Source organism: Hemitrygon akajei, chromosome 9 (assembly GCF_048418815.1).
Source record: "Hemitrygon akajei chromosome 9, sHemAka1.3, whole genome shotgun sequence".
NCBI classification, from domain to species: domain Eukaryota; kingdom Metazoa; phylum Chordata; class Chondrichthyes; order Myliobatiformes; family Dasyatidae; genus Hemitrygon; species Hemitrygon akajei.
In genome coordinates this window covers 29,937,653-30,008,276 of record NC_133132.1, presented here as the reverse complement: position 1 = coordinate 30,008,276, position 70,624 = coordinate 29,937,653, and the positions used below count along the sequence as shown (strand labels likewise).

Sequence of the window (70,624 nt, the reverse complement as noted above, 5' to 3'; positions counted from 1 at the left end):
ATTCCACTGAAATTCTGAAACATTTTCCATCGATATTCCAAGTATCATGGTTCACTACAGTACTCCCTTCGTTCCCGCCACTCTGTGTGAAATGCCAAACAGTTGCTTTGTCTGTCCACCATCACAGGCGCTTCAGATCATCCGTGCAGCCAACACTTTAAATGCATTGTGGCAATTTATCATCACGGCGTTTTACATTGACGTTATCAGCGTATAACATGTAACACGGGAAAGCTTTTACCCGAACAGTTTAACACAATATTCTGTGGATTATATTGATGATACTTTCCACTTCCGAGACGAGGGTGCAACATAGCAGAAACATAAGGGTGAATTTCCGAGTTATATTTGGTAAATAACAAGTGGATACGCCTCAGAGACTCGACTCAAATTCCTTCTCAGCTTTCCTTATAACATTTCTGTATTCTCGCAATAATCAATTCGTAATAAGCTAGTCTATTTGTTCGTCTGTTGTCAGTTAATTGCTTCGTATTTCTGGTCAGATGCAACCCTTCTCCCCTCAGCTATTCCCGCCTGTGGCAACCTCATACCGACAGCACTTCAGCCGCTTCGTCCCATTTTCATTTATATTGGTTTATGTGCCCCCGATGCATTTGTATGTTCGGGTTGGAGTTTGGGGCTGTGTGGAAATGTGCAAATGTCAGTGACAGTGAACCTGTGAAACGGTCATAAATTGGTAAATTTTCAAATTACTTAAATGTTGTCCCATGTACCGAGGTGCAGAGAACAAACTGATTTGCAGGTCATTCAGGCAGATCAGTTCATCAGTGCATTGAGATAGCACACGCGAGTAGAATAAAGTGTTTAAGTTTCAGAGAAACTGCATTATGGGTAGGCAGTAAGGTGCAAGGGCATCACGACGTAGATTGTGAGATCAAGAGTCTTTCTGATCGCAGTAGGGAAACATTAAGAGGTCACATAACAGCGAGACCAACGATGTCTTTGAACCTGGTGGTAACTGCCTTTAAGGCTTTTGGATCTTTTGCCCGATGGGATGGGGGAGGAGAGAGAATGTCCGTGATGGATGAAGTCTTTGCCTATATTGGCTGCTTTGCCGAGGCAGCGACAGTGTACACAGAATTCATCGAGAGGAGTTGGCTTCCGTGATGTGCTGAGCTCTATGCGCAACTCTCTTCAGTTTATTTCAATTACCAGCAGAGCAGACACCATACCCAGCCGTGCTGCATCCAGACACAATTCATCGATAAAAATTGCTGAGAGTCAAAGATAGAGCGCCAATGAGCGCTCTTTGCCGTGACATCAACGTGGTTGGACCAGGATAGGTTGTTGGTGACGTCCACTCCACTGAACTTGAATTTCCAAACCCTCTCGACCTCAGCATCTTTTACATAGTTGCCCCGCCCATTTCCTGAAATCAAGATCAATTTCATTCGTGAGTAGAGATCTGCATGAATATATATTTCAGTGACTTTGCAGTCTTCCACAGTTCTTAAGGAGCAGCTTCGAAAGCCCTGAACAGGACTTGTGTCCGAAAGCTTTTGACTTCTGATTCTTATCTGCTTCACCATGGCTGAATGGGTCCTGGTTCTTGCCGCGTTTGTGTCCTGTTTGTTCAGTAGGTAGAATACTTAATCCTTTATACTGTCCTTTATGTTGTGTTTTTTACTTAAGCGTTTTAAATAATTATTTGTTATTTTCGCCAGTTGCAAACGCGGAGATGACTTTGACTCAGTCTCCGTCCGTATCGGCGTCTCCGGGTAGAACCGTGAAAATCACTTGTACCATGTCAGGGGGCAGCATCAGCAGCTACGTCACGAGCTGGTACATGCAGAAACCCGGCAGCGCCCCAGTTTTTGTGTGGTATGGAAGCTCCACGAGAGGATCGGGAATTCCAGATCGATTCACCGGTTCCACAGACTCATCGAGCAACCAAATGCATTTAACTATCACCAACGTGCAATGGCAGGACGCCGCCGATTATTACTGTGGTGTCGGGTATAGTAGTAGCCCGTACACATTCACCTTTGGGAGAGGAACCAAACTGAATTTCAACAGTAAGTAAATATTTGTTGGGGTCTAATCACCTTTTGATTTTGTTTGGGGTTTTTTTCGTTTGAACCTTGGAATAATATTATCAATCCTGATGCTTCGATCTGATTTACAGTCCGCCTCTCATTGTATCTTTACAATACCGCAGGCAGAAAACGAGCGCATATGCATCCCTTTTGCTTGGTAGGGTTACTTAATTTAGCTGAAAAGTATCTTCAAAACAACCTGAGTTCATTGCCATGACATTTTTAAAATTGCTTCGTGAATAGATGCTTCGTGCTGCTTGCAAGTGTTTCTTAAAAGTTTCCCAGGGAACAGATGTATTAAAATATATTCCCAACAGTGAGGTTTTGCATTAGACAACCAAGTTGCAGTCGAGTTTAGAGCCCGCAAGTTCCTGTACAAATGATCTGAATACCAATCGTCTGGAATATATATTGTTAGTTTTTAAAAATTTATTTCTGCTAATATTACTTTATTTTTTGTGTATTGTGTTGTGCACCTTGGTCTCCTAAATCATTGTTATGTTTGACCGTCTACATGTACACAGTTGACTGACCTTACAATTTATCCTGAACCAAAAGCTTAATGAGGACAAGAGCCGAGCTGTGAATGTTACCGAATTGCGATAGAGAACTTCTATTTCCTTAAGACGGTAAAACCTAGGAACAGAATTCGACCCTATGAGTCTGCTGCGTCATTTGATCATCGCTGGTATATTTTCTCTCAATCTCATTCTCCTGACTTCTCTCCATAACCTTTGATGCCGTTGCTAATCCAGAGACAATAAACTCAGTTTTAAATTTACCCAAAGACTTGGTCTGCACAGCATCCTTTGGGAATAAATTCTACAGAATCAGCACTTTATGGATAAATCATATTCAGCTCATCTCTGTTCTAAAGGGCTACCCTTATATTCAAAGGATTTTCTCTCAGTTTTAGCCTCTCACACTATAGGGGGCATCCTCCCACTTCCACTCAATCTAGCTCTTTCAGTATTCGGTAAGTTAAAATGAGACTTCATCCTCCCCCCGCCCCACCCCCGCCAACTTTCTTTTGAAATCCAGCATGTACAGGCCCAGGGCCATCAAATGCTCCTTATACTTTAACTCTTTTATTGTCAGGATCTTTCCTCTGGTCCCTCTCCAATGCCAGTACGCACATCTTTTCTTAGATATGTGGCCCAAAAATGCTTACAATACTCTAAATCTGATCTGGCTATTGTCTTTTAAAACATTAGCATTAAATCTTTGCTTTTATATTCTGCTCATCTCGAAATAAATACTAAGCTTGGTTTTGCCTGAAAGTTAACATTTTGGGAATCCTGCAGGATGACTTTCAGGTCTCCTTGTACGTCCGACTTCTTAATGCGGTTTCCGTTTAGAAGTCTGTACCTTTATTCCTTCTACCATAGTCCACGACCATACGATTTCGCACACTGTACTCCATCTGTCAATTCTTTGCCCGTTCACCTGATCCGTCAAGATCATTCTGCAGACTCCTACTGCCTCAACACTGTCTACCCATCCACCTGTCTTTGCATCATCCGCAAACCTGGCCACTAATCCATAAATCCCGTCGTTCAGATCATTAACGTCTAGCATGAAACGTAGCAGACTCAACACCCATCCTTGCACAACACCACTAGTCACCGGTAGCCAACCAGAAAAGATTATCCTCACGCTTTTCTCCTGCCAGTCAGCCAATGCTCCATCTATGCCTGTGATACCACGTACTCTTATCGTGTTAAGCAGCCTGATGTGTGACACTTTGTCAATGGTCTTCTGAAAATCCAAGTCAACAACATCCACTGACTCTTATTTGTCTATCCTGCCTGGTATTTTTTAAAGGAATCTCAACAGATTTGTCAACTAAATTTCCCCTTAAGGGAACCATGCTGATCACGGCTGATTTAGTCGTATGCCACCAAGTACCTAGAAATTTCGTCCTTACTAATGGATTCTCGCAATCCCAATATATTTAAATTTCGATTAAACATCAGTATGTTTACTAGGAAATTGACTGACGTCAGGCTAACTGGTCCATAATATCCTGCATTTTGCGTCCATTTCTTCTCTGAATGTGGAGTAATATTTGTGAGTTTCTAGTCCTGCGGACCCATGGGCCCATTATTGAAATATCGTTACTAATGCCTCTCTAATCTATCCAGCTACCGCCTGCAGAATCCTGGAGTGTAGTCCATCTAGTTTGTCGACTTATCTAACTTCAATTCTTTCAGCCTCCGAAGCTCCTTCTCCTTCGTCATAGCAACTACTATCACTTATGTTTAATTTCCTACGAAATACTACCGTTAAACGATTTCTTTGTAAATTCTGTTCTGTAGTCTCTATATCTTATTGTGTGAATGGGTTCAACTTTTCAAATTAATGAAAAAGTGATTATAAGAACCTTGACCCAGCTATCCACATCTTCTGGATTTCATAGAACTCTGAGAGTTGTTATCGGCTTTTTCTTCAGTGTGTATTACCCCGGTCCAAACAACTCTTTCGGAATTAATTGAGTGACTAAAAACTAGAAATTCCAAGTATAAAACCTTAACTGGTATTATTTATTCCCATTAAAATATTTCCATTATTTTTAGCCATTCACAATCCCTCCTTTATTGAGGCAAATTGCGGCATCTCCGAGGAGAGACAAAGGCACAGTATGTCACTCAAATCCACTGCCTCATCTTTTTACGTGAATAGCTGCGACGACATTTTGGAGTTTTACCTCGCTCTTTGCCAAATCTCTTTCGGGGTTTGCTATTGGTTCTGTTTTTCATGTCTTTACGATTTTAACACCATGGACCATGGCAATAATCTGTCACAATATTAACTATAGAATAGTTACATCAGATTAGAACGGGGTATTATGGGATATATAAAGTATATCTTATGTATATTGGAGAGTATTTCACGAATGGATGGGTTCTGTCCGCCATTGTTCAGAAGCCTCTCCAGTCGGATTTTGTTTTACCATTCCATCGATTTTTTTCATCTTATTGCTTTGAATTTTGCTGTTATGTAAAACATCTCTTTCCTTTACTTTGCAGCTACTTCTAATGTTCATGATGTATATTTCGCTTGATGCGTTTGTGGAAGATCAAAATACATTAATGAGATTCAGTTGTGCCCGGGTTCTCATGCGTTCCCACTTTTATGGTTGTAAAATCGTTGAAAAAAGACAAAGTTTGATTCCAATTTATATCAATTAATAACTCACTTCCCTGCACTTCTTTCTATTTACAGGTCCACGAAAACCCGCCGTATCCGTCCTCCGACCGTCTGCGGAAGAAATTCTGGGACAGGGCACCGCAACACTGGTGTGTTTAGTGAGCGGGTTTAATCCGGCCGCTGTGAATATCGAGTGGACTGTGGACGGCAGTACGAGAAGGAATGGCGTTGAGACCAGCCGGATCCAGCAGGACGCGGACAACACGTTCAGTGCGAGCAGTTACCTGACTCTGCCAGCCTCAGACTGGAACTCACACGAGCTTTACTCCTGCGTGGTTAAACACGAGTCTCAGTCAACCCCATTTCAAACAAACATCGCGCGATCCAGCTGTATGTAATACAATATGTTTAGAGGCTGGTTCTTTAAAATAAAACAAACGAATTTCATTACGGATGTTAAATTTTTGATTGTAGCTGACACATTTTTCAACTGCGAGAAAACAGGCATTCCGCCTTGCTGGACGTTCTTAAATAGCATTTGTTCTGAAATTGATATCGTCCATGTAATTTTATCCCGAAGTAATTAAAATCTATGCGATCTCCTGTGGTGTTTTTGCCTTGATCAATATGTCCGACAAGAGCATTATTTTTCAAACGTTTGCATAGATAGTGAAGATGATCAAACTTTGGCATTCCATGAAATAAAATAGACAACGTCGCTTACACGTTGTGCTAGTTTTTTGGTATATTTTCTTTCTGAAGAAATCATAATCACTGTGGCTACATCTGGACAAGTGGTGTAATTACTTGTCAGCGAAATTTCCATACATAGTAAAAGAAATCCTGATACTGCCTTTATTTGAAAATCGTGGGTATATTCGATTTCCAATTTTAGCATTGTATTATTCATGGAAATGGTTTTACTACAGCTGGTCATGTCAGGCAGACAAGGGCTTCTGTACTCTGTGTCAGCACCGGCGAAGAGCAGAGTAGCACTTATTAAAGTGCATACTAATGACATATTTGCTCAAGTATCCTTCAAAACTACAGTTTTCCTTCCAGGCGATTTCGGCTTACGATACCTAACAAACATTGCAAATGGTAGTCCAAAGCATTTCTAGTAAATACAGTCTGACGGTGGCTGTTTATCTGAAGCTATTTCGGGATTCAAAACAGTGAACCGCCGAAGATAGCGCACCGACATTTGTACATTAGTTTGTAGAATATATATAATGATAGCTTTCTGTGTGTAATGTAGAATACCGTGGCCATAGTATACAGGTCGAGAGAACTGTATCCTAAACATAAGATAAATATGTTCAATAAATAACGAAAATATCATTTTCAGGCGAATGAGAATACGAATTGCACTCACGTCTTTCTAATTGGTTATACAAGTTGTTTTATCTCGATAAGAAAAGAATAGCCAGAGCAAGTTTGCAGCTCATCATTGAAATTCATACATGGGTTATTGAAACAGGGACATTAATATCACGTGGTCTTCATCACTCACTCTGGACTGAGGCCGTTGGACTTGCCTTCTCTGAATATGGAAGGCCTAAGGAGTTCCCTGTGGCTTTACAGCTGCACAGACCAACCATTGCTCGGAGCAGGACATTTTTACGCGGCCTGTAAACTGCGCAGTACTTTAAAATCACATTATATAAAAGTAAATTCCAGTATCGCACCAGAAAGTCTGTGTGAGCGGGGGCATTCCAGTTCCTGCGCGGCAGGTGCGGTTGTACTTGGTGTGGCAGACCATTCAGTGTTGTGATAGGACGATAAAATGACCAAAACTGCACTGGGAGATTTTGGTCAAAGGGCATGGCTCACTTCAATCTATCAAAGTTTGGAAATATTCATTCAACATTTCAGATTCTTTTCTGTCATTCAGGCACGTTTAAAATCCTTAAAATATATTTGACAATTTCTAAATCAAGTAGTAATTTAATACCTAAACGATTTAAAGCGATAAATCACACGAATGTATAAAATGTAAGAATTCCACCGCTTCATTTTTTTCGAACATCTTCACAATCCGCATTGAAGCAAATTACCCCTGGAATTTCTATGTCTGGTCCGAAGAGAATCGGGAAGTGGAAGAGCTTGGAAATGCAGATTGATTGAATTCTGCCAGTAGCAATATCGAGAAGTGTTGACATTTATATGTAAAAATGACAGCCGATCCAAGAAATGTTGGGGTTGGATGGCAGGAATATTTTTATTAGCAATACATTTCATCCCGTGGATCAGCTCACAGATTTATCTGCCCGCATAACGGAGAGGTGGTGTACACAGAGAAATATGTGAATGATCGCGGTTACTATTATTGAAAAGCGCATACAGAATCGTTAAGCATAGCACAGGCCTTTTGGCCCACGATGTTGTGCCCACCTTTTAACCTAATCCAAGATCAATCTAATCATTCCCTCCAACCATTCCCTCACACATAGCCCTCCATTTTTTTTCATCCATTGGCCTAAGAGTTTCTTAAATGTTAATATATTTGCCTCTACCACCACACCTGGCAAGGCATTCCACGAACACACCGTTGTGTGTAAAGAATTTACCTCTGACATCCCTCTACATTTTCGTCCAATCACTTTAAAAGTATGTCCTCTCGAAAATGCCATTGTCGCCCTAGGGAAAAGGCGCTGGCTTTCGACTCTGTCTATTCCTCTAATCTTTTGCATCCCTGTCACGTCGTCTTTCAACCTCCTTCATTCCAAAGCGAAAAGCCCTAGCTCGTTCAACCTATCCTGATTAGACATGACCACTAATCCAAGCGGCATCATGGTCAATCTCCTCTAAACCTTCTCTAAAGTTTCCACTCTCCTTCCTATAATGACCAGAATCAGACACCATAATGCAGGTGTGTTCTAACCGGAATTTTATGGAAATACAACATTCGCTGTCGGCCTTTGAACTCGATCACTGACTAATGAAGGCGACATGCCTTCTAAACAACCTTATTGACATGTGCGGCAATATTTGAGCGATCTATGCGCGTGGACCCCAAGATCCATTTATCCTCTGCACTGCTAAAATTCTTCCCTTTAACCTTTTACTCTGCCTTCGATTTCACTCTTCCAAGGTCCACTACTTCACATTTTACACCATTGAAAACCATTTGACACTTAACAGCACAGCTACGCATCCTATCAACGTCCCGTTGTAAGCTACAGCAATCTTATCCACAACACCAACAGTCCTCTGTCATCTGTCTGATCGACCTGAACATAGACCACAGTCTTCAATACCCCTCCCACCCATATTCTTTTAATCTTTAAAACTCCTTTTAAATATTGAAATCGAATCTGCATGCACTATTTCCACTGGCGACACGTTCCACGCTCCCACTATTCTCCGAGTGATGAAGCTCTCCTTCATGTTCCCCTTAAACATTTCACCTTTCACCCTCAGCCCATGACCTTTAATTCAAGTCTCACCCAACCTTAATGTGAAAAGCTTGCTTACATTTACTCCATCTGGTCCTCACATAATTTTGCATATCTCTATCCAATCTTCCCTCGTTCTCCTGTGCTCCAAGGAAAACAGTGCTAACCTCTTCAACCTTTCCACATAACTTACGTCCTCAAGTCGGGAAATAAACCTTATAAATTTCCATGTACTCCTTCAATTTTATTGACATCTTTGCTGAAGGTAGGGGGGTGCCCAGAGCAGCACACAATATAGGAACGTCTTACTAACATCCATGTACGTCACATCCACCGCTCTACTTTTATCAATTTCTTTAGTCACTTTCACGAAAAAGTTAATCAGGTTCGTGAGACATGTACTGTCCCTCAAAAACTTGTGCTGTATGTAATCAGACAATGCTTCTCCAAATGCTTATAAATCCTGCCTTTAAGACTCACTTCCAAAGTTTGACCATCGCTGACATTCAGCTCCAGTCTATAATTCCCAGGATTATCCTTAATCCCTTTCTTTAACAAAGTAATAACATTTGAGACCTCATTCAGCCTCGGAGCCTTATGTCTTTTTTCAAAAGCTCAAGAATATCCTCTTCCTTAACGTCACACGTTCTAGCATGTCAGCCTGTTTTAGGCTGTCCACACACATGTCAAGGTCCCTCTTCTTGGTGAATACTGAAGATAACTATTCATTAAGTAACTCACCTACCTCCTCCGACTCCAAGCACATGGTTCCTCTTCTTTTACCCACTCTAGTCATCCTTCTGTTCTTCACCTACGTGTAGAACGTCTTGGGGTTTTCCTTAATCATACTCGCCAAACCCTTCTCATTCCCACTTCATATCTCCTAAATTCATTATTCATCTTCTTCCTGGCTACTTCGTAACCCTCAAGAATTTTGTCTGATCATTGCTTCATAAGCCTTTAGTGAACGTCTTTTATCCTCTTGGTGGGATACTTCACATCTCTTGCCAACCATGCTTCCTTCTCCCTACCATCTATCTTCAATTGGGAGAACCCTACCCAGAACCCTATCAGTGTTTCGTACACAACTTTCACATTTCCTTGTTCATTTCCCTGATCACATTAATTCCCAATTTCTGCTCACAAGCTCATGGCTAATAGCATCATAATTCCCTCTCCTTCAAAACCATCTGCTCTTACCCCTCTCCAAAGCTATGGTAAATTAGGGAGTTGTGATCACCCACGAGCAATCTTACAGCCTGTTCCACTGGCTAGCACTAGATCCCGCAAGGACTCTCTTCTTGTTGGCCTGTCTACATACTCAAGAGTCCTTCTTGAACAGACCTAACAAATTCTGCCGTCTAAATCTTTTGCATGTAAGCTGTGCCAATCATTATTAAGGAAGTGCGTGTTTTTGCAGCTTTCCAAAATCGACCTGTCGACCTACTCTTCGATGATCCTGTTGGGGGATGTGCGCTGTAGAATACTCCCAATAGAGTGACTGCAAACCCTCCTATTTCTGAATTCCACCCACAATGACTCAGTAAACGATCTCTCCACGACATCCTCACTTTCTGTAGCGGTGATACCCTACCTGATTAGCAATACCACTCCTCCAACTCCTTTTCCTCCCTCCTTGACGCTTTTCGAAATATCTAAACCTGGGAACGTCCAGCATCTTTACCTACCTTTGTGTCAACCATGTTTTGGATTATATTCTGGATCTGGAATGAGATCGTTTCCTCCAAAAATAAAAAGGCAAATACATGTTATCATCGTTTTTGACCTCATAGCTTTCCAATATCTTTCTCGTTTTTTGAGCAACGCATTTGGTTCATAGAGACACAGGCCGTAATTTGATTAAGAGTCTTGGAATGCGCAGTATTTCTACATTTTAGCAGACGAAGAATGTCCTGTTGCAACTTCTTCAGACTTGTCACTTCCGTGCACTCCTGCATTGAAACATTGATGGCGAACTTGGAAAGTAAACCTCTATTTCATAGGTATAATGTCTTCCCTGATCTGGATTGCTATTTATAACTTGATCACATTGCTTCACAGTTGATGTTGATTACTAGTTTCGGTGTTGTTAAGCCATTAGCTGTCGTCAGCAGCTCGGTCATTATATAATCGCAGTATATTCATTCATTCGTTGAAAGCACTTGTTCGAAGTCGCTGGAATTTCAATCACTATTTGAATCTGCCTTGAGTGTGGGCAGAATAATAGGTGATAACATGTTGGCACGGATAGAAAATTGATTGACTGACAAAAAACGAAGTGCAGACATAAATGGCCAAGTCTCTGGAATGATATATCTCAGAATTGTGAAACTATTCAGGTCCTTCCACTTCGCAGATGACAAATGACAAAAAGATAATTACATTGTGAAGAGAAAGTCAAAAAGCTAGGGAGGGATATTGATTATCTAAGTGGGTGAGCTAAAATCTGGCAAAGCAAAAAGAGCAAAATAGAAAGTGACAGAGCTGGCATGAAAAATGCTTCAACAGCATATTTTCGAAACCGTTGGAAATTGTAACCTTCCAAGTAGAAGAGGGGTAAGGGCATTTAGATCATGATAGTATGTAATTCACAAAATGCTATCATTCAGGTGCAAGTAACTAAAAAGGCTGGGGAAATGGTAAGGGAATTAAGTGCAATATTTGGGGGCATTATGCTTCACGTGACAGGGCAATAACGAACCAAATGTGGGCTGGGTACTGCATTAGTCTTACTGAAGAAATTATGTTAATGATTTAGAAGTTCAGAGGAAGCTTACAAGAACGACTTCGTTGGTGGCTCGTTATCCTAGAAGAAAGTATTGTATAGGCTTGACTTCTGTCAACTGGAGTTCATCAGATTTATGGAACTTGACTAAAATCTAGTAGTCCTTAATAACAATACCAATGCTTCATAAACCTTGTAGTCCGAAGCTCTACGGCTCGAAGGGCTCATGACAATACCTCCCTCTCTAGGTCTGGCACTTGACGACTTGGGGAACTCGAGAGTAACACGACTGAACACGAGACCGACAGACCTGGGGAATCCGAGACAGGCGGTTCATCTCCCAACAAGTTTGGTCGTCTCGAGATAGACCTGATAAAATGGAGACAGACCTGAGGAACTCGAGACAGTCCTGGGGAATCCGAGACAGGGCTGGTCATCTCGAGATAGACATTAAATAAATTTGGCAAACATGAAATAAATCTCGGGAATATGGAATAAAACTCGGGAAATGTCAATAGTCCTCGGAAGCCTGGAGAGCCATGGGAGACCCAGGAACCCTTGACGACACTGAAATTCTTGATAAAAGCCTTTAACGAGGTCAAGGCAAGCTTTAAACGTGGACTTAGGACTTGGTCTCCAGAAACTCGAAATGAAGTCTCGAGACACTCGGAAGCCGACTGAAGTTGGGACGCCACTTTACAAGTTCCGCTGGACCCATCATATCGCTGCGTTTTTTTTTTGTCACAGTGCAGACTGAACGCAAGTGCGGAGAAAAGACAGGCTGCCATATGGAGTCAGTGACCTGGCTTTATACATAAGAGTTCCAACTAATCACCGGCGGCTCGGTAGAGCGACGCCGAGAGAAGTAGCATTCTGAAAGCTAGGGCCAGCAAAAGTGATAATCGGAAGACTGCTTAAACAATCACAGTACGCGGAAACCGCGTGCCTGTCAAACTAAACTTAACAAGTTTAAACAGAAAACACAAGGGTTTATCGCGTCTCGTTAAGAGAACAATTCATAAATAATGGCTGTTTAGAAAATCTGGAACCCACGCTCTAAGGCTTCCTGCACAGGCACGAAAAAATCATAACATCCGTTGTTAGGCAGGAATCCTTGATCGCTCTACTCAAATTATGCACCATCATCGACAATTTTAACCCGAGTACTTATATGCCGTGTGTCCCAGTGGATAAGGCATCGGTCTAGTGATCTGAAGGTCAATGGTTCGAGCTTCAGCTGAGACAACGTGCTGTGTCCTTGAGCAAAGCACTTATCAACACCTTGGCAACACCGTTGCCAATCTGCTTGGAAAACATCGGTGGCGTGGAGAGGGAAAGGCATGCAGCTTGGGTAACTGCCAGTCTCCCATACAACCCTGCCCAGGCCTGGAAAGCTTCCAAGGCGCAAATCCATGGTCTCACGAGACTAACGGATGGCTATTAAAGTATGCACCGTCATTCGACAATTTAAAACCGAGCATTCATCTTTCCTTCTCGCTCCGCCATTAGTCTCATTCCTGCAAATCAAGACCCTATATCTGCCTTTAGTTTTGTTTATGTACTTACCAAAACACTCCAGTAGTAATTTCTCAGGAAAGTAAGAAAATCTTCATTCTTGCTTAATTAAAACGGGCAGCATAATATCATACAATGCAAATAATTTTCCACACTTCACTGCGAATCAATTAGGATTGTTCTTCCCTCCCAGCGTTCGCTAATGCTGACAAGTGATTCCATTTTGATATATAAATATCCATGGAAATTCACAGGGAAAAGAATAAATGATAAAAGCTTTCTTAATGAATAGCCAAAATAGAGAGGTGTCCAATCACCATGCCAGTGGAACTGCAATGAAAGTTAATAAGATGACAGTGAATAGACGAGAGGTGAAATTAGTAGCTTACAGTGTGGCAATCATAGAAGTCTCAAATAACTCTACAGCATCAGCAGCTGCTTTGTGCATCCTATGGACTCGGACCCCAAGATCCCTATGATACTCCACACTGCTAAGAATTTTACCATTAATACTATATTCTGCCATCATATTTGACCTAACAAAATGAACCACTTCACATTTATCTGGGTTGAATTCCATCTGCTACTTATCAGCCCAGTTTTGCATCCTATCAATGTCCCGCTGTAACCTCTGACAGCCCTGCACACTATTCACAACACCTCCAACCTTTGTGTCATCAGCATACTTACTAAACTATCCCTTCACTTCCTCATCCAGGTCATTTATAAAAATCACGAAGGATATGGGTCCCAGAACAGATCCCTGAGGCACCCCACTGGCGACCGACCTCCATGCAGAATATGACCCGTCTACAAGCACTCTTTGCCTTCTGTGGGCAAGCCAGTTCTGGATCAACAAAACAAAACCCATGCCTCTTTACTTTCTCAATTAGCCTTGCATGGTGTACCTTATCAAATGCCTTGCTGAAATCCATATACACTAAATCTACTGCTCTTCCTTCATCAATGTGTTTATTCACATCCTCAAAACATTCAATCTGGCTCGTAAGGCACGACCTGCCCTTGACAAAACCATGCTGACTACTCCTATTCATATTATGCCTCTCCAAATGTTTATAAATCCTGACGGAGTCCTGACGAAGAGTCTCGATCCGAAACGTTGACTGCTTCTTTCAATGGATGCTCCCCGACCTGCTGAGTTCATCCAGCTTTTTTGAACGTCTTGATTTGACCACAGCATCTGCAGTGTACTTTGTGTCTATAAATCCTGCCTGTCAGGATCTTCTCCAACACTAACCAACCTCTGAGGTAAGACTCAGTGGTCTATAATTTCCTGAGCTATCTCTACTCCCTTTCTTGAATAAAGGAACAAAATTGGTAACCCTCCAGTCCTCCGGAAACTCTCCCATCCTCGTTGATGATGCAAAGATCATCGCCAGAGGCTCAGCAATCTCCTCCCTCCCCTCGCACAGTAGCCTGGGGTACATCTCATCCGGTCTCGGTGGCTTATATAACTTGATGCTTTCCAAAAGCTCCAACACATCCTCTTTCTTAATATCTACATGCTCAAGCTTTTCAGTCCGCTGAAAGTCATCACTACAATCACTGAGATCTGAAGATACACCTTCCATAACCTCGGATTAGACGAATACTTGGTTGATTGCTGTAGCTGATTGCTGAAGCTCTGCTTCTCAATCCGCGGCACCAAAGCCTACAACCGTTTCAAGTATATATTATTCCAAACTACCACTGAAACGGTTTCGATTACATTTGTTTTAAGTCTTTCCTATCCAGAACAATTTGTCCATATCTATTTTTGGTTCTGTTTCGTACAAGGACTGTCACAAGAAATGCCAACAATAGTACTGTATCACATGTTTCTGAAACGCGTAAAATGCCCTACAAATCAACAGAGGAATTGAGTTGAATCGCTAAGGTCGTGTTTCTGTGATTTAGGGATCACAGGAAGCACAAAGGAGCTATATAATTGTAACTCCGTTTTGCAGACAGTTGGAAATGCTCCAAACCTGCCTTCTAATCACATCCTGAACTTCTGGCAGGATATTACGAAGTTACCCCCTCCTATTGGTTCTATTAATTGGCTACCATGTGGCAAGCCTCCAAGTCGTTGACCTGTTACCTTGTAACCTCTGTCCATACCAGTAATGCTCAACCTACATTCTTTCATAGGTCTAATTGGGCATCGCCACACAATAACCAAGCCTTGTCTTAAAAACGCTAAAGAGCAAACATTAGTGGTCACTTTATTAGGTACGCCTCCACATCGGTTCCTTAATGCAACTATCTAATCATATAACAGCAGCTTAATGAACATGCAGACAAGAGCATGTGCGGTTGTTCAGACCAAACATCCGAATCTGGAAGGAAAGTGTTCTAAATTATTTTGAGCGTTGAATGAGTCTTTGTACCAGACGGGGTGGCTTGAGTATCTTAGAAATTGCGGGCTTCTTGCGATTTCCACGCATAAAGTGCCTCATGAGTTTAGGTACGTGGTCTTCTGATGCTACAGCCTATTCGCATCGAGGTTCGATGTGTTGTGAGTTCAGAGATGCTCTTCTGCACAGGTGTAACGCGTGGTTAATTGAGCTACAGTCGCCTTCCTGTCAGCTAAATCCAGTTTGGCCATTCTCAATTTTTTTTTGTTTGTTTTAGTATCATTCTCTTAAACTCGAATAGAATGACCACTGATTGTATATGAAAGAGCACAGAACATTTCACAGAAAGCAGCTAGCTGAAAGCACAAATACAAGTAAATAAGCATGAACGGACAGATATTACCAAGGCTTGCCTGCTGGACTATTTGGATTGGGACTAGAATGTTAAAGATAACGTCACATTCAGAAAGGACAGGAAAATGAGAAAATGCACAAGGATTCGTTGATAGTGAATGTTCAACACATAGAAATGAAGATAGATGGACTATTTTCAGGGCACGGAGAGGAAGAGGTGGCTTGAAAAATAATAAAGCAAAATCCTCCTGTGGTTGTTGAATCTTGGCAACATATCAGGGCAACGTGCATCCGACGAAACAAAGGCTGTTTACCATAATTGCACTTTCATGAATTATATTTGGAATTATACTTCACACTAAGCAAATGGGCCAAAATCTGTGAGATGCTCGTTAAATATCTTGGAATATTTTCGAATAACGTGTTCTAGCCCCACCAAAGGACACTAAGAAGCAATTAGAGGCGGAGATTTCATTGGAATCATCCGCAATTTTATTAATAGGAGCATCTGACAGGAGAGCCGAGGGGCCGACTTCGTATACTAAATGTGACGTGTCAGAAGGATATTACTGAACAAACAGGTTTTATTTTCATGAAGATCCATTTGATTCCTGGCCCCAGTCACCCTCAATGCCATGTGATTTCATACTTGTATCAAGAGAAGTGACAATTCAAAATCGGAAATGATCTCCATATTCAAGTGCCTACATTCATACTGAATGTCACATTATATTGGTTCGTGTGTCATTCGCGCCAGTAGGTGGAAGTGTTGCATCACATCATACCCATACTTGCTTGTGAGAAAGAAGGAACCGAGCTCTGGACGCATAAAATAGCAGCGACTGTGCTCTGCATCAATTTCCCAAAATGGGTTTATTGGAGTCACAACTCCAGAATGAATGCTATCTTTTTCAAAGTGACATCATGCAAATATCGGGAAATATTACTGAGAGAACACTGGCGATAATTGCAGCAACAGACATTTGGCGCTAGAGTTTATAGGGTAATCGCTGCTTAATGCCGAACATTAGACAGGACATGCTAATGCAATCCTTTACAGCTGTCTGTGTTTTAAATAAAATTTACATAGAAACACGGAACCATAGAAACATAGAAAACCTACAGCACAATACAGGCCCTTCGGTTTTCAAATTTGTGCTAAACACGTCCCTACCTTAGAAACTACTAGGATTGCATTTAACCTCTATTTTACTAAGCTCCATGTACCTATCAAAAAACCTCTTAAAAGGTCCTGTCGTATCCGCGTCCACCACCGTTGCCGGCAGCCCATTCCACGTACTCGCCACTCTCTGAGTAAAAATCTTACCCCTGACATCTCCTCTGTACCTACTCCCCAGCACATTAAACCTCTGTCCTCTTGTGGCAACCATTTCAGCCCTGGGAAAAAGCCTCTGACTATCCACACGCTCAATGCCTCTCATCATCTTGTACACCTCCATCAGTACACCTCTCAGTCTCCTTCGCTGCAAGGAGAAAAGGCCGAGTCCACTAAACCTGTTCTCATAAGGCATGCTCCCCATTCCAGGTAAAATCGTTGCAAATCTCCTTTGCACCCTTTCTATGGCTTCCACGTCCTTCCTATAGCGACGCGACCAGAACTGAGCACAGTATTCCAACTGGGATTTGACCAGGGTCCAATATAGCTGCATCATTACCCCTCGGCTCCTAAATTCAATTCCACGATTGATGAAGGCCAATACACCATAACCACAGAGTCAACCTGAACAACTGCTTTGAGCGTCCTATGGACTCGGACCCCAAGATACCTCTGATCCTCCATACTGCCAAGAGTCTTACCATTAATACTATATTCTGTCATCATATTTGACATAGCACAATGAGCCACTTCACACTTATCTGGGTTGAACTCCATCTGCCACTTCTCAGCCCAATTTTGCATCCTATCAATATCCTGTTGTATCCTCGGACAGCCCTCCACACTATCCACAACATGTCCAACCTCTGTGTCATCACAAAGTTACTAACCCATCCCTCCACTTCCTCATCCAGGTCATTTATAAAAATCACGAAAAGTAAGGATCCCAGAACAGATCCTTGAGGCACTCCACTGGTGACCGAACTCCATGCAGAATATGACCCGAATACAACAACTCTTTGCCTTCTGTGGGCAAGCCAGTTCTGGATCCACAAAGCACTGTTCTCTTGGATCACATGCCTCCTTACTTTCTCAAGTCAAGTCAAGTCAAGTCACTTTTATTGTCATTTCGACCATAACTGTTGGTACAGTGCATAGTAAAAATGAGACAACGTTTTTCAGGACTATGGTGTTACATAACACAGTACAAAAAAAACTAGACTGAACTACGTAATAAAAAAACAACACAGAGAAAGCTACACTAGACTACAGACCTACACAGAACAGCATAAGGTGCAGAAAAACAGTGCAGGCATTACAATAAACAATAAACAGGATAGGCAATAAGCAAGGTTTCAGGCCAGACTTCGGGTATTGAGGAGTCTGATAGCTTGGGGGAAGAAACTATTACATAGTCTGGTCGTGAGAGCCCGAATGCTTCGGAGACTTTTCCCAGGCGGCAGGAGGGAGAAGAGATTGTATGAGGGGTGCATGGGGTCCTTCATAATGCTGTTTCCTTTGCGGATGCAGCGTGTAGTGTAAATGTCCGTGATGGAGAGAAGAGAGACCCCGATGATCTTCTCAGCTGACCTCACTATCCGCTGCAGGGTCTTGCAATCCGAGATGGTGCAATTTCCGAACCAGGCAGTGATGCAGCTGCTCAGGATGCTCTCAATACAACCTCTGTAGAATGTGATGAGGATGGGGGGTGGGAGATGGACTTTCCTCAGCCTTCGCAGAAAGTAGAGACGCTGCTGGGCTTTCTCTGCTATGGAACTGGTGTTGAGGGACCAGGTGAGATTCTCCGTCGCCACAAGAAATTTGGTGCTCTTTACGATCTCTACCGAGGAGCCGTCAATGTTCAGCGGGGAGTGTTCGCTCTGTGCCCTCCTGAAGTCAACAACTATCTCTTTTGTTTTGTTCACATTAAGAGACAGGTTGTTGGCTCTGCACCAGTCTGTTAGCCGTTTTACCTCCTCTCTGTAAGCTGACTCATCGTTCTTGCTGATGAGACCCACCAGGGTCGTGTCATCGGCGAACTTCATGATATGGTTCGAGCTGTGTGTTGCAGCACAGTCGTGGGTCAGCAGAGTGAACAGCAGTGGACTGAGCACGCAACCCTGGGGAGCCCCCGTGCTCAGTGTGATGGTGTTGCAGATAATAGGGGACTTCCGGTGGCTGTAATGGAGTAGGTTGCAGTAGCTACGTGCTCCGAAATTATTCGCTTACTTTGCTGTTTAAACCTACCTCGTGAGAGCACCATGAGTAGAAAACACTCTAAAAAAGAGGTTACTTTAGAGACTTTGACTGAAATGTTTCAACAAATGTCAGAGAGACTCGAAAAATTGGATAAACTGGATGACTTGGAATCCAAATTTGACTTTTTACAGAATCCCTTCGACCTGGTTAAATCTGAACTGAAAACGCTTAATCGGAAACTTGGAAGTATACAGCAGACTGTGAATGACCATGAAATTCGTATTAAGCTACATGAAGAATCTCAACCGGTGTTGCAGAAGGATATCGAAGGTCACAAGAAAATTTCTAAGGAACAACTTAAAAAATACGACGCGCTACTGAAGAAACTTACAGATTTGGAGACCAGGAACAGAAGGTGCAATATCAGAATTCTTGGGCTTACTGAAAAACTGGAGGGTAATCAACCTACCGATTTTTGTGCTCAAATGCTGAAAGATTTATTCCCTGATATATTATCGGGACTATCAAAATTTGAGCGCCTTCACCGAGTTACCCCGCCTAATTGGGATTTTGCCATACCTCGCTCAATTATCTTTCGCTTTTATGACTGTCAGATTAAAGAACGGATCCTCCGTGAATCAAGGAAGAAACGCATATTACAATTTCGTGATCAACAGTTTCGGATCGTTCAAGATTATCCACCGGAAGTTTTAAGAGCTAGACAGGCTTTCAAAGAGGTCATGTCTGATCTTTTTAAGCTTGGCTGTCGCCTTTGTCTCAGAGATCGGTGTAAACTCAAGGTTACTACTTCTGATAATAAGGTTTCTTGGTTTACGAAGCCTGAAGAAGCTAAGAAATCTTTGCATAGTCTCCAGACTTAAATTCAACCTTGAATATTTCTCTTTATGCCAAATGATTTAATTTCAGGTGTTCAATCAAGTAATTGGCGCTATGTTGATAACAAGGTTTCTTGGTTTACGAAGCCTTAATCATTTGTTTGATTAAGTAATTGGCGCCTTGTTATCTTTCAAACTATGCAAAATATGCAGGCAGACCGCATCCGTTTCCGCCATTACACGGGTTCTCTAATGTTACTTTTTTGCATCTCTTTTTAAACAATACGTTATATTCTTTCAATGTTATTGTAACGTTCTCGCTCGGGTGTGAAATAACGCCGAGGTAAACGTCGAGATAAACCAGAATCAATGCAAACGAGACCGCAGTAAGATTAACCATTTACTGTTCACTCTTCACATTAACGCATGGTGAAAACTGTTGAAAAACAATACAAGATTGGTACAGTGTTTGTTCCCTTCTAAATATCACATTTACATTGTGAATACTTGCAAAGGTAAAACTACAATAACTACATTACATTAAAGTGCAGCATACAGTCAGAATCTAGCTGCTCCATTGGCTGCTTTAGATACACTTCAATACAAACTATCCCGACTCTTTAACTGACGAAAAGGTAAACCTTACCGACCGTCGTTACTTTTAACAGAATCGGCGTTAACATTTTAACTCAAAATACCGATTATCTAATGACTTACAGCGTTGCTTTCACTGTGTCTTTGGTGCATAGAGAGACCCTAGTCAGCGTTATGGTCGCACATGTGAGTGACCCCAGCCCTTGCGTGAATCTCAAACCGGTAATTCCCCACAAGACGCGGCGAACCCGGATGTGACGTCATCGCAGCCGCGATGTATTACAGACAAATCAATTGACTTAAACAATCCTAACTTTAACTAAAAAAATGCTAACAAATTACTATGCGAAAATATTATAAACTAAATAACTGCCATAAAGGCAGCACACTCCCCGCTTGGCCTTCGTAAGGTCACAATGAACATAATACGAACTTCAGTCTCTAAATCAGTCATTAGGTAGAAGTAGAATGACTTCTGTAACAGGCCTTTGGTAAATTTTCCCATCGCCTTGGTCGGTAGTTTTCAATTCAACCTCCCTGACATGTCCATCCCTACTAGGGAATGTGGCAGTGATTCTGGCCATTGGCCAGCAGTTGCCGGCGATTTGCTTGTCCTTGAGCAGGACTAAATCTCCAACTTGAAGGTCCCTTCTCCATTGCTTTGTGTACAGGTCCTTATCGGAGAAGTCCCCTGGTGGAGGGGCAGCTCCTGCCTTCGGCGTAAGGAGCATTGATGGCGACAGTATGAAGGGGTTTTCCGGTTCAGGAGACACGGGTAGGAGTGGTCGTGCATTCATAATGGCTGTGACCTCTGCCATTGGTGTGCCCAGTACCTCGTGGGTCGATCGGATGCTTTGCTGCATCTCAGGTCTCCTTTTCGTGGTTTTTTGCAAGGGCGTGAACCGCTTGACTGCCTGCTCTTTGTTGTTTGGCAAGCACTGGCGTGATTCTCTGAAAGGTAGTGGGGCGACCCCACTATTTGCTTTGTCTCTGAAGACCTTGGTGTCCTCCGTTTTTAAGATGGTGGCGTCTTGAGCCGATGGAGCGAGTTTATTATCATGCTCCTTTTGAGCAAAGACAGACTGACCGAGCGTCTCGTCAGTTACTTTGCGCTTGTTAAAGCCTTGTGGTGCTTCCTGGACGCACATGGAACTTGTGCGGGGTTGAAGAATCATATGGCGGCTACTCTCTAGCACATTGGTCTTGAGTGTGTTAGCCGTTGATTTGTGTTCGTTGCCAGGGCACACCTCTCCTATCACCACCCAGCCCAGATCCAGGCGTTGGGCAAAGGGGGCGTCGTGTGGTCCATTGACCTGCTGCCTAACCTTGTGTACCCGGAGAACATCCCTCCCTAATAGCAGGAGTATTTCTGCTTCTGGATCCAGTTCTGGGATGTGTTTGGCGATGTGGTGGAGATGTGGTTGGTGTAGCACCGCACTTGGCGTCGGGATCTCAGTGCGGTTATTCAAGATTTTCTCGCACTCTACGAGTGGGGGGAGACAGATGAGGACTTTACCATCCAGGGACTCGATCTGGAAGCCTTCGGCCCTCCTTCCGTAAGTTTTCATGTTGCCTGAGCAAGTTCTAAGGTAGTATGGGAACTGCTCACTCTCGATGTTGAACAAGTTAAAGAACTTTGGACTGACTAGCGAGCGGTTGCTCTGATCGTCCAGAATTACGTAGGCTTTGATGGCCTTGTCTTTGGCTCCCTTAGGGTACACCTTAGTGAGACAGATCTTTGAACAAGAACGGCTTGCCTGAGCTTGACCGCAAACTTCCGTACAGCTCGAGCTGACAACAGTTGTCCTGGAGTGAGCTTCTCCCTCCCCGCCGTCCTGTTGTGGGGGTGAAGGAGCGTTGTCGGTTTGCGGTGACGGGCCAGGATGCATGGCCCAGTCGTGATTAGTGCTATCACAATCCAGGCACTTCACGGCGATCGTACACTCTCTCGCACAGTGAGAGGTCGAGGAACAGCATCTAAAGCATATCCCTTTCTCCTCGAGGAGGGCCTTCTTCTCTTCGAGGGGTTTTTCCCTAAACGTTCTGCATCTTTTGAGGGGGTGGGGTTTGTTATGCAATGGACAATTCTTGCTAGAGTCGTTGTTAGTTGTAAGGACTTCAGTCTTAAGCGCTGAGACTGGTTTAGTAATGTTGGAATTATTCGAAGTGGATTTATCTGGCTTGGTGTAAATTGTACTGCTTCCTGGACCTATGAGGCTAGGATCGTTTCGCTTCTTCGCCTCCTTGCACACGAACCTGGTGAAATACTCGAAGGGAGGGAATTGACCTTCGTGTTCTTCCTTGTAATCTGAGGCAACGGACAACCACCTGTCCTGCAGCCCAAATGGAAGTTTGTCCACGAGTTGTCTAATCCCGGTTGGAGTGTCTAGGTATACTAGACCAGCTGAGTGGCCATCTTCTTTGGCGCCTTGAATCTCCATGAGTAAATCTCCAAATTCTCTTAGCTTGGTGTGGTCCTTGGCTGACACCTTAGGAAAATTTCCCAAACGTTGGCATAGCGCCGCCTCAATAATTTCGGGGGCTCCGTAGCCCTCCTGAAGTCTCTCCCATGCTTTCTTCAATGCTAGCTCGGGTTTGTTGATGTACACTGAACGCATGCGTCTCACCTGTTCGCATGATTCTTTTCCCAGCCATTTTGCCATAAGATCCAACTCCTGGGTTGCTCTGAGCTGGAATCCGTCGATAGCGTTGGTGAAAGTGGAGTACCATGCACGGTAATTTTCAGGTTTATCGTCGAACTGGTATAGTCCTGAAGTGACGAGATCCCGTCGTGCGAAATACCGTGCTGCGGATTCGTCTGCAGGTGGCGTGCGGGCTGAGGGAACATGTCCACAGGTACATGACTGAGGGCGTACATCTGTTATGGGATTTGCTGGTCTGGACTCAGTCTTTGCCTCTCTTCTCCCCAAATCCGGTAAGTTCGGTGTCGAGAAGTACTTGTCGTGAGCCCTTGCATTCCTGGGTTCGTCGCGGAGTTGCGAGGGTAAATTATCTTCCTCGGATGGACGTGATGCCGTCGGGCCTCTCCAAGACTCCTCGTGAAGTGGGACGTTATCGAATAAGTAAGGAGAGGAAGAAAGAGTCTTCCATTCCATTTGAGATTGGACATAGTCCCTTGTACGTTCCAATCCGATCTTTTCTGAGGTAGATTTTCCGTCCTTCGGATCATGCATTTCTTCAGCGTCTTCTATTAACTCTGCTTCCACCTCGGCAGCTGCTGCTTCTCGTTCTAGCTTCAGCGCTTCTAACCGTGCCTCTACCCTTTTCCTTTCCAATTCGTTTTCGGCTTCTCTGGCAGCCGCTTCGGCTTCTCTGGCAGCCTTTTCCTTCTGGTTTTCGGCTTCTCTGGCAGCCGCTTCGGCTTCTCTGGCAGCCTTTTCCTTCTGGTTTTCGGCTTCTCTGGCAGCCGCTTTCATCTTTACTTCTAATTCTTCTTTGGCAAAGCGCGCTCGCACCTTGGCGGCTTCTGCTTTCGCTCTTGCTTGGGTGGCCTTACTTGATGCCCTACTGCCCCTATCGCAGGATGACGATGACTTTGACAACGACTTGATGCTGGATCGGGTTGACATGGCTGCACTTTAAACACCTGATAATGCCGCTTTTTCACTGTAACGTTCTCGCTCGGGTGTGAAATAACGCCGAGGTAAACGTCGAGATAAACCAGAATCAATGCAAACGAGACCGCAGTAAGATTAACCATTTACTGTTCACTCTTCACATTAACGCATGGTGAAAACTGTTGAAAAACAATACAAGATTGGTACAGTGTTTGTTCCCTTCTAAATATCACATTTACATTGTGAATACTTGCAAAGGTAAAACTACAATAACTACATTACATTAAAGTGCAGCATACAGTCAGAATCTAGCTGCTCCATTGGCTGCTTTAGATACACTTCAATACAAACTATCCCGACTCTTTAACTGACGAAAAGGTAAACCTTACCGACCGTCGTTACTTTTAACAGAATCGGCGTTAACATTTTAACTCAAAATACCGATTATCTAATGACTTACAGCGTTGCTTTCACTGTGTCTTTGGTGCATAGAGAGACCCTAGTCAGCGTTATGGTCGCACATGTGAGTGACCCCAGCCCTTGCGTGAATCTCAAACCGGTAATTCCCCACAAGACGCGGCGAACCCGGATGTGACGTCATCGCAGCCGCGATGTATTACAGACAAATCAATTGACTTAAACAATCCTAACTTTAACTAAAAAAATGCTAACAAATTACTATGCGAAAATATTATAAACTAAATAACTGCCATAAAGGCAGCACACTCCCCGCTTGGCCTTCGTAAGGTCACAATGAACATAATACGAACTTCAGTCTCTAAATCAGTCATTAGGTAGAAGTAGAATGACTTCTGTAACAGGCCTTTGGTAAATTTTCCCATCGCCTTGGTCGGTAGTTTTCAATTCAACCTCCCTGACATGTCCATCCCTACTAGGGAATGTGGCAGTGATTCTGGCCATTGGCCAGCAGTTGCCGGCGATTTGCTTGTCCTTGAGCAGGACTAAATCTCCAACTTGAAGGTCCCTTCTCCATTGCTTTGTGTACAGGTCCTTATCGGAGAAGTCCCCTGGTGGAGGGGCAGCTCCTGCCTTCGGCGTAAGGAGCATTGATGGCGACAGTATGAAGGGGTTTTCCGGTTCAGGAGACACGGGTAGGAGTGGTCGTGCATTCATAATGGCTGTGACCTCTGCCATTGGTGTGCCCAGTACCTCGTGGGTCGATCGGATGCTTTGCTGCATCTCAGGTCTCCTTTTCGTGGTTTTTTGCAAGGGCGTGAACCGCTTGACTGCCTGCTCTTTGTTGTTTGGCAAGCACTGGCGTGATTCTCTGAAAGGTAGTGGGGCGACCCCACTATTTGCTTTGTCTCTGAAGACCTTGGTGTCCTCCGTTTTTAAGATGGTGGCGTCTTGAGCCGATGGAGCGAGTTTATTATCATGCTCCTTTTGAGCAAAGACAGACTGACCGAGCGTCTCGTCAGTTACTTTGCGCTTGTTAAAGCCTTGTGGTGCTTCCTGGACGCACATGGAACTTGTGCGGGGTTGAAGAATCATATGGCGGCTACTCTCTAGCACATTGGTCTTGAGTGTGTTAGCCGTTGATTTGTGTTCGTTGCCAGGGCACACCTCTCCTATCACCACCCAGCCCAGATCCAGGCGTTGGGCAAAGGGGGCGTCGTGTGGTCCATTGACCTGCTGCCTAACCTTGTGTACCCGGAGAACATCCCTCCCTAATAGCAGGAGTATTTCTGCTTCTGGATCCAGTTCTGGGATGTGTTTGGCGATGTGGTGGAGATGTGGTTGGTGTAGCACCGCACTTGGCGTCGGGATCTCAGTGCGGTTATTCAAGATTTTCTCGCACTCTACGAGTGGGGGGAGACAGATGAGGACTTTACCATCCAGGGACTCGATCTGGAAGCCTTCGGCCCTCCTTCCGTAAGTTTTCATGTTGCCTGAGCAAGTTCTAAGGTAGTATGGGAACTGCTCACTCTCGATGTTGAACAAGTTAAAGAACTTTGGACTGACTAGCGAGCGGTTGCTCTGATCGTCCAGAATTACGTAGGCTTTGATGGCCTTGTCTTTGGCTCCCTTAGGGTACACCTTAGTGAGACAGATCTTTGAACAAGAACGGCTTGCCTGAGCTTGACCGCAAACTTCCGTACAGCTCGAGCTGACAACAGTTGTCCTGGAGTGAGCTTCTCCCTCCCCGCCGTCCTGTTGTGGGGGTGAAGGAGCGTTGTCGGTTTGCGGTGACGGGCCAGGATGCATGGCCCAGTCGTGATTAGTGCTATCACAATCCAGGCACTTCACGGCGATCGTACACTCTCTCGCACAGTGAGAGGTCGAGGAACAGCATCTAAAGCATATCCCTTTCTCCTCGAGGAGGGCCTTCTTCTCTTCGAGGGGTTTTTCCCTAAACGTTCTGCATCTTTTGAGGGGGTGGGGTTTGTTATGCAATGGACAATTCTTGCTAGAGTCGTTGTTAGTTGTAAGGACTTCAGTCTTAAGCGCTGAGACTGGTTTAGTAATGTTGGAATTATTCGAAGTGGATTTATCTGGCTTGGTGTAAATTGTACTGCTTCCTGGACCTATGAGGCTAGGATCGTTTCGCTTCTTCGCCTCCTTGCACACGAACCTGGTGAAATACTCGAAGGGAGGGAATTGACCTTCGTGTTCTTCCTTGTAATCTGAGGCAACGGACAACCACCTGTCCTGCAGCCCAAATGGAAGTTTGTCCACGAGTTGTCTAATCCCGGTTGGAGTGTCTAGGTATACTAGACCAGCTGAGTGGCCATCTTCTTTGGCGCCTTGAATCTCCATGAGTAAATCTCCAAATTCTCTTAGCTTGGTGTGGTCCTTGGCTGACACCTTAGGAAAATTTCCCAAACGTTGGCATAGCGCCGCCTCAATAATTTCGGGGGCTCCGTAGCCCTCCTGAAGTCTCTCCCATGCTTTCTTCAATGCTAGCTCGGGTTTGTTGATGTACACTGAACGCATGCGTCTCACCTGTTCGCATGATTCTTTTCCCAGCCATTTTGCCATAAGATCCAACTCCTGGGTTGCTCTGAGCTGGAATCCGTCGATAGCGTTGGTGAAAGTGGAGTACCATGCACGGTAATTTTCAGGTTTATCGTCGAACTGGTATAGTCCTGAAGTGACGAGATCCCGTCGTGCGAAATACCGTGCTGCGGATTCGTCTGCAGGTGGCGTGCGGGCTGAGGGAACATGTCCACAGGTACATGACTGAGGGCGTACATCTGTTATGGGATTTGCTGGTCTGGACTCAGTCTTTGCCTCTCTTCTCCCCAAATCCGGTAAGTTCGGTGTCGAGAAGTACTTGTCGTGAGCCCTTGCATTCCTGGGTTCGTCGCGGAGTTGCGAGGGTAAATTATCTTCCTCGGATGGACGTGATGCCGTCGGGCCTCTCCAAGACTCCTCGTGAAGTGGGACGTTATCGAATAAGTAAGGAGAGGAAGAAAGAGTCTTCCATTCCATTTGAGATTGGACATAGTCCCTTGTACGTTCCAATCCGATCTTTTCTGAGGTAGATTTTCCGTCCTTCGGATCATGCATTTCTTCAGCGTCTTCTATTAACTCTGCTTCCACCTCGGCAGCTGCTGCTTCTCGTTCTAGCTTCAGCGCTTCTAACCGTGCCTCTACCCTTTTCCTTTCCAATTCGTTTTCGGCTTCTCTGGCAGCCGCTTCGGCTTCTCTGGCAGCCTTTTCCTTCTGGTTTTCGGCTTCTCTGGCAGCCGCTTCGGCTTCTCTGGCAGCCTTTTCCTTCTGGTTTTCGGCTTCTCTGGCAGCCGCTTTCATCTTTACTTCTAATTCTTCTTTGGCAAAGCGCGCTCGCACCTTGGCGGCTTCTGCTTTCGCTCTTGCTTGGGTGGCCTTACTTGATGCCCTACTGCCCCTATCGCAGGATGACGATGACTTTGACAACGACTTGATGCTGGATCGGGTTGACATGGCTGCACTTTAAACACCTGATAATGCCGCTTTTTCACTGTAACGTTCTCGCTCGGGTGTGAAATAACGCCGAGGTAAACGTCGAGATAAACCAGAATCAATGCAAACGAGACCGCAGTAAGATTAACCATTTACTGTTCACTCTTCACATTAACGCATGGTGAAAACTGTTGAAAAACAATACAAGATTGGTACAGTGTTTGTTCCCTTCTAAATATCACATTTACATTGTGAATACTTGCAAAGGTAAAACTACAATAACTACATTACATTAAAGTGCAGCATACAGTCAGAATCTAGCTGCTCCATTGGCTGCTTTAGATACACTTCAATACAAACTATCCCGACTCTTTAACTGACGAAAAGGTAAACCTTACCGACCGTCGTTACTTTTAACAGAATCGGCGTTAACATTTTAACTCAAAATACCGATTATCTAATGACTTACAGCGTTGCTTTCACTGTGTCTTTGGTGCATAGAGAGACCCTAGTCAGCGTTATGGTCGCACATGTGAGTGACCCCAGCCCTTGCGTGAATCTCAAACCGGTAATTCCCCACAAGACGCGGCGAACCCGGATGTGACGTCATCGCAGCCGCGATGTATTACAGACAAATCAATTGACTTAAACAATCCTAACTTTAACTAAAAAAATGCTAACAAATTACTATGCGAAAATATTATAAACTAAATAACTGCCATAAAGGCAGCACACTCCCCGCTTGGCCTTCGTAAGGTCACAATGAACATAATACGAACTTCAGTCTCTAAATCAGTCATTAGGTAGAAGTAGAATGACTTCTGTAACAGGCCTTTGGTAAATTTTCCCATCGCCTTGGTCGGTAGTTTTCAATTCAACCTCCCTGACATGTCCATCCCTACTAGGGAATGTGGCAGTGATTCTGGCCATTGGCCAGCAGTTGCCGGCGATTTGCTTGTCCTTGAGCAGGACTAAATCTCCAACTTGAAGGTCCCTTCTCCATTGCTTTGTGTACAGGTCCTTATCGGAGAAGTCCCCTGGTGGAGGGGCAGCTCCTGCCTTCGGCGTAAGGAGCATTGATGGCGACAGTATGAAGGGGTTTTCCGGTTCAGGAGACACGGGTAGGAGTGGTCGTGCATTCATAATGGCTGTGACCTCTGCCATTGGTGTGCCCAGTACCTCGTGGGTCGATCGGATGCTTTGCTGCATCTCAGGTCTCCTTTTCGTGGTTTTTTGCAAGGGCGTGAACCGCTTGACTGCCTGCTCTTTGTTGTTTGGCAAGCACTGGCGTGATTCTCTGAAAGGTAGTGGGGCGACCCCACTATTTGCTTTGTCTCTGAAGACCTTGGTGTCCTCCGTTTTTAAGATGGTGGCGTCTTGAGCCGATGGAGCGAGTTTATTATCATGCTCCTTTTGAGCAAAGACAGACTGACCGAGCGTCTCGTCAGTTACTTTGCGCTTGTTAAAGCCTTGTGGTGCTTCCTGGACGCACATGGAACTTGTGCGGGGTTGAAGAATCATATGGCGGCTACTCTCTAGCACATTGGTCTTGAGTGTGTTAGCCGTTGATTTGTGTTCGTTGCCAGGGCACACCTCTCCTATCACCACCCAGCCCAGATCCAGGCGTTGGGCAAAGGGGGCGTCGTGTGGTCCATTGACCTGCTGCCTAACCTTGTGTACCCGGAGAACATCCCTCCCTAATAGCAGGAGTATTTCTGCTTCTGGATCCAGTTCTGGGATGTGTTTGGCGATGTGGTGGAGATGTGGTTGGTGTAGCACCGCACTTGGCGTCGGGATCTCAGTGCGGTTATTCAAGATTTTCTCGCACTCTACGAGTGGGGGGAGACAGATGAGGACTTTACCATCCAGGGACTCGATCTGGAAGCCTTCGGCCCTCCTTCCGTAAGTTTTCATGTTGCCTGAGCAAGTTCTAAGGTAGTATGGGAACTGCTCACTCTCGATGTTGAACAAGTTAAAGAACTTTGGACTGACTAGCGAGCGGTTGCTCTGATCGTCCAGAATTACGTAGGCTTTGATGGCCTTGTCTTTGGCTCCCTTAGGGTACACCTTAGTGAGACAGATCTTTGAACAAGAACGGCTTGCCTGAGCTTGACCGCAAACTTCCGTACAGCTCGAGCTGACAACAGTTGTCCTGGAGTGAGCTTCTCCCTCCCCGCCGTCCTGTTGTGGGGGTGAAGGAGCGTTGTCGGTTTGCGGTGACGGGCCAGGATGCATGGCCCAGTCGTGATTAGTGCTATCACAATCCAGGCACTTCACGGCGATCGTACACTCTCTCGCACAGTGAGAGGTCGAGGAACAGCATCTAAAGCATATCCCTTTCTCCTCGAGGAGGGCCTTCTTCTCTTCGAGGGGTTTTTCCCTAAACGTTCTGCATCTTTTGAGGGGGTGGGGTTTGTTATGCAATGGACAATTCTTGCTAGAGTCGTTGTTAGTTGTAAGGACTTCAGTCTTAAGCGCTGAGACTGGTTTAGTAATGTTGGAATTATTCGAAGTGGATTTATCTGGCTTGGTGTAAATTGTACTGCTTCCTGGACCTATGAGGCTAGGATCGTTTCGCTTCTTCGCCTCCTTGCACACGAACCTGGTGAAATACTCGAAGGGAGGGAATTGACCTTCGTGTTCTTCCTTGTAATCTGAGGCAACGGACAACCACCTGTCCTGCAGCCCAAATGGAAGTTTGTCCACGAGTTGTCTAATCCCGGTTGGAGTGTCTAGGTATACTAGACCAGCTGAGTGGCCATCTTCTTTGGCGCCTTGAATCTCCATGAGTAAATCTCCAAATTCTCTTAGCTTGGTGTGGTCCTTGGCTGACACCTTAGGAAAATTTCCCAAACGTTGGCATAGCGCCGCCTCAATAATTTCGGGGGCTCCGTAGCCCTCCTGAAGTCTCTCCCATGCTTTCTTCAATGCTAGCTCGGGTTTGTTGATGTACACTGAACGCATGCGTCTCACCTGTTCGCATGATTCTTTTCCCAGCCATTTTGCCATAAGATCCAACTCCTGGGTTGCTCTGAGCTGGAATCCGTCGATAGCGTTGGTGAAAGTGGAGTACCATGCACGGTAATTTTCAGGTTTATCGTCGAACTGGTATAGTCCTGAAGTGACGAGATCCCGTCGTGCGAAATACCGTGCTGCGGATTCGTCTGCAGGTGGCGTGCGGGCTGAGGGAACATGTCCACAGGTACATGACTGAGGGCGTACATCTGTTATGGGATTTGCTGGTCTGGACTCAGTCTTTGCCTCTCTTCTCCCCAAATCCGGTAAGTTCGGTGTCGAGAAGTACTTGTCGTGAGCCCTTGCATTCCTGGGTTCGTCGCGGAGTTGCGAGGGTAAATTATCTTCCTCGGATGGACGTGATGCCGTCGGGCCTCTCCAAGACTCCTCGTGAAGTGGGACGTTATCGAATAAGTAAGGAGAGGAAGAAAGAGTCTTCCATTCCATTTGAGATTGGACATAGTCCCTTGTACGTTCCAATCCGATCTTTTCTGAGGTAGATTTTCCGTCCTTCGGATCATGCATTTCTTCAGCGTCTTCTATTAACTCTGCTTCCACCTCGGCAGCTGCTGCTTCTCGTTCTAGCTTCAGCGCTTCTAACCGTGCCTCTACCCTTTTCCTTTCCAATTCGTTTTCGGCTTCTCTGGCAGCCGCTTCGGCTTCTCTGGCAGCCTTTTCCTTCTGGTTTTCGGCTTCTCTGGCAGCCGCTTCGGCTTCTCTGGCAGCCTTTTCCTTCTGGTTTTCGGCTTCTCTGGCAGCCGCTTTCATCTTTACTTCTAATTCTTCTTTGGCAAAGCGCGCTCGCACCTTGGCGGCTTCTGCTTTCGCTCTTGCTTGGGTGGCCTTACTTGATGCCCTACTGCCCCTATCGCAGGATGACGATGACTTTGACAACGACTTGATGCTGGATCGGGTTGACATGGCTGCACTTTAAACACCTGATAATGCCGCTTTTTCACTGTAACGTTCTCGCTCGGGTGTGAAATAACGCCGAGGTAAACGTCGAGATAAACCAGAATCAATGCAAACGAGACCGCAGTAAGATTAACCATTTACTGTTCACTCTTCACATTAACGCATGGTGAAAACTGTTGAAAAACAATACAAGATTGGTACAGTGTTTGTTCCCTTCTAAATATCACATTTACATTGTGAATACTTGCAAAGGTAAAACTACAATAACTACATTACATTAAAGTGCAGCATACAGTCAGAATCTAGCTGCTCCATTGGCTGCTTTAGATACACTTCAATACAAACTATCCCGACTCTTTAACTGACGAAAAGGTAAACCTTACCGACCGTCGTTACTTTTAACAGAATCGGCGTTAACATTTTAACTCAAAATACCGATTATCTAATGACTTACAGCGTTGCTTTCACTGTGTCTTTGGTGCATAGAGAGACCCTAGTCAGCGTTATGGTCGCACATGTGAGTGACCCCAGCCCTTGCGTGAATCTCAAACCGGTAATTCCCCACAAGACGCGGCGAACCCGGATGTGACGTCATCGCAGCCGCGATGTATTACAGACAAATCAATTGACTTAAACAATCCTAACTTTAACTAAAAAAATGCTAACAAATTACTATGCGAAAATATTATAAACTAAATAACTGCCATAAAGGCAGCACACTCCCCGCTTGGCCTTCGTAAGGTCACAATGAACATAATACGAACTTCAGTCTCTAAATCAGTCATTAGGTAGAAGTAGAATGACTTCTGTAACAGGCCTTTGGTAAATTTTCCCATCGCCTTGGTCGGTAGTTTTCAATTCAACCTCCCTGACATGTCCATCCCTACTAGGGAATGTGGCAGTGATTCTGGCCATTGGCCAGCAGTTGCCGGCGATTTGCTTGTCCTTGAGCAGGACTAAATCTCCAACTTGAAGGTCCCTTCTCCATTGCTTTGTGTACAGGTCCTTATCGGAGAAGTCCCCTGGTGGAGGGGCAGCTCCTGCCTTCGGCGTAAGGAGCATTGATGGCGACAGTATGAAGGGGTTTTCCGGTTCAGGAGACACGGGTAGGAGTGGTCGTGCATTCATAATGGCTGTGACCTCTGCCATTGGTGTGCCCAGTACCTCGTGGGTCGATCGGATGCTTTGCTGCATCTCAGGTCTCCTTTTCGTGGTTTTTTGCAAGGGCGTGAACCGCTTGACTGCCTGCTCTTTGTTGTTTGGCAAGCACTGGCGTGATTCTCTGAAAGGTAGTGGGGCGACCCCACTATTTGCTTTGTCTCTGAAGACCTTGGTGTCCTCCGTTTTTAAGATGGTGGCGTCTTGAGCCGATGGAGCGAGTTTATTATCATGCTCCTTTTGAGCAAAGACAGACTGACCGAGCGTCTCGTCAGTTACTTTGCGCTTGTTAAAGCCTTGTGGTGCTTCCTGGACGCACATGGAACTTGTGCGGGGTTGAAGAATCATATGGCGGCTACTCTCTAGCACATTGGTCTTGAGTGTGTTAGCCGTTGATTTGTGTTCGTTGCCAGGGCACACCTCTCCTATCACCACCCAGCCCAGATCCAGGCGTTGGGCAAAGGGGGCGTCGTGTGGTCCATTGACCTGCTGCCTAACCTTGTGTACCCGGAGAACATCCCTCCCTAATAGCAGGAGTATTTCTGCTTCTGGATCCAGTTCTGGGATGTGTTTGGCGATGTGGTGGAGATGTGGTTGGTGTAGCACCGCACTTGGCGTCGGGATCTCAGTGCGGTTATTCAAGATTTTCTCGCACTCTACGAGTGGGGGGAGACAGATGAGGACTTTACCATCCAGGGACTCGATCTGGAAGCCTTCGGCCCTCCTTCCGTAAGTTTTCATGTTGCCTGAGCAAGTTCTAAGGTAGTATGGGAACTGCTCACTCTCGATGTTGAACAAGTTAAAGAACTTTGGACTGACTAGCGAGCGGTTGCTCTGATCGTCCAGAATTACGTAGGCTTTGATGGCCTTGTCTTTGGCTCCCTTAGGGTACACCTTAGTGAGACAGATCTTTGAACAAGAACGGCTTGCCTGAGCTTGACCGCAAACTTCCGTACAGCTCGAGCTGACAACAGTTGTCCTGGAGTGAGCTTCTCCCTCCCCGCCGTCCTGTTGTGGGGGTGAAGGAGCGTTGTCGGTTTGCGGTGACGGGCCAGGATGCATGGCCCAGTCGTGATTAGTGCTATCACAATCCAGGCACTTCACGGCGATCGTACACTCTCTCGCACAGTGAGAGGTCGAGGAACAGCATCTAAAGCATATCCCTTTCTCCTCGAGGAGGGCCTTCTTCTCTTCGAGGGGTTTTTCCCTAAACGTTCTGCATCTTTTGAGGGGGTGGGGTTTGTTATGCAATGGACAATTCTTGCTAGAGTCGTTGTTAGTTGTAAGGACTTCAGTCTTAAGCGCTGAGACTGGTTTAGTAATGTTGGAATTATTCGAAGTGGATTTATCTGGCTTGGTGTAAATTGTACTGCTTCCTGGACCTATGAGGCTAGGATCGTTTCGCTTCTTCGCCTCCTTGCACACGAACCTGGTGAAATACTCGAAGGGAGGGAATTGACCTTCGTGTTCTTCCTTGTAATCTGAGGCAACGGACAACCACCTGTCCTGCAGCCCAAATGGAAGTTTGTCCACGAGTTGTCTAATCCCGGTTGGAGTGTCTAGGTATACTAGACCAGCTGAGTGGCCATCTTCTTTGGCGCCTTGAATCTCCATGAGTAAATCTCCAAATTCTCTTAGCTTGGTGTGGTCCTTGGCTGACACCTTAGGAAAATTTCCCAAACGTTGGCATAGCGCCGCCTCAATAATTTCGGGGGCTCCGTAGCCCTCCTGAAGTCTCTCCCATGCTTTCTTCAATGCTAGCTCGGGTTTGTTGATGTACACTGAACGCATGCGTCTCACCTGTTCGCATGATTCTTTTCCCAGCCATTTTGCCATAAGATCCAACTCCTGGGTTGCTCTGAGCTGGAATCCGTCGATAGCGTTGGTGAAAGTGGAGTACCATGCACGGTAATTTTCAGGTTTATCGTCGAACTGGTATAGTCCTGAAGTGACGAGATCCCGTCGTGCGAAATACCGTGCTGCGGATTCGTCTGCAGGTGGCGTGCGGGCTGAGGGAACATGTCCACAGGTACATGACTGAGGGCGTACATCTGTTATGGGATTTGCTGGTCTGGACTCAGTCTTTGCCTCTCTTCTCCCCAAATCCGGTAAGTTCGGTGTCGAGAAGTACTTGTCGTGAGCCCTTGCATTCCTGGGTTCGTCGCGGAGTTGCGAGGGTAAATTATCTTCCTCGGATGGACGTGATGCCGTCGGGCCTCTCCAAGACTCCTCGTGAAGTGGGACGTTATCGAATAAGTAAGGAGAGGAAGAAAGAGTCTTCCATTCCATTTGAGATTGGACATAGTCCCTTGTACGTTCCAATCCGATCTTTTCTGAGGTAGATTTTCCGTCCTTCGGATCATGCATTTCTTCAGCGTCTTCTATTAACTCTGCTTCCACCTCGGCAGCTGCTGCTTCTCGTTCTAGCTTCAGCGCTTCTAACCGTGCCTCTACCCTTTTCCTTTCCAATTCGTTTTCGGCTTCTCTGGCAGCCGCTTCGGCTTCTCTGGCAGCCTTTTCCTTCTGGTTTTCGGCTTCTCTGGCAGCCGCTTCGGCTTCTCTGGCAGCCTTTTCCTTCTGGTTTTCGGCTTCTCTGGCAGCCGCTTTCATCTTTACTTCTAATTCTTCTTTGGCAAAGCGCGCTCGCACCTTGGCGGCTTCTGCTTTCGCTCTTGCTTGGGTGGCCTTACTTGATGCCCTACTGCCCCTATCGCAGGATGACGATGACTTTGACAACGACTTGATGCTGGATCGGGTTGACATGGCTGCACTTTAAACACCTGATAATGCCGCTTTTTCACTGTAACGTTCTCGCTCGGGTGTGAAATAACGCCGAGGTAAACGTCGAGATAAACCAGAATCAATGCAAACGAGACCGCAGTAAGATTAACCATTTACTGTTCACTCTTCACATTAACGCATGGTGAAAACTGTTGAAAAACAATACAAGATTGGTACAGTGTTTGTTCCCTTCTAAATATCACATTTACATTGTGAATACTTGCAAAGGTAAAACTACAATAACTACATTACATTAAAGTGCAGCATACAGTCAGAATCTAGCTGCTCCATTGGCTGCTTTAGATACACTTCAATACAAACTATCCCGACTCTTTAACTGACGAAAAGGTAAACCTTACCGACCGTCGTTACTTTTAACAGAATCGGCGTTAACATTTTAACTCAAAATACCGATTATCTAATGACTTACAGCGTTGCTTTCACTGTGTCTTTGGTGCATAGAGAGACCCTAGTCAGCGTTATGGTCGCACATGTGAGTGACCCCAGCCCTTGCGTGAATCTCAAACCGGTAATTCCCCACAAGACGCGGCGAACCCGGATGTGACGTCATCGCAGCCGCGATGTATTACAGACAAATCAATTGACTTAAACAATCCTAACTTTAACTAAAAAAATGCTAACAAATTACTATGCGAAAATATTATAAACTAAATAACTGCCATAAAGGCAGCACACTCCCCGCTTGGCCTTCGTAAGGTCACAATGAACATAATACGAACTTCAGTCTCTAAATCAGTCATTAGGTAGAAGTAGAATGACTTCTGTAACAGGCCTTTGGTAAATTTTCCCATCGCCTTGGTCGGTAGTTTTCAATTCAACCTCCCTGACATGTCCATCCCTACTAGGGAATGTGGCAGTGATTCTGGCCATTGGCCAGCAGTTGCCGGCGATTTGCTTGTCCTTGAGCAGGACTAAATCTCCAACTTGAAGGTCCCTTCTCCATTGCTTTGTGTACAGGTCCTTATCGGAGAAGTCCCCTGGTGGAGGGGCAGCTCCTGCCTTCGGCGTAAGGAGCATTGATGGCGACAGTATGAAGGGGTTTTCCGGTTCAGGAGACACGGGTAGGAGTGGTCGTGCATTCATAATGGCTGTGACCTCTGCCATTGGTGTGCCCAGTACCTCGTGGGTCGATCGGATGCTTTGCTGCATCTCAGGTCTCCTTTTCGTGGTTTTTTGCAAGGGCGTGAACCGCTTGACTGCCTGCTCTTTGTTGTTTGGCAAGCACTGGCGTGATTCTCTGAAAGGTAGTGGGGCGACCCCACTATTTGCTTTGTCTCTGAAGACCTTGGTGTCCTCCGTTTTTAAGATGGTGGCGTCTTGAGCCGATGGAGCGAGTTTATTATCATGCTCCTTTTGAGCAAAGACAGACTGACCGAGCGTCTCGTCAGTTACTTTGCGCTTGTTAAAGCCTTGTGGTGCTTCCTGGACGCACATGGAACTTGTGCGGGGTTGAAGAATCATATGGCGGCTACTCTCTAGCACATTGGTCTTGAGTGTGTTAGCCGTTGATTTGTGTTCGTTGCCAGGGCACACCTCTCCTATCACCACCCAGCCCAGATCCAGGCGTTGGGCAAAGGGGGCGTCGTGTGGTCCATTGACCTGCTGCCTAACCTTGTGTACCCGGAGAACATCCCTCCCTAATAGCAGGAGTATTTCTGCTTCTGGATCCAGTTCTGGGATGTGTTTGGCGATGTGGTGGAGATGTGGTTGGTGTAGCACCGCACTTGGCGTCGGGATCTCAGTGCGGTTATTCAAGATTTTCTCGCACTCTACGAGTGGGGGGAGACAGATGAGGACTTTACCATCCAGGGACTCGATCTGGAAGCCTTCGGCCCTCCTTCCGTAAGTTTTCATGTTGCCTGAGCAAGTTCTAAGGTAGTATGGGAACTGCTCACTCTCGATGTTGAACAAGTTAAAGAACTTTGGACTGACTAGCGAGCGGTTGCTCTGATCGTCCAGAATTACGTAGGCTTTGATGGCCTTGTCTTTGGCTCCCTTAGGGTACACCTTAGTGAGACAGATCTTTGAACAAGAACGGCTTGCCTGAGCTTGACCGCAAACTTCCGTACAGCTCGAGCTGACAACAGTTGTCCTGGAGTGAGCTTCTCCCTCCCCGCCGTCCTGTTGTGGGGGTGAAGGAGCGTTGTCGGTTTGCGGTGACGGGCCAGGATGCATGGCCCAGTCGTGATTAGTGCTATCACAATCCAGGCACTTCACGGCGATCGTACACTCTCTCGCACAGTGAGAGGTCGAGGAACAGCATCTAAAGCATATCCCTTTCTCCTCGAGGAGGGCCTTCTTCTCTTCGAGGGGTTTTTCCCTAAACGTTCTGCATCTTTTGAGGGGGTGGGGTTTGTTATGCAATGGACAATTCTTGCTAGAGTCGTTGTTAGTTGTAAGGACTTCAGTCTTAAGCGCTGAGACTGGTTTAGTAATGTTGGAATTATTCGAAGTGGATTTATCTGGCTTGGTGTAAATTGTACTGCTTCCTGGACCTATGAGGCTAGGATCGTTTCGCTTCTTCGCCTCCTTGCACACGAACCTGGTGAAATACTCGAAGGGAGGGAATTGACCTTCGTGTTCTTCCTTGTAATCTGAGGCAACGGACAACCACCTGTCCTGCAGCCCAAATGGAAGTTTGTCCACGAGTTGTCTAATCCCGGTTGGAGTGTCTAGGTATACTAGACCAGCTGAGTGGCCATCTTCTTTGGCGCCTTGAATCTCCATGAGTAAATCTCCAAATTCTCTTAGCTTGGTGTGGTCCTTGGCTGACACCTTAGGAAAATTTCCCAAACGTTGGCATAGCGCCGCCTCAATAATTTCGGGGGCTCCGTAGCCCTCCTGAAGTCTCTCCCATGCTTTCTTCAATGCTAGCTCGGGTTTGTTGATGTACACTGAACGCATGCGTCTCACCTGTTCGCATGATTCTTTTCCCAGCCATTTTGCCATAAGATCCAACTCCTGGGTTGCTCTGAGCTGGAATCCGTCGATAGCGTTGGTGAAAGTGGAGTACCATGCACGGTAATTTTCAGGTTTATCGTCGAACTGGTATAGTCCTGAAGTGACGAGATCCCGTCGTGCGAAATACCGTGCTGCGGATTCGTCTGCAGGTGGCGTGCGGGCTGAGGGAACATGTCCACAGGTACATGACTGAGGGCGTACATCTGTTATGGGATTTGCTGGTCTGGACTCAGTCTTTGCCTCTCTTCTCCCCAAATCCGGTAAGTTCGGTGTCGAGAAGTACTTGTCGTGAGCCCTTGCATTCCTGGGTTCGTCGCGGAGTTGCGAGGGTAAATTATCTTCCTCGGATGGACGTGATGCCGTCGGGCCTCTCCAAGACTCCTCGTGAAGTGGGACGTTATCGAATAAGTAAGGAGAGGAAGAAAGAGTCTTCCATTCCATTTGAGATTGGACATAGTCCCTTGTACGTTCCAATCCGATCTTTTCTGAGGTAGATTTTCCGTCCTTCGGATCATGCATTTCTTCAGCGTCTTCTATTAACTCTGCTTCCACCTCGGCAGCTGCTGCTTCTCGTTCTAGCTTCAGCGCTTCTAACCGTGCCTCTACCCTTTTCCTTTCCAATTCGTTTTCGGCTTCTCTGGCAGCCGCTTCGGCTTCTCTGGCAGCCTTTTCCTTCTGGTTTTCGGCTTCTCTGGCAGCCGCTTCGGCTTCTCTGGCAGCCTTTTCCTTCTGGTTTTCGGCTTCTCTGGCAGCCGCTTTCATCTTTACTTCTAATTCTTCTTTGGCAAAGCGCGCTCGCACCTTGGCGGCTTCTGCTTTCGCTCTTGCTTGGGTGGCCTTACTTGATGCCCTACTGCCCCTATCGCAGGATGACGATGACTTTGACAACGACTTGATGCTGGATCGGGTTGACATGGCTGCACTTTAAACACCTGATAATGCCGCTTTTTCACTGTAACGTTCTCGCTCGGGTGTGAAATAACGCCGAGGTAAACGTCGAGATAAACCAGAATCAATGCAAACGAGACCGCAGTAAGATTAACCATTTACTGTTCACTCTTCACATTAACGCATGGTGAAAACTGTTGAAAAACAATACAAGATTGGTACAGTGTTTGTTCCCTTCTAAATATCACATTTACATTGTGAATACTTGCAAAGGTAAAACTACAATAACTACATTACATTAAAGTGCAGCATACAGTCAGAATCTAGCTGCTCCATTGGCTGCTTTAGATACACTTCAATACAAACTATCCCGACTCTTTAACTGACGAAAAGGTAAACCTTACCGACCGTCGTTACTTTTAACAGAATCGGCGTTAACATTTTAACTCAAAATACCGATTATCTAATGACTTACAGCGTTGCTTTCACTGTGTCTTTGGTGCATAGAGAGACCCTAGTCAGCGTTATGGTCGCACATGTGAGTGACCCCAGCCCTTGCGTGAATCTCAAACCGGTAATTCCCCACAAGACGCGGCGAACCCGGATGTGACGTCATCGCAGCCGCGATGTATTACAGACAAATCAATTGACTTAAACAATCCTAACTTTAACTAAAAAAATGCTAACAAATTACTATGCGAAAATATTATAAACTAAATAACTGCCATAAAGGCAGCACACTCCCCGCTTGGCCTTCGTAAGGTCACAATGAACATAATACGAACTTCAGTCTCTAAATCAGTCATTAGGTAGAAGTAGAATGACTTCTGTAACAGGCCTTTGGTAAATTTTCCCATCGCCTTGGTCGGTAGTTTTCAATTCAACCTCCCTGACATGTCCATCCCTACTAGGGAATGTGGCAGTGATTCTGGCCATTGGCCAGCAGTTGCCGGCGATTTGCTTGTCCTTGAGCAGGACTAAATCTCCAACTTGAAGGTCCCTTCTCCATTGCTTTGTGTACAGGTCCTTATCGGAGAAGTCCCCTGGTGGAGGGGCAGCTCCTGCCTTCGGCGTAAGGAGCATTGATGGCGACAGTATGAAGGGGTTTTCCGGTTCAGGAGACACGGGTAGGAGTGGTCGTGCATTCATAATGGCTGTGACCTCTGCCATTGGTGTGCCCAGTACCTCGTGGGTCGATCGGATGCTTTGCTGCATCTCAGGTCTCCTTTTCGTGGTTTTTTGCAAGGGCGTGAACCGCTTGACTGCCTGCTCTTTGTTGTTTGGCAAGCACTGGCGTGATTCTCTGAAAGGTAGTGGGGCGACCCCACTATTTGCTTTGTCTCTGAAGACCTTGGTGTCCTCCGTTTTTAAGATGGTGGCGTCTTGAGCCGATGGAGCGAGTTTATTATCATGCTCCTTTTGAGCAAAGACAGACTGACCGAGCGTCTCGTCAGTTACTTTGCGCTTGTTAAAGCCTTGTGGTGCTTCCTGGACGCACATGGAACTTGTGCGGGGTTGAAGAATCATATGGCGGCTACTCTCTAGCACATTGGTCTTGAGTGTGTTAGCCGTTGATTTGTGTTCGTTGCCAGGGCACACCTCTCCTATCACCACCCAGCCCAGATCCAGGCGTTGGGCAAAGGGGGCGTCGTGTGGTCCATTGACCTGCTGCCTAACCTTGTGTACCCGGAGAACATCCCTCCCTAATAGCAGGAGTATTTCTGCTTCTGGATCCAGTTCTGGGATGTGTTTGGCGATGTGGTGGAGATGTGGTTGGTGTAGCACCGCACTTGGCGTCGGGATCTCAGTGCGGTTATTCAAGATTTTCTCGCACTCTACGAGTGGGGGGAGACAGATGAGGACTTTACCATCCAGGGACTCGATCTGGAAGCCTTCGGCCCTCCTTCCGTAAGTTTTCATGTTGCCTGAGCAAGTTCTAAGGTAGTATGGGAACTGCTCACTCTCGATGTTGAACAAGTTAAAGAACTTTGGACTGACTAGCGAGCGGTTGCTCTGATCGTCCAGAATTACGTAGGCTTTGATGGCCTTGTCTTTGGCTCCCTTAGGGTACACCTTAGTGAGACAGATCTTTGAACAAGAACGGCTTGCCTGAGCTTGACCGCAAACTTCCGTACAGCTCGAGCTGACAACAGTTGTCCTGGAGTGAGCTTCTCCCTCCCCGCCGTCCTGTTGTGGGGGTGAAGGAGCGTTGTCGGTTTGCGGTGACGGGCCAGGATGCATGGCCCAGTCGTGATTAGTGCTATCACAATCCAGGCACTTCACGGCGATCGTACACTCTCTCGCACAGTGAGAGGTCGAGGAACAGCATCTAAAGCATATCCCTTTCTCCTCGAGGAGGGCCTTCTTCTCTTCGAGGGGTTTTTCCCTAAACGTTCTGCATCTTTTGAGGGGGTGGGGTTTGTTATGCAATGGACAATTCTTGCTAGAGTCGTTGTTAGTTGTAAGGACTTCAGTCTTAAGCGCTGAGACTGGTTTAGTAATGTTGGAATTATTCGAAGTGGATTTATCTGGCTTGGTGTAAATTGTACTGCTTCCTGGACCTATGAGGCTAGGATCGTTTCGCTTCTTCGCCTCCTTGCACACGAACCTGGTGAAATACTCGAAGGGAGGGAATTGACCTTCGTGTTCTTCCTTGTAATCTGAGGCAACGGACAACCACCTGTCCTGCAGCCCAAATGGAAGTTTGTCCACGAGTTGTCTAATCCCGGTTGGAGTGTCTAGGTATACTAGACCAGCTGAGTGGCCATCTTCTTTGGCGCCTTGAATCTCCATGAGTAAATCTCCAAATTCTCTTAGCTTGGTGTGGTCCTTGGCTGACACCTTAGGAAAATTTCCCAAACGTTGGCATAGCGCCGCCTCAATAATTTCGGGGGCTCCGTAGCCCTCCTGAAGTCTCTCCCATGCTTTCTTCAATGCTAGCTCGGGTTTGTTGATGTACACTGAACGCATGCGTCTCACCTGTTCGCATGATTCTTTTCCCAGCCATTTTGCCATAAGATCCAACTCCTGGGTTGCTCTGAGCTGGAATCCGTCGATAGCGTTGGTGAAAGTGGAGTACCATGCACGGTAATTTTCAGGTTTATCGTCGAACTGGTATAGTCCTGAAGTGACGAGATCCCGTCGTGCGAAATACCGTGCTGCGGATTCGTCTGCAGGTGGCGTGCGGGCTGAGGGAACATGTCCACAGGTACATGACTGAGGGCGTACATCTGTTATGGGATTTGCTGGTCTGGACTCAGTCTTTGCCTCTCTTCTCCCCAAATCCGGTAAGTTCGGTGTCGAGAAGTACTTGTCGTGAGCCCTTGCATTCCTGGGTTCGTCGCGGAGTTGCGAGGGTAAATTATCTTCCTCGGATGGACGTGATGCCGTCGGGCCTCTCCAAGACTCCTCGTGAAGTGGGACGTTATCGAATAAGTAAGGAGAGGAAGAAAGAGTCTTCCATTCCATTTGAGATTGGACATAGTCCCTTGTACGTTCCAATCCGATCTTTTCTGAGGTAGATTTTCCGTCCTTCGGATCATGCATTTCTTCAGCGTCTTCTATTAACTCTGCTTCCACCTCGGCAGCTGCTGCTTCTCGTTCTAGCTTCAGCGCTTCTAACCGTGCCTCTACCCTTTTCCTTTCCAATTCGTTTTCGGCTTCTCTGGCAGCCGCTTCGGCTTCTCTGGCAGCCTTTTCCTTCTGGTTTTCGGCTTCTCTGGCAGCCGCTTCGGCTTCTCTGGCAGCCTTTTCCTTCTGGTTTTCGGCTTCTCTGGCAGCCGCTTTCATCTTTACTTCTAATTCTTCTTTGGCAAAGCGCGCTCGCACCTTGGCGGCTTCTGCTTTCGCTCTTGCTTGGGTGGCCTTACTTGATGCCCTACTGCCCCTATCGCAGGATGACGATGACTTTGACAACGACTTGATGCTGGATCGGGTTGACATGGCTGCACTTTAAACACCTGATAATGCCGCTTTTTCACTGTAACGTTCTCGCTCGGGTGTGAAATAACGCCGAGGTAAACGTCGAGATAAACCAGAATCAATGCAAACGAGACCGCAGTAAGATTAACCATTTACTGTTCACTCTTCACATTAACGCATGGTGAAAACTGTTGAAAAACAATACAAGATTGGTACAGTGTTTGTTCCCTTCTAAATATCACATTTACATTGTGAATACTTGCAAAGGTAAAACTACAATAACTACATTACATTAAAGTGCAGCATACAGTCAGAATCTAGCTGCTCCATTGGCTGCTTTAGATACACTTCAATACAAACTATCCCGACTCTTTAACTGACGAAAAGGTAAACCTTACCGACCGTCGTTACTTTTAACAGAATCGGCGTTAACATTTTAACTCAAAATACCGATTATCTAATGACTTACAGCGTTGCTTTCACTGTGTCTTTGGTGCATAGAGAGACCCTAGTCAGCGTTATGGTCGCACATGTGAGTGACCCCAGCCCTTGCGTGAATCTCAAACCGGTAATTCCCCACAAGACGCGGCGAACCCGGATGTGACGTCATCGCAGCCGCGATGTATTACAGACAAATCAATTGACTTAAACAATCCTAACTTTAACTAAAAAAATGCTAACAAATTACTATGCGAAAATATTATAAACTAAATAACTGCCATAAAGGCAGCACAGTTATGTTGATTTTACCTTCTTTTTAGTAATTTGACTGAAAGTAATAATGTAGGGTGTACATGTAGTAATTGCTGAGGAATGAAACTATAGGGTGTTTTGCTTTACTTTAAATTCACTCAGATTTTTCCTATTTTTTGATTATTTATATACCTTTCAGTCTTTTACTGTTTTTCAATAGTATACAATATTCTATATTTCTTATTGCTGGGTTTTGGTTTTTTCATTATTTTACCATTTTGTCATTTTGGGTTTTTTTCTCCCTTGAATGCCTTAAATTAGGCATGTAGGAAGCTATCTAAACGGCTTCCCTTTCTAATTATTTTTATTTGTTTCTTTATTCCTTTTTTTTGCACCCGCAAGCAAATGTTGTTTTCGTTATTGGCTTTTACTAATATTTGATTTTATTGTCTTTCTTTTTTACCGAAACTAATACTTATATTTTCCCATGTTTTTTATTTCGTAAATAGAGAAGTTATTTACTTTGATATTTTGTTTTTGTATGTACATATTTACTATCGTTTATTCAGCACAGCTATACATATATATTTTCTGGAGCCACCGGAGTTTTGGGTTGGGAACGCGAGATTTAGTCCTCAGCCTCCCTTGGCTGATTTCTCTCTTTCGGGGGAGGAGGGGGGAAATGGGTTCTTCCAGAAAGCTGATTGGATGTTTTTACTGTTTTATTTATTCGCTATCTACATGTCTGTGATTACCTTTTATACATTACTAAAGGATACTTGATGGATTTTTTATTAATATACTCAGTTTTAATGTGAAAGGTCTAAGTAACCCTGTTAAACGAAATAAGATTTTCTCTTATATCCGGAAACTTAAAACTCGTATAATCTTTCTTCAAGAAACCTATATTAGTAAAGATGATATTTCACGTTCTTTCAAAGGATGGAACGGTATAAATTTTCACTCAACCTCCCAATCTAGATCGAGAGGCGTCTCTATCCTGTTTGATCAGAATGTATCCTTTATTTAACATAATGTAATTTCTGCTACAAATGGCCGTTTTGTTATTGTTTCGGGTAGTCTTGAGAATAAACTAATGGTATTTGCGAAAGTATACGCTCGAATACAGATGACTCCCTGTTCTTTGAACGTTTTTTTCTCTTTTCAAATACTGATTTGAATCGGTATTCCTTAGTGATGGGTGGAGATTTTAATTTTTAGCTTGACCCTATATTAGATCGCTCTTCAAGTAAAACCCCAGTCACTAATAAATCAGTCCTACTTTTTAAATCCTTTCTATTTCAATGTGGTATTCTCGACGTGTGGCGCTTTTTGCACCCTCAAGAAAAGGAATATTCATATTTCTCTCAGGTTCATCATACGTACTCTCGGATTGACTAATTTGTTATAGATAGAAACCTGCTTCCACTGGTACGATCCTGTGATTATACGGAGATTGCTTTGTCTGATCATGCACCTGTGCTTCTGGCTTTAAGATTACCTGTTCATTCTGTATCAAATAGAAGTTGGCGTTTTAATTTATCATTGTTAACTGATAAAAATTTTCTAAAGCTCTTGGAAAATCATATTACTTTTTTCTTTAAAGAAAATTTTAAAGGAGATACTGCTGGTACTATAGTCTGGGATACTTTTAAAGCATATATTCGTGGACAAATTATCTCTTACTCTGCCTATATAAAGAAAAAAGCTGACAAAGAAAGGACTGACTGAGCAGCGATATTAAAAGATCTTGATCGAAAGTATGCCCTATCTCCAGATCCAAGTATATATAATAAGCGGATTGAAATCCAATCCAAGTATAATCTTCTGCTGACTTACCAAATTGAACCACAGCTGTTGAGAGATAAAACTCAATTTTACATTCACGGGGATAGAACAGGTAGCTTATTAGCCAATCACTTAAAATCTTTTACAGTTAATCGTCAAATCACAGAAATTTTTAAAGATAATGATACTAAGATATCCGACCATTCTGAAATTAACAACGTATTTAAAGACTTTTACCTTAAGTTGTATCAGTCTGACTCTTCTTCAGATGATACCTATATGAATGCTTTTTTCAGTAATATCAACAATCCTACATTGCCTGCTGATAGCCTAATACAGTTAGATCAGCCTTTTTCTAATGAAGAAGTGGCTGAGGCTATACGTGCTTTTCATTCTGGTAAGAGCCCAGGACCTGATGGCTTTCCTGGGGAGTTATATAAAACTTTCACTAAGTTACTTACACCTTATTTATCCTCTGTTTTATCAGAGTCCTTTAAATCAGGTTAACTCCCTCAATCTTTTTATGAAGCTTTTATTTCTCTTATTTAAAAAAAATAAAAATTCAGCTGAATGTTCTTCATACAGAACGATTTCTTTATTAAATGTTGATGCAAATATTTTTTCAAAAATCTTAGCTCGAAGACTTGAAAATATTTTACCATCTATTATATCACATGACCAGACAGGATTTATTAAAAAGCGTTACTCACATTTTAATATACGTTGGTTATTGAATGTGATATATTCACCTTCCAAAAAAAATCAGAGTGTATATTATCCTTAGATGCAGAAAATGCCTTCGATAAGATTGAGTGGAATTAGCTTTTTAAGACCTTAGAAAAGTTTAATTTTGGGCCTAATTTTATTCGTTGGGTTAAATTAATTTACTTGTCTCCTACCGTTCAGGTTATTACTAACTGTCAAATATCTAAGCCCTTTAAATTACAGCGGGGAACTAGACAAGGTTTCCCTCTTAGTCCTTAACTTTTTGCTTTAGCTATAGAACCCTTAGCAATAGCATTTCAAGAATCTAAGGACATTTCTGGTATACTAAGGGAGGTATGACTCATAAAATGTCGTTATACGCTGATGATATTTTACTTTTTAGCTCTAACACTGAAACTTCTTTACCTTCGGTTCTTTCTTTAATTTCCCAGTTTAGTTATTTTTCAGGATATAAGCTGAACTTACATAAAAGTGAGCTATTTCCTTTAAATGACCTAATGTCATCAAATGCCAAATTTCCGTTCCAAGTTGTTACAAGTCAATTTACATATCTATGTATAACAATTACTAAAAACTTCAAGAATTTATTTAAAGAAAACTTAAACCCTTTATTGAATTATGTGAAAAAGACGCTTTCTAAATGGTCTGCTCTTTCTTTATCCCTAATTGGCCGAATTAATTCGAGTAAAATGAAGATTCTTCCTAAATTTTTATATCTTTTTCAGGCATTACCTATTTTTATGCCTAAGACCTACTTTGATTCTTTAGATTCAATTTTAACACCTTATATTTGGAATAATAAACAAACTCGTTTAAGTAAGGTTTACCTACAAAGAAATAAAGATTAGCCCTACCCAATTTTCGGTTTTACTATTGGGCTGCCAATATAAGGAATATTACTTTTTGGTCCTATTATATTTATCGTAAAGATTGCCCATCATGGGTCTCCTTAGAAGTAAAAAATTCCTCTATTGTCTCTGTTCTTGGATCATACTCTTCTTTTTCAGCAAATAAAACAACAGATAACATAATTGTTAAGCAAAGTTTAAGGATCTGGTCTCAATTTGGAAAATGTTTTGGTTTAGCGAATTTTTCATTATCATCTCCCATTCTCCTTAATTATTTTTTTAATCCCTTCCATGACTGACAAAGTCTTTAAGGATTGGGATGAACTAGGTATTCCGTTTTTTTGGGACCTGTTTATCTCAGTGTCTTTTGCTTCATTTGACCAATTGTCAACTAAATTTGCACTGCCAAAATCACATTTTTACAGATACCTTCAAATTGGAGATTCCTTACGTTCCCAATTAACTACTTTTCCTATAGGTCCTGATAAAAATTTACTGGACGATATTTTAAATTTTAAAACCTTTTGTTAACGGCTCTATTACTGCTATCTATAACTTTTTGATTGATTCTAGACATGTCTATTTAGATTTTTTTTAAAAAGCTAGGGAGGATGACCTAAATTTCCAGATTTGTGATGAAAGATGGAATAAAATTCTTTCACGGGTTAATAAATCATCTTTCTGTGCTCGTCATTCTCTATTACAATTTAAAGTAGTTCATAAAGCTTACATTTCTAAACAGAAGTTGTCCACTTTTTATCCGAACATTTCTCCACTTTGTAATAAATGCAACACTGCTGATGCCTCTTTAATTCATATGTTTTGGTTTTGTCCTAAAATTGAAAAATTTTGGCGGAAAGTATTCCATACCTTCTCACAACTTTTTAGGGTCCAATTTGACCCAAATCCCCTTCCCGCCTTGTTTGGTATTATTGCAAATGAAGACATAACTTTAAATACTCCTAACCTACAGGTTTTAGTTTTTACCTCTCTTTTAGCAAGGAGAGCAATCTTGCTTAAATGGAAGGAGTCTACCCCTCCTACACATCTTCAATGGCTACGTGATATTACGTCTTATTTAAATTCAGAGAAGATTCGCTGCTCAGTCTTAAGTTCGAAACAATCTTTTTATGATATCTGGGGACCTTTCCTAAATTACTTTTCCAATTTACAAAGCTTAACAGTGCACAGACTTTTATGTATATTTCTATCTTCTCTTCTTAAGCGAATATTTTTTTCTAATTATCCATTATCATCCATCAGCTTTTTTCTTTGGTAGTTGGTAGAGGGTTGACTTTTTATATAAAAATATTATTTTATGATGTATGACCTATCTTTACATTTTTGATTACGGAGTGGTATACCTTTATGTGATGTGCTATAACAATTTTGATCCATTTTATTACAATATATGAATGTATACACTTTATGTTGAGATGTATCTACGTGTTGCACTCTGTAAATCTTGTTTTTTCTTCTGAATAAAAGTACTGAGAAAAAAAAGAGAAAAAGATAATAAGCCTTATCATATCAAAATGCCTTGCTTAAATCCATATACGCTACACCAACAGCTCTTCTTTCATCAATATGTTTAGTCACATCCTCAAAAAATGCAGTCAGGCTCGTCAGGCACGATTTGCAATTTACAAAGCCATGCTGCCTACTTCTAATCATCTTATACCTCTTTAAATGTTCATAAATCCTGCCTGTCAGGATTTTCTCCATCAACTTACCAACCACTGAGGTAAGACTCCCTAGTCTATAATTTCCTCGGCTATCTCTACTTACTTTCTTGAATAAAGCAACAACATCCACAACCGTCCAATCCACGAGAACCTCTTCCGTCCCCATTGATGATGCAAAGATCATCGCCAGGGTTTCAGCAATCTTCTGCCTCGCCTCCCAAATTATTCTGGGGTACATTTTGTCCAGTCCAGGCAACTTATCCTACTTGATTGCTTTCCAAAAGCTCCAGCACACCCTCTTCCTTAATATCTACATGCTCAAGCTTTTCGGTCTGTTGCAAGTCATCACTACAATCATTAAGATCCTTTTCCATAGTGAATACTGAAGTAAAGTATTCATTAAGTACCTTTGCTATTTCCTCCGGTTCCATACACACTTCTCCACAGTCATATCTGATAGTTCCTATTCTTTCACGTCATATCCTCTTGGTCTTCACATACTTGTAGAATGCCTTGGGTTTTTCCTTAATTCTGCCCGCCAAGACCTTCTCATGGCCCCTTTTGGCTCTCCTAATTTACTTCGTAAGCTCCTTCCTAGTAGCCATGTAATCTTCTAGAGCTCTAAAATTACCAAGCTCTCTGGACATTTTATAAGCATTTCATTTCTTCTTGACTAAATTTATTACAGCCTTTGTACACCAGGGTTCCTGTAGCCAACGATAAATTCCTGTCTCATTGGAACGTACCTATACAGAGCTTTACACAAATATCCGCTGAATATTTGCCAAATTTCTTCCGTATTTTTCCCTGAGAACACCTGTTTCCAAATTAAGCCTCCAATTTCCTCCCTGATAGCCTCATATTTCCCCTTACTCCAATTAAACGCTTGTCTAACTTCTCTGTTCCTATCCCTCTCCAATGCTATTGTAAAGGAGACAGAATTATGATCACTGTCTCCAAAATGCTCTCCCACTGAGAGATCTGACACCTTACCAGGTTCATTTCCCAATACCAAATCAAGTACAGCCTCTCCTCTTGTAGGCTTATCTATACCTGTGTCAATAAACCTTCCTGAACACACATAACAAACTCCACCCCATCTAAACCACTCGCTCTAGGGAGATGCCAATCGATATTACGGGAAAAAATTCTCCCATCACGCCAACTCTTATTGTTACACCTTGCCAGGATCTGTTTCCCTATCTGTCCTTGATATCCCTGTTACTATAGATATACCCAGTATATATATATAGATATACCCAGTAAAGTTATTCACCCCTTCCTGTTCCTAACATCTACCCACAGAGACTCCGTAGACAATCTCTCCATGAAGTCCACCTTTTCTGCAGCTGTGGCACTATCTCTGATCAACAGTGCCACACACCCACCTCTTTTGCCTCGCTCCCTGTCCTTTCTGAAACATATAAAATCCGGCACTTGAAGTAACCAATCCTGTCCCTGAGCCATCCAAGTCTCTGTAATGGCCACCACGTCATATCTGAAAGTACTGATCCACGCTCTAAGTTCATCCATTTTGTTCACAACGCTCCTTGCATTAAAATAGTGACATCTCAAGCCTTCGGTCTGAGCGCGTCCCTTCTCTATCACCTGCCTATCCTCCCTCGGGCACTGTCTACAACCTTTCTCTATTTGTGAGTTAACCTCCTCTTCCCCAATCTCTTCAGTTCGGTTCCCACCCCCCAACAACTCCAGTTTAAACTCTTCCCAGTACCTTTAGCAAACCTCCCCGCCAGGATACGTCTCAACTTCTTTTTAAAAAACACAAATAAATCAACCTAAAACCAGTGGCGTACTACTGAGTCTCACTGAAACACTGCAAAGGAGAAACTTCCGCTGAAAATCTGAAACATTTTCCATCGATATTCCAAGTATCATCTTGCACTACAGAACTCCCTTCGTTCCCGCCACCCTGAGTGAAACGCCAAACAGTTGCATTGTCTGTCCACCATCACAAGCGCTTCAGCTCATCTGTGCAGCCAACACTTTAAATGCATTGTGGCAAATAATAATCAAGGCGTTCTACATTGACGTCAAAAGTGCAACACGGGAAAGCTTTTACCCGAACAGTTTAACACAATATTCTGTGGATTATATTGATGATACGTTCCACTTCGGAGACGAGGATGCAGCATACAGAAACATGAGGATGAATTTCCGAGTTATATTTGGTAAATAACAAGTGCAAACACCTCAGAGACTCTACTCAAATTCCTTCTCAGCTTTCCTTATAACATTTCTGTATTCTCGCAATAATCAATTCGGTGTAAGCTGGTCTTTCTGTTCACCGGTTGTCAGTTAATCGCTTCGTATTTCTGGTCAGATGCAGTCCTTCTCCCCTGAGCTATTCCCGCCTATGGCAACCTCATAACCACAGTACTTCAGCCGCTTCTTCCCATTTTGATACACTGTTGGCTTATGTGTCCCCTGTGCATTTCGATGTTGGGGAGGGAGTTTGGAGCCGTGTGGAAATGTGCAAATGTCAGTGACAGAGAACCTGTGAATCGGTCATAAATTGGTAAATTTTCAAATTGCTTAATTGTTGTCACATGTACAGAGGTGCAGAGAACAAACTGTTTCGCAGGTCATTCATGCAGATCAGTTCATCGGTGCATTGAGATAGCACAAGCGAGCAGAATAAAGTGTTACAGTTACAGAGAAAATGCAGTACAGGACGGCAGTAAGGTGCAAGGGCATAACGACATAGATTGTGAGGTCAAGAGTCTACCTGATGACAGTAGGGAAACATTCAGTGATCGCATAACACCGAGCCAGACGCTGTCCTTGAGCCTGGTGGTATGTGCCTTTAAGGCTTTTGGATCCTTTGCCCGGTGGGATGGGGGAGAAGAGCGAATGTCCGTGATGGTTGACGTCTTTGCCTATATTGGCTGCTTTGCCGAGGCAGCGACAGTGTACACAGAATCCATGGAGAGGACTTGCCTTCCGTGATGTGCTGAGCTCTATGCGCAACTCTCTTTAGTTTATTTCAATTACCAGTAGAGCAGACACCATACCCAGCCGTGCTGCATCCAGACACAATTCATCGATAAAAATTGCTGAGAGTCAAAGTTAAAGCGCTAGTGAGCTCTCTTTGCCGTGACATCTATATGGTTGGACCAGGATAGGTTGTTGGTGACGTCCACTCCACTGAACTTGAATTTCTCAACCCTTTCGACCTCAGCATCGTTTACATAGCTGCCCCGCCCATTTCCTGAAATCAAAATTCAATTCATTCCTGAGTAGAGATCTGCTTGAATATATATTTCAGTGACATTGAAGTCTTCCACAGTTCTTAAGGAGCAGCTTCGATAGCCCTGAACAGGACTTGTGTCCGAAAGCCTTTGACTTCTGATTCTTCTTATCAGCTTCACCATGGCTGAATGATAGATAGATAGATAGATAGATAAATAGATAGATAGATAGATACTTTATTCATCCCCATGGGGAAATTCAACCTTTTTTCCAATGTCCCATACACTTGTTGTAGCAAAACTAATTACATACAATACTTAACTCAGTAAAAATATGATATGCATCTAAATCACTATCTCAAAAAGCATTAATAATAACTTTTTAAAAAGTTCTTATGTCCTGGCGGTTGAATTGTAAAGCCTAATGGCATTGGGGAGTATTGACCTCTTCATCCTGTCTGAGGAGCATTGCATCGATAGTAACCTGTCGCTGAAACTGCTTCTCTGTCTCTGGATGGTGCTATGTAGAGGATGTTCAGGGTTTTCCATAATTGACCGTAGCCTACTCAGCGCCCTTCGCTCAGCTACCGATGTTAAACTCTCCATTACTTTGCCCACGACAGAGCCCGCCTTCCTTACCAGCTTATTAAGACGTGAGGCGTCCCTCTTCTTAATGCTTCCTCCCCAACACGCCACCACAAAGAAGAGGGCGCTCTCCACAACTGACCTATAGAACATCTTCAGCATCTCACTACAGACATTGAATGACGCCAACCTTCTTAGGAAGTACAGTCGACTCTGTGCCTTCCTGCATAAGGCATCTGTGTTGGCAGTCCAGTCTAGCTTCTCGTCTAACTGTACTCCCAGATACTTATAGGTCTTAACCTGCTCCACACATTCTCCATTAATGATCACTGGCTCCATATGAGGCCTAGATCTCCTAAAGTCCACCACCATCTCCTTGGTCTTGGTGATATTGAGACGCAGGTAGTTTGAGTTGCACCATATCACAAAGTCCTGTATCAGTTTCCTATACTCCTCCTCCTGTCCATTCCTGACGCACCCCACTATGGCCGTGTCATCAGCGAACTTCTGCACATGGCAGGACTCCGAGTTATATTGGAAGTCTGATGTGTACAGGGTGAACAGGACCGGAGAGAGTACGGTTCCCTGCGGCGCTCCTGTGCTGCTGACCACCGTGTCAGACCTACAGGAATGGGTCCTGGTTCTTGCCGCGTTTGTGTCCTGTTTGTTCAGTAAGTAGAATACTTAATCCTTTATACTGTCCTTTATGTTGTCTTTTTTATTTAACTGGTATTAAATAATTATTTGTTACTTTCCCCAGCTGCAAACGCGGAGATGACTTTGACTCCTCAGTCTCCGTCCGTATCGGCGACTCCGGGTAGAACCGTGAAAATCACTTGTACCATGTCAGGGGGTAGAATCGGCAGCTACTACGCGAACTGGTACATGCAGAAACCCGGCGGCCCCCAGTTTTTGTGTTGTATGGAAGCTCCTCGAGAGGATCGGGAATTCCGGATCGATTCACCGGTTCCACAGACTCATCGAGCAACCAAATGCATTTAACCATCACCAACGTGCAATGGCAGGACGCCGCCGATTATCACTGTGGTGTCTGGGACGATAACAAGTACTCTAATGAATGTACCAGAGCTCTGAGGGGCCGAAGGGTGCGGGACCAGCCCCCTCCTTCCGGAGAATCGCAAGATCGCTATTAATTCGGGTCTTGGACCCAGGAAATGAGAGACAATGCAACGGATTTGACTATTGTTCTTAGAGGCACCTGTGTGAATTGCAACTCTATAGTACTTGCCAGCTATCAGGGACATGGATACCCTCGGGCAATGTGGGGTGGGGATTGTATCACCCTACCTTGATTGACATTTACAAATCTGCCAGCCATGATAAAACGGAGACTGCAGGAGGTGGTACTCCAGCGTCGCACCAGACGGAGACACCATCGCTCAGCGCTCCCGTAAGAACGGGAAGCTACTCGGGAGCAACGTGTGATTTGAATCCCCTAGCTAGGGAATCGAGTGGCTAATAACCCCGAAAAGGATTCCGAACTGACAACGGGGAACTCACGTTCCCGATTCCACGATTTGAGTCCAACAGGCTGGCAAGTTTATTTTCTTTCTCCAACCCGTGAACACCCAGCGGTCTCTCAAACGGCTAAAAACCTTCATGAACTGGCGAGAGTTTTTATATTTCCATCGGACAATAGTTTTACCCCTAGACAAACGATAGAGCTACTTCGAATTGTTGACTATTACTATACCCGTGCTTTAGATTGAGTATTGACGACGTATATTATCTGAATGTTTGTATTAACCTTACTTTTGTTCCCCTTTATAAATAAAAACGTTTAAAAATGGTACCATCAGACTTCAGCGGACCTCTCTATCTTTGCTGGTAAGTGACCCAGTTATGGGGTTCATAACAACGTGGGGCTCGTCTCGAGATTTGATACCAAATTGGGAGGTCAGTGAATTGGGTTTGTAAGTCAAAAAATTTGGATCTGGTACGCGGGTAGCCAGACGGGAAACCAGCAAAGATGTACGTGGATAAATTTATGAAAGACCCGACTCTGGGGGCGCTAGAGGCGGCTACAAAATTAGACTTGGTAAATCTGGCGAAGGGGTTAAGCATCACAGAGGTGAGGTCATCAATGAAAAAGCGGGAAGTGCGAAGGGTCATAACTCAGTATTACATTGGGAAGAAGGTGTTTGCAGCTGAGGAGTTGGAAAATATCCCTGAAAAGGTACTAGCGAGTGGGACGGATCAGTTAGAGTTGGAGAAATTAAGGTTGGAACATGAATTTAAAATAAAGCAGCTGGAAGCAGCTGAGAAGGAGAAAGAACGGGCTGAGAGAGAGAAAGAACGGGCTGAGCAAGAGAAAGAAAGGGCCGACAAACAAAGGGAGCAGGCGTTCCACATAAAGGTGAAATGGGACCAGGAGCTCCAACTAAAGGGGTTAGAGGTGAAAAAAGAGCAGGACCAAGCTGAGAGGCAAAGACAGCATGAAATTCAGCTAAAAGAGCTAGAAGCAGCCGAGAAAGAGAAGGAACGGGCCGAAAGAGAGCAGGACCGAGCTGAAAAGCAAAGAGAGTATGAGAAGAAAGAGAAACAGAGGGAACATGACTTAGAGATGGAGAAGTTAAGGAAAGAGCGAAGAGATCCAGGGTTAGATCGAGAGGAGAGGGTTAATGTTAGTCGGGAGTTGAGGGTAGTACCTCCATTCGAAGAGTCGGATGTTGATAGTTATTTCTTACTTTTTGAAAAGGTGGCAGTAAATCAGAAGTGGCCCAAAGAGCAGTGGGTGGCGTTGTTACAAAGTCTGTTAAAGGGGAAGGCACAACGAGCATATGCGGCATTGTCCGTCGGTGAGGGGGAAGCGGAGAATTATGCCAAAGTAAAGGAGGCCATTCTCCGGAGTTACGAGCTAGTACCTGAAGCTTATAGACAAAGATTCAGAAATTTACGAAAAGGGTGGAATCAAACGTATACCGAGCTAGCCCATGAAAGGGGTGTGCTCTTGGACCGTTGGTGCACCGCGGAACAGGTGGACGGGGATTATGGGCGTATCAGGGAGTTATTTTTGATTGAGGAATTAAAAGGGTGTGTTCCGGAGGAGATCCGGATGTATTTGAATGAGAAGCCGAATAAGTCCATCTCGGAAATTGCTAGGTTCGCAGATGAATATGCCCTAACCCACAAGACAAAGTTTCCCTCGAATAAAAGTACCCCGAGAGACCGTGGGAACGACCGAGAAAGTCCGCCGGCTGAGGCAGAGGTCCCGCCGGGAGCTAGTGGTAAGGTTGAGGGGGAAAGGCCAGGCGGCCCGAGATTTCCGGGCTTGACCTGTTTTAATTGTGGGTAGGGAGGACATATTGCATCTAGGTGCTTTGCTCCGAGAAAGGAGCCAGAAAAAGGGAAAGCAGCGTTCCCTATCGGGTGTGCAGTGGTAATCAGAAAATCGGCAAGAGGGTCCCGGGTAAGCAGAGAGCGCGAGGGGTCTCAGATTTATCTGTCACACGGAACCGTGTCTGTGAGGGAGGGGGACCCACCAATTCCCGTACGGATTTGGAAAGACACGGGGGCGGAGCTATCATTAATTAGCCGTAACGTATTACAATTCGGACCTCAGACGGACGAGGTAGCCCTGAGAGGAATAGGAAAATGGACAGAAATGGTGTCCTTACATAGGGTCATTTTGGATTGTGAGCTGGTGTATGGATCAGTTGAAATAGGGGTGCCAGCAGCCTGTCGAGATCGGCAGCTGAGAACGGGAGCAGTTTAAAATTGGCCAGTTTTGATTTGGCTGAGACGTCTTTACCGACCCTGTGCCACGAGGGTTTAGAGGGTGGTAAAACGAGGAATAGTAACGTGAAAGGGGGTAAGGGAGAGGAGATAGATCTTCCCTTAGCGAAGAGAAAGGTCCTAGAGGTAGGAAATAAAGATGAGAAACAGATAAAGCTGTTAAAAGGTCCAGAGTTGGACATGGATGATCTGTCGGGGGTGGCAGCCCTGTTTGAAGAAGTTGAGAGTTATCAAGGTGTTCCCGATAATGAGATGAAGGCAGTCCTAGATGAAAAGGATGCCACTACCTTGGAAAGGTCTGCTGGGTTGGCAGATGAGGTTGTTTCAGCTCGCGGGGTTGAGTTTACTCCGGAAGGGAGTTGCCCAGAGAGGAACTGGGAGGATCAGGGGAATTTAGAATTTGAAAAGGGTACGGGTATTGAAAGCCTGGAAGAGGCAGATGTCCCGTTTGAGTGTGTCCAAGATGTGGATGCACGTGGTACTGAACCTAGTAATGGAGCTCAGAAAAAGTCTGAGGTTTTTGATTCAGTTGAAAAGGAATGCAGTCCCTGTGGGTCAGATGGACTGGGTTCAGTGAAGACAGGGTTAACCCTGGTAATTGGGGGAAGGGAGGGTTCCCAGGTGTTTGTACACGAAGGGGTGGTGAACCTTAAAGTGGAACTCGACCATGGGGGGATAAACATTATTATTGAAGGGAATGGAAAGTTTGTAGTTCCCAAATCGAATGAAAAAATTTTAAACCCGGCAGCTCGCTTACAGAGTAAGTCGAGAGCTGCCAGGGCCCCACACGCTATTGTTATTCAAGGATGTGGAGTGAACAGGCAGCACTTGACAGGCTGTCTGGAAAAAGCGGGATCGCTTGCAGATCTTAAATTGGAAACTAATAGCATGACGGGTCCTGAAGAGAAAAATAGCAACGTGCTTAAAACTAAAGAATTGGGTAGGAATGAATTAGGTCTGGGAACCGGTGTTGATACGAGAACTCCTATGAATAAGGCGGACGGGAGTTTACACTGCCAAACTACTCGAGTTCCTCCCGTTGAAACTCACCGAAAAAAAGGTGATGGTTAATGGGGGCGCCATTTTAAATAGGAAAACTGGCTGTACGGGATTTTGACAAAGCATGTGAATAACAAAGACAACCCCCTTGGAACCTGCCTGTCAAGTTGAAATCTGATGCTACCAGCCTTTAGTCAGGTACAAGAGAAACAAAAAAATATTAAAGGAAGTGCCACTGTACTCGTTACCTGTTTAGATGCTGAATTAAATGTATGACTGTATAGCTCTGTAGTGACACGGAAAGCTTGTGTATTGTGTTAGATTCTAAAACCCTGTAAGACTCTGTACCACTTCGTTTTCACCGCTGGTGAAAACGCTTTGAAGAAAGGGGGTGTTATGAATGTACCACAGCTCTGAGGGGCCGAAGGGTGCGGGACCAGCCCCCTCCTTCCGGAGAATCGCAAGATCGCTATTAATTCGGGTCTTGGACCCAGGAAATGAGAGACAATGCAACGGATTTGACCATTGTTCTTAGAGGCACCTGTGTGAATTGCAACTCTAAAGTACGTGCCAGCTATCAGGGACATGCACACCCTCGGGCAATGTGGGGTGGGGATTGTATCACCCTACCTTGATTGACATTTACAAATCTGCCAGCCATGATAAAACGGAGACTGCAGGAGGCGGTACTCCAGCGACGCACCAGACGGAGACACCATCGCTCAGCGCTCCCGTAAGAACGGGAAGCTGCTCGGGAGCCACGTGTGATTTGGTTCCTCTAGCTAGGGAATCGAGTGGCTAATAACCCCGAAAAGGATTCCGAACTGACAACGGGGAACTCACGTTCCCGATTCCACGATTTGAGTCCAACAGGCTGGCAAGTTTATTTTCTCTCTCCAACCCGTGAACACCCAGCGGTCCCTCAAACGGCTAAAAGCCTTCATGAACTGGCGAGAGTTTTTATATTTCCATCGGACAATTGTTTTACCCCTAGACAAACGATAGAGCTACTTCGAATTGTTGATTATTACTATACCCGTGCTTTAGATTGAGTAGTGACGACGTATGTTATCTGAATGTTTGTATTAACCTTACTTTTGTGCCCCTTTATAAATAAAAACGTTTAAAAATGGTACCATCAGACTTCAGCGGACCTCTCTATCTTTGTTGGTAAGTGACCCAGTTATGGGGTTCATAACAGTACATACTCACCTTTGGGAGAGGAACCAAACTGAATTTCAACAGTAAGTAAATATTTGTTGGGGTCTAATCAGCTTTTGATTTTGTTGGGTTTTTTTTTCATTTGAACCTTGGAATAATATTATCAATCCTGATGCTTCACTCCGGTTTACAGGACGCCTCTCATTGTATCTTTACAATACCGCAGGCAGAAAACTAGCACATATGCATCCTGTTTGCCTGGTAGGGTTACTTAATTTAGCTGAAAAGTATCTTCAAAACAACCTGAGTTCATTGCCATGACATTTTTTAAATAGCTTCGTGAATAGATGATTCGTGCTGTTAGCGAGTATTTCCTAGGAGTTGCCCAGGGAACAGGAGTACCTGCAGGATGACTTCCAAGTCTCCTTGCACCTCCGACTTCTTAATTCGGTCCCCGTTTAGATGAAGTCTGTACCTTTATTCCTTCTACCATCGTCCACGACCATACAATTTCCTATATTGTACTCCATCTGTCACATCTTTGCCCATTCACCTGATCCGTCAAGATCATTCTGCAGACTCCTACTGCCTCAACACTGTCTACTCCTCCACCTGTCTTTGCATCATCCGCAAACGTGGCCATAAATCCATAAATCCGTCGTTCAGATCATTACCTTCCAGCATGAAACGTAGCAGACTCAACACCGATCCTTGCAGAACACCACTAGTCACCGGTAGCCAACCAGAAAAGATTATCCTCACGCTTTTCTCCTGCCAGTCAGCCAATGCTCCATCTATGTCTGTGATATGTTATGCTCTCATCGTGTTAAACAGCCTGACGTGTGACACTTTGTCAATGGTATTCTGAAAATTCAAGTCAGCAACATCCACTGACTCTTATTTGTCTATCCTGCCTGGTATTTTCTCAAGGAATCGCAACAGATTTGTCAGCAAAATTTTCCCTTAAGGGAACCATGCTGATCACGGCTTATTTTATCGTATGCCACCAAGTACCTAGAAATTTCGTCCTTACAAATGGATTCTAGCAATCTCAATATCTTTAAATTTCGATTAAACATCGGTATGTTTACTAGGAAATTGACTGGCGCCAGACTAACTGTTCCATAATTTCCTGCATTTTGCGTTCCTCTCTTCTCAGAGTGTGGAGTAATATTTGTGATTTTCCAGTCCAGCGGACCCATGGGCCCATTCTTGAAAGCTCGTTACTAATGCCTCTCTAATCTATCCAGCAACCGCCTTCAGAATCCTGGAGTGTAATCCATCTAGTAAAGTTTATCGACTTATCTAACTTCAGATCTTTCAGCCTCCCAAGCTCCTTCTTCTTCGTCATAGCAACTGCTATCACTTGTGTTTAATATCCATTAACGCCTAATTTCGATCTTTGTATGCTCAACTTGATCTTTTCACGTTACTTCAGTTCCTCTTGTTCTATACCTATTAACCTGAAGTCATCAAGATTCTGGTGCTCCGTTCTAACTTCTACCCAATTTGTCTTCAGCAAGACGCCGCCCCAGAGCCCACCTCGGCCTCACCGGTGTGTTTGACCTTCTGCAACGTCTCAGTGTAAATGCCTCAGCTTTGATATCAAATTATCACTCGCCCCAACTGTTTTGTTTACATTTCAATCTCTCTCGGCCCGCAGGCCACTGAGTATCTTATTTTTGGATACCAAGATCATTAAAGTACTAAGTGATCTATCCTTAAATAACATCTCTCAGGTCTGAAACACTGTAAATTGGCTCTTTAGCTTGTCTGACTTATCGGCGCGTTTTCCTCCGAGATACCACCGTAAACAGATTTCCTTCTAAATTCTGTTCTGTAGTCTTGCTATCTTATTGTGTGAATTTTTTCAACTTTTCAAATTAATAAAAAGAAACGGTTATAAAAGCCTTGACCCAGATATCCACATCTTCTGGATTTCATAGACTTCTGAGAGTTGTTATCGGGTTTTCCTTCAGTGTGTATTAGCCCGGTCCAAACAACCCTTTCGGAATTAATTGAGGGACTAAAAACTTTAACTGGTATTATTTATTCCCATTAAAATATTTCCATGATTTTTAGCCATTCACAATCCCTCCTTTACTGCGGCGAATTGCGGCATCTCCGAGGAGAGACAAAGGCACAGTATGTCATTCAAATCCACTGCCTCATCTCTTGCTTTTTACGTGAATAGCTGCGACGACGTTTTGGAGTTTTGCCACGCGCTTTGCCATATCTCTTTCGGAGTTTTTTATTGGTTCTAAGCATAGCACAGCTCCATCAGATTGGATCGGGATATCATGGGATTATATAAAGTGTATCTTCTGTATATTGGAGAGTATTTCAAGAATAGAGGGGTTCTGTCAGCGACTGGAGAAGCCACTCTAGTCGGATTTTCTTTTGCCATTCCATCAAAATTTGTTATTTTATCACTTTGAATCTTGCTGTTATGAAAATCCCTCTCTTTCCTTTACTTTGTAGCTATTTCTAATGTTCATGATGTATATTGGCTTTGTTGCGTTTGTTGAAGATCAAAATGCTTAATGAAATACAGTTGTGATCGGATTCTGATGCGTTCTGACTTTTCTGGTTGTAAAATCGTTAAAACAAAGACAAACTTTGATTCCAATTTACATCAATTAATAATTCATTTCCCTGCTCTTCTTTCTATTTACAGGTCCGCGAAAACCCGCCGTATCCGTCCTCCGACCGTCTGCGGAAGAAGTTCATGGACAAGGCACCGCCACTCTTGTGTGTTTAGTGAGCGGGTTTAATCCGGTCGCTGTGAATATCGAGTGGACTGTGGACGGCAGTACGAGAAGGAATGGCGTTGAGACCAGCCGGATCCAGCAGGACGCGGACAACACGTTCAGTGCGAGCAGTTACCTGACTCTGCCAGCCTCAGACTGGAACTCACACGAGCTTTACTCCTGCGTGGTTAAACACGAGTCTCAGGCAACCCCATTTCAAACAAACATGGTGCGATCCAGCTGTATGTAATACAAATTGTTTAGAAGCTGCTTCTTTAAAATAGAACAAAAGAATTTCATGAACAGATGTTAAATTTTTGATTGTAGCTGAAACATTTTTCAACCGGGAGAAAACAGGCATTGCGTCCTGCTGGACGTTCTTAAATAGCATTCGTTCTGAAATTGATATCGTACATGTAATTGTATCCAAAAGTAATTAAAATCTACCCGATCTACTGTGGCGTTTTTGCCGTCTTCAATATGTCCGACAAAAGCATCATTTTTCAAATGTTTGCATAGATAATGAAGATGATCAAACTTTGGCATTCCATTAAATAGAACAGATAACGTCGCTTACACGTTGTGCTAGTTATTGGGTATATTTTGCTCCTGAAGAAATCATAATCACTATGGCTACATCAGGACAAGTGGTGTAATTACTTGTCAGCGAAATTTACATACATAGTAAAAGAAATCCTGATACTGCCTTTATTTGAACATCGTAGGCATATTCGATTTCCAGTTTTCGCATTGCATTATTCATGGAAATGGTTTTTCTACAGCTGGTCATATTCAGGGAGACAAGGGCTTGTGTACCCTGTGTAAGCAGCGGCGCAGAGCAGAGTAGCACTTATTAAAGTGCATACAAATGACATATTTTCTCAAGTGTCCTTCAAAACTACAGGTTTCCTTCGAGGTGATTTCGGCTTACGATACCTAACATACATTGAAAATGGTAGTCCAAAGTATTTCTAGTAAATACAGTCCTATTAAAAAGTAAATATGACCAGCTGTAGAAAAACCATTTCCATGAATAATACAATGCTAAAAGTGGAAATCGAATATGCCTACGATGTTCAAATAAAGGCAGTATCAGGATTTCTTTTACTATGTATGTAAATTTCGCTGACAAGTAATTACACCACTTGTCCTGATGTAGCCATAGTGGTTGTTAATCTAAAGCTATTTCGGGATTCAAAACAGTGAAGCACTGAAGACAGCGCACCGACATTTGTACATTAGTTTGTAGAATATATATAATGATAACTTTCTTTATGAAATGTTGAACAGCGTGGCCATAGTATAGAGGTCGAGAGAACGATATCCTAAACATAAGATAAATATGTTCAATAAATAACGAAAAGATCATTTTCAGGCGAATGAGAATACGAATTGTACTCACGTCTTTCTAATTGGTTATACAAGTTGCTTTATCTCGATAAGAAAAGAATAGCAAGAGCAAGTTTGCAGCTCATCATTGAAATTCAAATATGGGTTATTGAAACTGGGACATTAATATCACGTATCACGTATCTTCATCAGTCACTCTGGACTGAGGCCGTTGGACATGCCTTCTTGAGTATGGAAGGCCTAAGGAGTTCCCTGTAACTTTACAGCTCCCATCTATCTAATACTCCCATTAGATAGACTGCAACCCCTCCTATTTCTGAATTCCACCCACGGAGACTCAATAAACGATCTCTCCACGACTTCATCACTTTCTGTATCTGCGATACTATCCCTGATTGGCAAAACCACTCCTCCATCTCTATTACCTCCCTCCCTGACCCTTTTCGAGATATCTGAACGTGGGAACATCCAGCAGCTTTTCCTGCCTTTGTGACAACCATATTTAGGTTTATATTTTGGATCGGGAACGACATCGTTTCCTACAAGAATAAAAAGACAAATACATGTAATCATCGAATTTTACCTCATACCTTTCCAATGCAAATAATTTTCCACACTTCACTGGGAATCAGTTGGGAATTTTCTTCCCTCCCAACGTTCGATTATGGTGACAAGAACTTCCAATCTGACTGATAACTGCCCATGAAAAGTCACAGAGTAATGAATAAATGATAAAAGGAGAAAGTCTTTCGTAACGAATAGCCAAAATACAGAGGCATCCAATCACCATGCCAATGGAACTGCAATGAAAGTTGATCAGATGACAGAGTGCACAGATGAGAGGTGGAATTAGTAGATGTTTTCAGAAGCTTACAGTCTGTAAATCATAGAACTCTACGACATGAGCAACTGCTTTGAGCGTCCTTTCGACTCGGACCCCAGGTTCCCTCTGATCCTCCACACTGCCAAGAATCTTACCATTAATATTATATTCTGTCATCACATTTGACCTACCAAACTGAACCACTTCACACCTATCTGGATTGAACTCCATCTGTCACTTATCAGCCCAGTTTTGCATCCTATCAATGTCCCGGTGTAACCTCTGACAATTCTCCACACTATCCACAACACCTCCAACTTCTGTGTCATCAGCAAACTTCCTAACCCATTCCTCCGTTTCCTCATCCAGGTCATTTATAAAATTCACGAAGAGTAAGGGTCGCAGAACAGATCCTTGAGGCACTCCACTGGTAACCGACATCCATGCAGAATATTACCCGACTACAACCACTCTTTGCCTTCTGTGGGCAAGCCAGTCCTGGATCCACAAAGTGATGTCCCCTTCGATCACATGCCGCCTTACTTTCTCTATAACCCTTGCATGGGGTACCTTATCAAATGCCTTCCTGAAATCCATTTTCACTATATCTGCTGCACTTCATTCATCAATGCGTTTAGTCACATTCTCAAAAAAAAATCAATCAGGATCATAAGGCACTACCTGCCCTTGACAAAGACATGCTAACTACTCCTAATAATATTATACCTCTCCAAATGTTTATAAATCCTGTCTCTCCGGATCTTCACAATCAGCTTATCAACCACTGAGGTAAGACTCAATGGCCTGTAATTTCCATGGTTATCGGAACTCCCTTTCTTGAATAAAGGAACAACATCCGCAAACCTCCATTCCTACAGAACTTCCCCCTTCCCCATTGATGATGCAAAGATCATCGCCAGAGGCTAAGCAATCTTCTCCCTCACCTCCTACAGTAGCATGGGGTACATTTCGTCCGGACCGGGCGACTTATCCAACTTGATGCTTTCCAAAAGCTCCAGTACATCCTCTTTCTTAATATCTACATGCTCAAGCTTTTCAGTCTGCTGCAAGTCATCACTGCAATCACCGAGATCCTTTTCTATAGTGAATACTGAAGTAAAGTATTCATTAAGTACCTCTGCTATTTCATTTGGTTCCATACACACTTCCCCACAGTCATATCTGATAGGTCCTATTCTTTCACGTCTAATCCTCTTTCCACATACTTGTAGAATGCCTTGGGGTTTTCCTTAATACTGCCCGCGAAGACCTTGTCATCGCCCCTTCTATCTCTCCTAATTCCCTTATTAAGCTCCTTCCTAGTAGCCTTTTAATCTTCCAGATCTCTAACATTACCTTGCTCTCTGAACCTTTTGTAAGTTTTCTTTTCTTCTTGAATAGATTTATTTCAGCCTCTGTACACCACGGTTCCTGTACTCTACCATAAATTCCCTGTCTCATTGTAACGTACCTGTACAGAGCTCAACACATATATCCCCTGACGATTTGCTACATTTCTTCCGCACTTGTCCCTGAGAACATCTGTTTCCAATTTGAGTCTCCAATTTCTTACCTGATAGCCTCATAATTCCCCTTACTCCAATTAAATGTTTTCTAACTTGTCTGGTCCTATCTCTCTCCAATGCTATTGTAAAGAAGATGGGAACTATGATCACTATCTCCAAAATGCCCTCCCGCTGAGAGATTTGACACCTGACCAGGTTCATTTCCCATACCAAACCAAGTACAGCCTCTCCTCTTGTAGGCTTATCTACATACTGAATGAAGAAACCTTTCTGAACAAACCTAACAAACTTCAACCCATCTACGCCCCTCGCTCTAGGGAGATGCCAATAGATATTTGTAAAATTAAAATCTCCCATCACGACATCTCTGTTATTATTACACCTTTCCAGAATCTGTTTCCTTATCTGCTCCTTGATATTCCTGTTACTATTGGGCGGCCAATAAAAACACCCAGTTAGGTTATTGAACCCTTCCTGTTCCTAACCTCCACCCACAGAGACTGCGTAGAAAATCCCTCCATGGTGCCCACCTATTCTGCAGCTGTGACACTGTCTCTGATCAACAGTGCCACGCCCACACCTCTTCTGCCTCCCTCCCTGTCCTTTCTGAAACATCTAAAACCCGGCACTTGAAATAACCAATCCTGTCCCTGAGACATCCAAGTCTCTGTAATTGCCAACACATCATATCACCAAGTAATGATCCACGCTCCAAACTCAACCGCTTTGTTCACAACTCTCCTTGCATTAAAGTAGACACAACTCAAGCCTCCGGTCTGAGCGCGTCCCTTCTGTGTCACCTGCCTATCCTCCCTCTCGCACTGTGTGCAAGCTTTCTCTATTTGTGATCCAACATCCTCTTCCCCAGTCTCTTCAGTTCGGTTCCCACCCCACCCCCAACAATCCTAGTTTAAAATCTCCCCAGTAGCCTTAGCAAACCTCCCCTCCAGGATACGTCTCAACTTCATAGAAAAACACAAATAAGATGGACGTCACGTGGGTGCCGGGCAAAATAGCTGCTTGTTAGTGGAGCTCCGACGACCTAACATAAAATTCTATCAATTAGAGCATATTTATCTCGCCTTATTCGGATACAGCTTTTCTAGAGTTCAAACTGCTTTTTTACTGAAAAATAACAACTTTGCGAGATAATTCGGGACGATGCCAAGACCTTCGAAGAGCGCTACAGCGAGCCACGTGGCTACAAGACAGGGCCCGCAATCCAGAGATCAAGGCAGGCTAACGATACAGACGAACTAAGGCTCCAACATGGAGAATTTACAAGTTGAGGTTAGTCGGATAAGTTCCATTCTGCTCGGGGTGGCTACTGATTTATCTACAATTAAAGAAACGACAACGGAGTTGAAGAACTCCGTCAATGCCATTCAACAGAGGCTGACGGAAGCCGAGGTCGCCTCTCCAGCGTGGAGGACACCACTGTGCAGCTGGTGGGTGCTAGCGAGCAGAATAATAAACGCTTGGACCTGCTGTGGAACCGTGTCGAGGAGCTTGAGAACAGGAGCAGACGGAACAACGTCAGGCTGGTCGGTCTAAAGGAGGGTGCGGAAACGGGCGGTCTGATTAAGTGTGTGCAAAGAATCATGTCAGAGGGATGTGGCATCGAACTGAAAGCAGAGTTTGAGATTGAGAGGGCGCACCGGGTCCCGGCTCCGAGGTCGGGCGAGGATCGCCCCTCCCCCCAGGTTGGTCTTAATACGATTCTTGCGCTCTTCGGCCAGAGAGAAAGTGCTGCAAGCGGCCATAGCAAAAAGAGGAGTTGAGTGGGAGGGATACAAAGTCTCCTTCTTTCCGGATATGTCCAGCGAATTGGCTGAGAAACGGAGCGCATTTACTACTGCTCGGAAAATGCTGCAAAGAGTCAACGTGAGGTATACACTCGCTTTTCCAGCAGTTCTACGATTCACGTGGAAAGTAAAGAACACGTTCTTTATTACTGCTGCAGAAGCAGTGAAATTCATTCAGGGAAAGTGCGGCGCTGCCACTGACTGAGAGACAGTAATAGGTGGAGATAACTTTTTAGGTACAACAGGATGGGTGGGGAGCCGGATAAAGCGGTCTGATTAGTGCTAGGCTTACTAGCTGGCACGGTACTTCGCGGACCATATCATGTGTCTTTTTCTTTTCCGTTTCTTGTAGAGTTTATCCTGCCTACTTGCTTTTATTTGTTAGTTAATCTGGCAGGAATATATTATCGCTATGTTTTTGGGTTATGTTGGTTGTTTAGTTGTTCGAAAGCGCAGCATTTGCAGTGGATTAAAAATCTGGAGGCAGAAATAACCACATTGGAAACGGTCTTATCAAGACAATATACCGATGACTTATACAAAGATCTGTGCAATTTGAAATTCAAGCTAAATAACATACATAACAAAGAAGCAGAATATGCATTATTTAGATTAAAAACAAGTTTCTATGAAGGTGGTGACAAAGCTGGTAAGCTGCTGGCACGATACTTAAAGCAGCAGAAGACGGATAGTGTTATACCTGTGATTAAGAAAGGGGATACATTAGTGTCATCATCAAAAGAAATAAACGAAGTCTTTCAACAGTTCTATGATCATATATATGCATCACCGTTTAATCATGACCAGGAGGAGCTGAATCAGTTTTTTGCTAACATAAAATTGCCTACATTATCCCCACATCAAGCTGAGTCCTTGGATGCCCCAATTACTGAGGATGAGGTCAGACGGGCTATTGCAGCTATGAAAATGGGGAAATCTCCAGGTATGGATGGCTTCCCAGTTGAATATTATTAGAAATTTCTAGACATATTGGCTCCTATTCTAACAAAAATCTATTCAGAAGCATTTAATTTGGAATCTTTACCTAATACATTTAATGAAGCATTAATTCGTTGATCCCAAAAAAAGACAGGGATGCAATAGACCCTTCCAATTATAGGCCTATAAGCTTAATTAATGTGGACTGTAAGATACTGACTAAAATACTGGCTTCGCGATTAGAGAAAGTTTTGCCATCTATAATTAACTCTGACCAGGTTGGCTTCATTAAAGGCAGATCCCCAACTGACAATTTAAGGAGATTACCGCACTTAACATGGCTGAACTCCCCAAGTAGTATCCCAGTTACTGCCATCTCCCTGGACGCTGAAAAGGCCTTTGACAGGGTTGATTGGAGATTTTGAACCACTGTCTTGTCATTCTTTGGGTTTGACTCTGTCTTTAATCATGGATTAGAATTTTGTATAAAAACACAAAGGTTGCACTTATTACAAATGGTATCATATCCCCATTTTTCAACATTTCACGGGGTACACTCCAAGGCTGCCCCCTCTCCCCCTGTTATTTACGAATTTTTTTTTTTGGAACCGTTGTAGGTCGTGATTAGAGCAGATCCAGATATTAGAGGGGTGAAGGGAGGCGGAAAGGAGCATAAGTTGATGCTATATGCTGACGATATTTTATTACAGATTAGTGACTCTCCTTATTCCTTACCCCCACTAATGAAAACAATTCAATTATGTTCTGAAGTGACTGGTTATAAAATCAACTGTAGTAAATTTGAGGCTATGCCAATGTCAAAATTGTGTTATTCAAATTCAGTATCTCACTTTAATTTTAGATGGGTGCCAGTTGGAATGATGCATCTAGGGGTCAAACTCAGTCAGAATTTGGATGAAGTAATTACTTTAAATTCTGATCCATTATTGAGTAGGATAAGAAATAATCTGGCTAAGTGGGGTGTACTCCGACTGTCACTCTGGGATAAAGTCAATGTAGTTAAAATGGTCAGAGCACCTCAGTTTAACTATCTTTCTATGATGCTTCCTTTAAATATTTCAGATTTGATCGACAAGCAATACAACAAAATTATTATTGACTTTCTATGGGATAAGAAGAAGCCCAGAATTAAAATGAGTAAGATGTGTATGTCCAGTGACATGGGTGGGCTCAGTCTACCAGACGTCAGGGCATATAAATTAGCCTTTGAAATGACCAAGATAGCTAAACTTTGGGACAGGCAGATGTTGATTTAGATTGTGTAGTTATAGAACGGAGCTTGGCTGCACCACATTCTCCCCTTAACATTCTCTCACAACATGTGGAAAACAACACTAATCTAAATCCTATACTATTTCACTCAAGGGGTGTGTGGAGTACAATTCATAAATCTTGTAAAAATGTCACATTTAAATCAGTTATACTCCTCGCTCTGGAATGACCCTGTGAAACGCATTGGGAAAAGAATGGTGTACTGGAAAGAATGGAAGGTTAAAGGTGTAAATACAGTAGGTGATCTCTGTGAGATTGGGATTTTTATGTCGTATTTGGATTTGCAGAGGAAATATAACTTTGTAGATAAAGGGAATTTCTGGAAGTATTTACAAATAAGACATTCCGTTAGTAGCATATTCAACAATGGTGGCCCACAAAGTAACCCTTTAACTGAATACCTTACACTACCACAGGAAGTTCATAAAGCATCAGTGTTATATAAAATGTTCAGGCACTCTGTGGGTGAACCGTGTAACAATCTTAAAGCAGTATGGCAGAAGGATCTTGGAAGTGATATTGAAGATAATGAGTGGTCAAATATTTTATCAAATGTGGGTAGACATATTGGGGAAGCGAGAGGGAAATTTATTCAGTATACGATAGTACACAGATATTATTGGACACCAACTAAACTCTACAAAATGGGGATTGTTGATCATCGTTTATGCTGGAAATGTGAAAATGAGGTGGGCACATGTTTTCACATGATTTGGGAGTGTTCCATGGTTCGTCCATGTTGGTGTAAAGTTCTTGATTTGTTGGGGAATTGGTCGGGTCCTACACTGCCCTTGTGCCCACGGCTTTGTCTCCTGGGTGATAGGAGAATGATACCTAATGTAAACCATGACAAATTTACTATTTTAAAGGCGGGTCTCATCACAGCTGCAAGAATTATATTGCAAAACTGGAAAAAAACCAGATGTCCCACTGTGAGGGAATGGACTGAGGGAATGGTTAAGATTTGATCATATGAACACATGTTGGGAAGAATTAACAGTGAGGGAAAAGTGCAAGATGCGTAGGATCAATTTTGGTTGTAATTTAAACTTAAATTAGAAGATTTTTTTCTGTTTCGTAATTTTATATGTTTTCCTGCCATGGGATGTCTGTATAAATATGCTGTACTGTATCTGCTCTATGATATTCTGTGCTGCTCTGTAAACTAAGAATAAATACTAATAAAAATTTGAATTACAAAAAGAACACAAATAAATCGACCTAAGATATGGGACGTATTAT

At 44.0% G+C, this 70,624-nt stretch overlaps 7 protein-coding genes and 1 pseudogene across 7 annotated transcripts; 2 read left to right on the top strand and 6 right to left on the bottom strand.

The window, feature by feature from the left end:
* The first annotated feature begins 1,691 nt into the window (after positions 1-1,691).
* On the top strand, positions 1,692-5,810 carry LOC140732993 (immunoglobulin lambda-1 light chain-like). The gene is made up of 2 exons (XM_073055729.1): positions 1,692-2,036; positions 5,283-5,810. Exons 1-2 carry the CDS (start codon positions 1,700-1,702, stop codon positions 5,603-5,605), a joined length of 660 nt encoding a protein of 219 aa, XP_072911830.1. The 5' UTR covers positions 1,692-1,699; the 3' UTR covers positions 5,606-5,810.
* A 14,220-nt stretch (positions 5,811-20,030) lies between these two features.
* On the bottom strand, positions 20,031-24,413 carry LOC140732992 (uncharacterized). The gene is made up of 2 exons (XM_073055728.1): positions 24,341-24,413; positions 20,031-24,059 (listed from the first exon to the last, which is right to left on the bottom strand). The coding sequence occupies exon 2, from the start codon at positions 23,890-23,892 to the stop codon at positions 20,749-20,751; it is 3,144 nt and encodes a 1,047-aa protein (XP_072911829.1). The 5' UTR covers positions 23,893-24,059; positions 24,341-24,413; the 3' UTR covers positions 20,031-20,748.
* Positions 24,414-24,662: 249 nt separating this feature from the next.
* LOC140732988 (uncharacterized) lies at positions 24,663-28,328 on the bottom strand. Its single transcript, XM_073055725.1, has 2 exons — positions 28,256-28,328; positions 24,663-27,974 (listed from the first exon to the last, which is right to left on the bottom strand). The coding sequence occupies exon 2, from the start codon at positions 27,805-27,807 to the stop codon at positions 24,664-24,666; it is 3,144 nt and encodes a 1,047-aa protein (XP_072911826.1). The 5' UTR covers positions 27,808-27,974; positions 28,256-28,328; the 3' UTR covers position 24,663.
* A 249-nt stretch (positions 28,329-28,577) lies between these two features.
* LOC140732987 (uncharacterized) lies at positions 28,578-32,243 on the bottom strand. The gene is made up of 2 exons (XM_073055724.1): positions 32,171-32,243; positions 28,578-31,889 (listed from the first exon to the last, which is right to left on the bottom strand). Exon 2 carries the CDS (start codon positions 31,720-31,722, stop codon positions 28,579-28,581), a length of 3,144 nt encoding a protein of 1,047 aa, XP_072911825.1. The 5' UTR covers positions 31,723-31,889; positions 32,171-32,243; the 3' UTR covers position 28,578.
* Positions 32,244-32,492: 249 nt separating this feature from the next.
* Positions 32,493-36,158, bottom strand: LOC140732986 (uncharacterized). Its single transcript, XM_073055723.1, has 2 exons — positions 36,086-36,158; positions 32,493-35,804 (listed from the first exon to the last, which is right to left on the bottom strand). Exon 2 carries the CDS (start codon positions 35,635-35,637, stop codon positions 32,494-32,496), a length of 3,144 nt encoding a protein of 1,047 aa, XP_072911824.1. The 5' UTR covers positions 35,638-35,804; positions 36,086-36,158; the 3' UTR covers position 32,493.
* A 249-nt stretch (positions 36,159-36,407) lies between these two features.
* On the bottom strand, positions 36,408-40,073 carry LOC140732989 (uncharacterized). Its single transcript, XM_073055726.1, has 2 exons — positions 40,001-40,073; positions 36,408-39,719 (listed from the first exon to the last, which is right to left on the bottom strand). Exon 2 carries the CDS (start codon positions 39,550-39,552, stop codon positions 36,409-36,411), a length of 3,144 nt encoding a protein of 1,047 aa, XP_072911827.1. The 5' UTR covers positions 39,553-39,719; positions 40,001-40,073; the 3' UTR covers position 36,408.
* Positions 40,074-40,322: 249 nt separating this feature from the next.
* Positions 40,323-44,179, bottom strand: LOC140732990 (uncharacterized). Its single transcript, XM_073055727.1, has 2 exons — positions 43,916-44,179; positions 40,323-43,634 (listed from the first exon to the last, which is right to left on the bottom strand). The coding sequence occupies exon 2, from the start codon at positions 43,465-43,467 to the stop codon at positions 40,324-40,326; it is 3,144 nt and encodes a 1,047-aa protein (XP_072911828.1). The 5' UTR covers positions 43,468-43,634; positions 43,916-44,179; the 3' UTR covers position 40,323.
* A 9,435-nt stretch (positions 44,180-53,614) lies between these two features.
* LOC140732994 (immunoglobulin lambda-1 light chain-like) lies at positions 53,615-61,896 on the top strand (annotated as a pseudogene).
* Positions 61,897-70,624: the final 8,728 nt, after the last annotated feature.

Bases quoted from the DNA above. Each gene is read 5' to 3' on its own strand.
- LOC140732993 (XM_073055729.1), top strand. From the start codon at position 1,700: ATGACTTTGACTCAGTCTCCGTCCGTATCGGCGTCTCCGGGTAGAACC. The intron at 2,037-5,282 runs GTAAGTAAATAT...TTCTATTTACAG, and splicing joins AACCAAACTGAATTTCAACA to GTCCACGAAAACCCGCCGTA.
- LOC140732992 (XM_073055728.1), bottom strand. From the start codon at position 23,892: ATGTCAACCCGATCCAGCATCAAGTCGTTGTCAAAGTCATCGTCATCC.
- LOC140732988 (XM_073055725.1), bottom strand. From the start codon at position 27,807: ATGTCAACCCGATCCAGCATCAAGTCGTTGTCAAAGTCATCGTCATCC.
- LOC140732987 (XM_073055724.1), bottom strand. From the start codon at position 31,722: ATGTCAACCCGATCCAGCATCAAGTCGTTGTCAAAGTCATCGTCATCC.
- LOC140732986 (XM_073055723.1), bottom strand. From the start codon at position 35,637: ATGTCAACCCGATCCAGCATCAAGTCGTTGTCAAAGTCATCGTCATCC.
- LOC140732989 (XM_073055726.1), bottom strand. From the start codon at position 39,552: ATGTCAACCCGATCCAGCATCAAGTCGTTGTCAAAGTCATCGTCATCC.
- LOC140732990 (XM_073055727.1), bottom strand. From the start codon at position 43,467: ATGTCAACCCGATCCAGCATCAAGTCGTTGTCAAAGTCATCGTCATCC.